General features: G+C 48.2%; 1 protein-coding gene across 1 annotated transcript; it reads left to right on the top strand.

Moving 5' to 3' along the window:
- Positions 1 to 42,796: 42,796 nt before the first annotated feature.
- ADRB2 (adrenoceptor beta 2) lies at positions 42,797 to 69,006 on the top strand. Its single transcript, XM_048960732.1, has 2 exons — positions 42,797 to 44,173; positions 66,073 to 69,006. Exons 1-2 carry the CDS (start codon positions 43,000 to 43,002, stop codon positions 66,105 to 66,107), a joined length of 1,209 nt encoding a protein of 402 aa, XP_048816689.1. The 5' UTR covers positions 42,797 to 42,999; the 3' UTR covers positions 66,108 to 69,006.
- Positions 69,007 to 71,580: the final 2,574 nt, after the last annotated feature.

Genomic DNA, 71,580 nt, shown 5'->3' with positions numbered 1-71,580 from the left:
CTCACTTGCATAGCAGGTATCTTTGCTCAAATACTTTTGCCTGAGCAGATAAAGACAGATGAGATGCTGCCTTGGCACATTTTTCTGCACTTTTCTTTCAGTACTATTGGTACAGATAAAATAGGGACTTGGTTCTTCCCCTGCTCCCACTGTTCCCTCTCATTAAATACCAAAAAAGTAGAACGGAAAAAGCCACTGCATTCAGCGTGTTTCCTATCAGATAAGACACAATTGCAGTCAAAGCAGGAACAGAGATGGCAGCACAGAAGAAACACTTCACCAAAGGCAGCAAGGTCTCAGTCCCCTTTGGGGACTCTGACAAAATGGAGAGAAAAGCCAGCTGCCCAGCTTTGCTATCAACAGTGCCAAATTATGTTTGAATTATAATGAATAACTGCAATATATTACTGCCATTCATGGTTTTTTTGGTTTTTTTTTTGCACAAAGTAATTATCCTACTGATAGTTTGGTCTGGTTAGAAAGAAAAATTCCAGTTCAAAAGAGGCTTCTGGAGGTTAACTTGTCCAACCCTGAACGCAAAGCTGTTTGAGGAAAAAGTACTCCTATAGGGAACTAAACTGGGAATAAAGTCAAGTTTCAGTGTGAAACAGAAGCAATACATCTCACTTGGGGTTCCTGAAGCCAAAAGCTTATGCAAATAATAACTGTTGCATATTAAAGGGAAGAATGCTCAATTTCTTGCTTGGTTAGCGATGCTCTTCACAGAAAACTGAGTACTTACAGTGACTGATGCTCAGATCAGATCAGCCTCCCATCTCTGTGCCCAGCAGCACACAGCTGCCTCCCATTCCTGCTGCTCAACATCCTTTTCTGGAGCATCCAGAGCAGCCAAAGTCTGGCAAAAGCAAATGCCTTCTCACTAGCCATCTCTCTCAGCAAGCTGCCCATCCTGAGAATCACTCCTCAAAAAACAAACAAACAAACAAAAAAAAACACACACACAAAATCCAAGAGTCAAACTTCTGTAATGTCTACTCATCTCTGTCCTGCAGACAAAAGAAGCGTTATGAACTTTCTACATACTAAGCAGAGACCTCTAAGACCACGAGGTCCAAACCCAGCCCATCCCACCATGCCCACGTCCCTCAGTGCCACATGCCCACAGTCCTTGGACACCTCCAGAAATAGTGGCCCCATCACCTCCCTGGGCAATGCGTCACCAGTCCAAGAAATTCTTCCAGACGTCCAACCTTATCCATATATGAATCTTAAAGTATGAAAAATAAAGACTGCAAGTTACCTTTACACTGGAAGCATGCATATTTGTCCCAATGGTCATCTATATCTACTAGAAATAAACTCAGTTTGTCAAGAACAATCTTTTTAAAGCAAACTCTGTATTAGCAGGTGTGGTAGAAAGAAAAAAACCTTTGGGAACTCAAAAAACTGTTGAGCAACGATTGCTAAGGCAGTAGATAAGGATATTTTGGTGCAAAGAGTGGATAGAATAAATATACATACATAATGTCCCAGTTACTTAAGGCCTTATTTGTGAATTGTTTGGCATCTCATATATAGCACACAGTATTTAAAAATAGTCAGCTTCTATCAGTAGATCCCACACAGTTGTGCCTGGAAGCAGCCCAGATATTTGCCAGTTTATATTATAAGGATGGACCATGTTATCTCAGAGAGCACCTGGACAGTCATGGCCAGCAAACATTGCTCTACTGATGGTGACTGTTGTCAACATTAACAAGAGCAGATGGAATAATGGAACATTTATGTACACGTTATCTGATGCAAAATGTGCAATCTCTGTCTGACCACCTCCTGGTTTACAAATCAGGTTGGCTACAGTCTGAACCAAATTGTAGGGGACATATTATCTGATGAAGACATGCCAAAACACGTATTATTCTCTTACTGAGTATATTCCACCACTGTATCACTCCACTACTATGTCACTGCATGCTTCTGGCAGAAGACTCAGAAGGTTATTATATTAATATTATATTCAATTATATTGCATTCTGTTCTTCAAAAAATAAAATAGATGATGAAAAGCAATAGAGGTCAGCATCTGTTCTTCCACCATAAATGTTACCAAGTCATAAAGAAATCTCAAGACACCCATCATAAATATATGGTGTAAAAGAGCCTTACTACCGGTCCACCAGAACTGGGACCCAAACCCCTGTGTACAGAGGAGTGAGATCCTCTTCCCTAAACAGTTTATACAAGTGCTGCAGTTATGTACACTGTGGCAGGAGGAGAAAGGAAATGGGGAATAAATTCTGGTTTTCCATCCATCTCATCCAACCAACCTCTCTCACAATATTGTTTTCAGAGGTGATTGATTGGAGCGTGGTGATATGTGCCAAAATGCCATGGTTTCTGCCTTCAGACACCATGGGAATTCGGTTCCTGTTGACAAGTTGCGAGCCATTAGCACAGACAGTCTGCTTAGAAAGAAAAAACATTCTGGCCCCGAATGATTGTTCTCTGAACAAAATAAAAAGCCATTAAAATAATTGAGCTCCTAATTTAGTTGATCAGAAGCAGCAGCATGTGTTTTCTGCACTTGGACAAAGTGTCCTACTTTGCAGGGGAGGGGACACTCTTTGGCCAAGCCCAATGTGAGCCCCAGAGCAGCAGAACAGGTCAGCACAGCTTGGGATGGGCCATGCATCCTGCCTTCGGTGCCCTGGTTTCAGTCAGCAGCCAGCACCAAGGCTCAGGGAGCCAACTGCCAAAGGCAACAGCAGGGCTGGAGCACACTTGTAGAAATAATGCATCCTCTGGGCCTCAGTTCTGTAAGACAGGAGATGCGGGTGATTTTGTGACGGCCTTTGGGCAGCTGCTGCTGGTCCTTCAGGACATCTTTCTCTCTGAGTGCTCATGGTTACCCCACCAGTAACAGGTGGTGGAGCTGCCAACGTGAGGCTGGAATGTTTGCTTTTGCATAAAGCAACCAGACTCTGGCCAGAAATAACAGCTTATTACCATCCAGAACCACTCTGCATTTAGAAGAAAAAAAGGAAAATTAAAAATAAGAACCTTGGAATCTCAAGAGCTAGAAGAAATGAACAACTGCCACAGTTTTGCTAGCAGCAATCTCAAACCACCCTCAGCTGACAGTGATGCTGCATGGGGAGCTCTGCTAGCAGCAGGCTCTGTGCGGAAATAACAAAAGCCCTTTGGTCACCCAAACACCAAAGCTGGAAAAAATCAAGCAATGCATCACAAGAAACTGCAACTTGTTTCTGGGGGTGGGCTGCAGCCAGCTCCTTGATAGCAGCTGGGCACAGCCAGCACCCCTCCCCGCATGCCTGCTCCCACAGGAGAAGCCCTAAGGCCAAGCTCCCAGTGCAGCTTGAGTTTGCTGGAAGTCACTTGTCCAGGCTGCACTACAGAACAGGATCTACATGCAGCAAGCAGCTTTCTGAGATTGAGTTAGCACCTTGCTGTCACTCCAATTATTAATATACACAGGGTGCAGGTTTATTGCTGTGTATACTGCAGACCAATAAAGATTATCACTTAATTAATTCACAAGTGGCATGTTGTTAGGCTTGAAGCCAAATGCTGTATTTTATCAGCACGAATAAACACTCTGGAGTCATTTCTCCATAAAGTCTATCTCAAACTGGATTCTGAAGTTAAATACGTAGAAAGAAATTAGCTTGGAAGTGAAATAAGCACCACCTCCCTCAGGGTGATAACAATTCCTGCATGATGCTGTACCATTCCAACATTTGTCAGGGGGCTCAGGGTGTTCATCACCCAGCAACATCACCCAGCTTCTTTACTGTGTTAGAATTTCTCCTCCAGCCCCACCATCTACATCCTGCTTCATGGTGCTTGCAGGGAACAAGCATCTTTCCCACCAACAGCCAGGAACGTATTTATCTCTCCAGTTTCTGCCTCGTACTTTCTCATCAGGGTGATGTGGCTTCTCTTACACTTTCAGTTTCTGAGTACAGCTGCTGAGAATTTTGAGGAGAGCAGACAGTTGTAACTGGATACCTAACACAGGAATAGGAGTTGATGATGAGGACGCAATTCAAAAGGAGACAGGATTCTAGGAGGGTAGGCAGAAACCATTTATGCTTGTGTAAAAAGCAGAAAGTTCCCACTTTCAGTTGAAAACAATGTCAAATATTACTTCCCCTGGAGCTGTGTCCACCCTGACACCAAGATGGACAAAAGAGTTGCCAGAAAGAAGGAAATAAATTCACAAGTAAGGAAAGGCCACGTAACGCAATGGAAACGCAACAACGAGAGCAGAATAGCAAGGAGCAAAGCAGCAGCAAGCAAAGAGTTACCGAAACACAACAGCCCCAGGCACAGAAACAAAGCAAAGAAACCGTTTACCTTTGGAAGACACAGGGATTTCCAACAAGATGCCCTTGTCTCCACTGCCAACCCTTAAATGAGGTCTAGGAAGGGGTGGATCCTGGCTCCATCCCTTCTGCTCATTCAGATGCATTGCATGTACCTGAGCTCCCCTGGGTTGGCTCTGCCTTCCCACCAGGTGCTCAATCACTGCTTCAGGATGTGACTTAGCATTTCTGCTATAGGCCAGGACCTGTTTGATTCTACAGTGCTGCCAGGTGGGTGATATTTAAGGCTAATTTCACCTAAGAACAGCCAATAGCAGCACAGTGTCTTTCCTGTGCTGTCTCATGTTGCTAGGCTGTATTCTTGCTGTTCAGGGCTATGCCCATAAGGAGCTGTATGGTACAGAGCATTAAAGGAGAAGAAACTTTGCACCTTCCTTTAGCATAGAAGCACCAGGGTGTGCATGGCTTATTTCAGCCCTTTTTTCCAGGAAGTCACTCTCCTGACAGCACAGTGAGGTGCTCCAGGAAACTAGGAGAAAACCTCCATGTGATAAATAGCATAGGAACACTTTGGAGACTTGGCACCAGAAGCCAAGTCTGGCTTCTCCAGCTTCTCCTGCATGCAGAGGCTCTTTCACTGAAGATGCTTAGGCACCACAAAAGGATGCTGTTACTGTACCTGTCTGGGTGCACTGAGGGGCAGCTGCAGATTTGTGCAGCAGCCATTGCCTCAAGGCATAGGAGCACTGGGAGCAGAAGTGTGCCCCTGGGGTAATGGGGTTTCGCAGCAGTGCTTCACGTCTTACAAATCAGCCCATAATTTATTAGGGGAAGAGAACTTGGACCACTGTGGATCTGGCTTCTATATCTTAAACAAATTGTGTAAAGAAAAGCAACATGTCTCATCTTTGCATTGGAAAGCATCCCAGCACAAGGTCTGTTTGCCTTGCTTTGGCAACTGTGGCTGTAAAAAATGTTGTGAAGGGGAGCAGCAAAAAAAATAAATGATTTGGAGCAGCCTGGTCCGGCTGACACCTCCATCTGCCTGGCAGGTCGGGCCACACTGACCCATTCCACTGCACAGCTGCTGCCCTGGGACATGGAGGGATGGCTGAGGCACAACAGAGACAGACCAGATGTGGGATTCAAACCCTGGCACCAGCAGTGGATAGACTTATAGTTGACTGGTGAGGTTGTCCTGGAGAACTCAGTGTTTTGAGACCACAAATGTTGATCTACCTACTTCATTTCTAGGGGTGAGCTTTAATTTGTACAACTGGGTAAATTCAGGCTCCCCTCTTCCACGTTTTCCTTTAGAATCACAGAATCATTAAGTTTGGAAAAGACCACTAAGATCATCTAGTCCAACCACCAACTCATCCCCCCCTATACCGCATCACTCAGTGCCACAAATGCAGTACTAGCCTTCTGAAAATATATCCTCCTCGTTTAGTTCACCTTCAAGAGGATAAGTTCCCTTTGTGTGGTAAGCATGGCTGGAAGGGGCACTGCAGATTTGGATTACTGAAGACAGCATATCTTACTTTTGGGGATATAAAGAGGCTTGCTGTGGCTTTTGTGGGTAACGCTGCACCTCTGTTGTACTTAGAACTAGAATGTCAAATAGGATCAGTGTGCTTCTACTCCTGGAAACAGTGATGAGCTCACACACTTGTGTTAGAGATGGCAGCATGAGTTCAAGAGGATTAGCATGGTTGCAATCCTATTAGCACATATAACACATACATACACACAGTCTTTTCTGGAGCCAGGTAGAACACCAGTAGAGTTTAATGGGCTTTTCTTGGGCGACCACGTAGGAGTGCCAGGACTGCAATGTGGCACTACCAGCTCTGTGCCCCTTCATTCCCACTAGTAGCCAGCATAAAAAAAAAAAGCAACACATCTGCCTAATTTGTCCTGGCTTTATGCTGGATCTGTTCTTCTGCTGTTTCTTCCCCTTCCAGAGATGACTTTGTGCCCTAAGAGGTGCGTAGAGCCGTGAGTGAAGTCAGAGGGACTCTGTGTCCCAGCCTTGCCTGTACCCAATCCACCTGCAGCTGTTGTGTCTCCTACAGCTCTGTGCTTGCTGTCACCCATGGATGTGACAGTAATGCCAGCATTCCCATGACCATACTACAGAGCTTTGAAAGCAGTGACTGATTCATTTCTCACCATGGCTTCCTGATGTTGCTTAATTTCTCCATTGCTTTCCTCCAAGAGAGTCTTTGGGGAAAAAAAAAAAAAACAAAACATATATATATATATATAAGCAAACAGCAGATAGAATCTAGATAGGATCACCCCATTTCCAACTTGCAGCACCTTCTGCCAAAGGTCTGCAGCTACAGGCACGATGACAAGCATGAAGGCCTGCATGGTACTTGATGCCCACCAGCCATTGCACTACAAACACTGAAAGCTTGCACAAGCAAGCTCAATACATAGCAGGAATGAGTAAATGAGAAAAGAAAAAAAAAAAGGAAAAAGCAAATTCCAAAAGAAATCATTTGAAAGATGGGTATCTGAAGCCAGCTGTTGGAATAAGTGCTTCCAGAGCTGGGAGGGAAGTGGTTGCTGGCTGTCACCTACGGTGGCAATACGGGGTGAGGAAGAGCTGTGAGCCAGGAAAGGATCAAACCACTGGCACAAAAAGTATCTGGGGAATTGTTTTGCTCTGCGTAGACTCGGTGATGGTAAATCTCTCCAGATGCTGCCTGGGGAGCACAGAGCTGTGATCTGCCCCACAGTCACTCTGCTAACAGACATCACATTACAGGCTCACCTGCAGTTGCTTGCTGGGCTCGCCTTTCTTCTTTACACAATTTGCAAATACAAACATCTGTAGTGCATAACTGCTGCACGAGGGAGAAGTGGCTGCAGAGCCCTCCCCTCAACATCCTGCCCAATGCAGCCCCAGAACCCTTCACAGCCACTCATTCCCTGCAGCTGTAAGGATCCATGCTGTCAGAGAACTTTTATTGCATGTTTCAGGCAGCAAAAAAAACATTGTACATCCATGTGTCAAATGCCTGACTGATGAAGCATGCCTGGGAAAGCCTCTGACTAAGCCTTATTAGTCAATTATGACTACTTTGAGGAGCCACTTAACACCTCTGTAATGCACACAAGCCTCATCAGCATCCTATGGGTGTGTTACACTAGCAGCAACATTTTCCATGATCCCAGCACCTCCTTACCGACCTGAAGGTTTGCTGAGAGCACCTCAGCTGCTTGCAGTCACCCAGAAATGAAAGGGCAGGTCACAAGCTGTCCTAGCAGCTTCTGCCAAGAGAACACTCTGCGTGGCTCTGTGCTTCAAAATTGAGACAGGAATGCATGCTGGCATAGCTCAGGGCATGGCCATCACCAACAGCTCTGTGGCAGTACCACCATGCCAGCAAGCCCAGCTTCCCCCATTCTTATGTCCCAATTCTCAGGTGTGTGGCAATCAGGCTACCCCTATGAGAAATGGTGCAGCATGCTAATTAATGTCTGCATGCTACGTGAGCCCTTTTGTGCTGGATGGAGAGAAGCAGCACAGGCTCCCCACAGAGATATCACATAAGCTGTTACTAATCACTAAGCCCTCAAAACCATTTAAAATGACATGTCTGGGATCCTCTGGGCAGTGGTGTGCTATCAACCCCAGCTGGGCTGGAACTGGGCACAGGGCACAGCGTGCTGCCAGCTCAGGCAATGACTACATTTGTGAACAACTGTTTTGGAGAATGATGTACAGGAAGAGTAGAACTTCATCAACAACCTCTGATGAGCATCTCCAGAACTCACTGAGAATTGCAGCCATTGCCATCAAACCAGGGACTGTTTCACCAAAATAAGGTCACAAAGCCCCCTGGTTTTATGATTCTGGTGCTCTCTTTTTTTGTTTTACCACAAGCATTAAAGATTAAGCTTTGTTGCTTTATATACATTAACTATAGTACACATTTCATGAGAGCTGCTCTGAAAGTGATGCCTTCTATTTTACAGTGTTGGCCTGGGATGTCAGATGCAGATGTTGGTGGGATGGCAGTAGAGGCTGAACCTTCCCATCAATACTCTGTTGCATTTTGTTGCCATATAACAGATGGCAGCAAAGAGAAGGTCTGACATAATGGCACCTGACATGGAAGTGCATATGAAGCAAGGGGTGAGATTGAATTCCTCCATACAGAAAAAACGGCACCCATTGGCTTTCATTGACACTTGCTGAAGTTAATGGAGACCAGACAGTGGATATGAGCACAGTGAGGTGGTGGGTGGTGCATTACAGCAATACACTGCATTACAGCAGTGGTCCACTGGTGCAGATTTTTATGAACGCAGCATACAGCCCTTGCTGACAAGTGGCAAAAATGCATAGCTAATGGTGGTGACTATGTGGAAAAATAGTGTTTTGTAGCTGAGAATTTGCTCAATCAATGCGTTACTGTGCTCTTTGTATCGGTTGTCATTCCCGTGGAAATAAATAGGAGGCATTACTTTTGGAGCGACCACGGTCCAAGACTATTCCTCTTCACTCAGTGCAGCCCAGGCAAGCCAAAAGGTTGAACACCCATGTTATAAGCCAACAACCTGATACTTCAGACAAATAAACCCCAACCCCTCCCTGGTTAATCTTGGATGCTAGAGCACTCCTTAGGCATTTAAAAACCTTAATCCTTTAGCAAGCACAGAATGCTTACTGCAAGCACTTTCTAAAACAGAGGCAGCCAATTCATCTCATCCACTTCTGGCTTCAGCTCAGCTTGGTGAGACATTATATGAAAGAAACACGTCCCAACAAGTGTAATGTGGGGCACTGGAGGAAGTCGGATTTTTAATTACTCTTGGCATTTCGGTGCTGTTGGGTGCCAGCATTCAGCCTGCTGGAGAATGACATCACTGTGGGCACTGACAGCTGCCAGCCTGTTTTCCCATCACTGGGAGGAGGCTTCTACCTGTGTATTTACCTATCTTTTCAACTTGGAAATGTAACATTTATAGACGTTTATCTTCTTAACCAAGAAAGCAGAAGGCCTCTAGTTTTATGCCTGCAAAAAACTTCAGGCAGTTAATTTTCTCAATCAATTACACATAATTTTCTCAATCAATTACAGCATATAGCTGCAGCATTATCATATACAGAAAACTTTCCATATATACAGTGTTTAACTGGATTATTTATTGAGAATTAAGTTTTCTTTGCCAAAAATGCTTTTACGAAGGCAGCCTGATGAATATCTTTAATTAGTTGGCAATCATGCAGCAATATAAAAATGTACCAATATCAAAGATTTGAGGGCTCGTGGTAGGCTGTGGCATCTTTGTGTATTCCAAGTGTGGAAATTCCTTTTGCTCACAAGTGAAGGGAATCCCTGCTTTGTTCCTAGAGACCAGCCTGACACCTACACAACACACAGTCGTGGAATCACCAAGGTTGGAAAAGACGTGCAAGTCCAGCTGTCCACCTTCCACCAACACTGCCCACATCCCTCCACATTTCTTGAATGTGACGAGGAACCCTTTGCTTTTCCAAATGGACACCAAGACCTGCTGAGCTCAGAAGGGACCGAGTGGGGCTGTGCACATCTCTGTGTCAGGACACATCACTGCTGCTGGCCACAGCCCTGCAGGACACAGGAAGATTGCACTGACAGTGCTGAGGAGATGGGCTGGGGAGCTTACATGTAATGATGTAGCCTGTGCCAAGGCTAGCACTCCCTCTTTTTCACAAGAACTAAAGCAGGCATTTATAAGTTAGTTATTTTCCCCAAGAGATTCATTGCTGGCCAAAAAATACATTTTAAATCCACTGCTGTTGGCAGTGTGAAGTGCTGTGTTTGTGTAGATATTCTGATGATACCTTAATACCCTATTGCTTCTTTCCCTGATCTATGGGACTCAGTACATTCTGCTCTTCATGTCACTGTTAATTTAAGAAAATTGGACCCTAATCTGCTTTCATAAACAATATTTTCTCCCTCTGAATTGCATAGCTTTTGGATGGGATCCTCTGAGGAGCAGACACAGCTCTTTGGGCTCAGCCTGCAGTTCCTCAGGAGCCGTCACTGCTGCATGCTGCTCTGCCAACCACTCCTTGTGCAGGTTCATCCTATCTTACTTTAGAGCTCTTCCAGTCCAAAAGGGTGAAGGAAAAGCTTAGAGAATCTACACCGTGATCAGTGCTGTAGCCCTCCTGTAAGATTTTTCCCTGAGGGCAATAAAGTATGAAAGACCTTTTGTTTCCCTAAGGTGCCTCTGCTAAGAGCATTCTTGGGCCGCAATCCTGAGAGCTGTAAGCACACCTACCCTACTGCACCATCACTAAGGCTGGAACTCCAAGCAGCTTTCTTCCTCTTTTTTGGAGAGAAATGAACCATCCTGCCCAGCCCTCAGGTCGTCATCCTCAGGAAGCCAATATCCAGTGCTGCAGAGCTGAGAGCTTGGCTCTGGTAGCACGGGCATGTGGGAGGGTGTGTTGGTGTTGAAACTATTCCTTCATCAGCATCCAATCTGTTTTAAAAAACAAATGAAATTCTTATGAGATGTGATGCATTGTTTAATCAGCAGGGAACTGGTTCACAAATGAAAATGCATGGCTGTGCCAGATGCAAAACTCTTGCAAATAATTCAGCAAATGCACCAGGAGGAAAATACCCCAGAGCAGATCTTCCTGGTGGGGAAAATGAGATTCCAGTCCTCTTTAAACAGAGAGCATTCTGAATGGGTATTCAAAGACAGCCAGAGCAGAGCTACTGACAGAGGCACTGACCTGCTTTCCTCTGGAAGCTTTTTAAGCAATAACTTGCACTGCTGCAAACCTCAAAGTTCGAGGCTCTTTATCTCTGAGACTTGGAGCACATCTCCACCCCAGCCGGACTGAAGCTGGCTCATCCCTCTCTAATACCTCTGGTATTTGTGAGAGCCATGAAATAGACTGCAAACCCATGGTGGCTGCTGCAGTTGCTCAGAGGGCAAGCCACAGCTCAGCAAACTTCTCCATAAAGATCTGGTCCCTAGGCTCAGCGTGGAAAGCAAGAGCTGTGATGCCAGGCGTACTGCCTGATGGGGCTGCCCTAACAAGCTGCATCACCACCTCCACTCTCCCAGCTCAGTAGCTGGAAGAAGGGGCAGCTCTTAGTTTGTCTGCACATGGAATAAGATCAGTACAGGGAAAAGCCTGGAAACAGCGGGACAGTGTGACCCCACACGTACTGACATACGTAGAGAGACAGACAAGTTATGTCTGAAGCAGTGGAGGAGATCCAAGCATTTTTTCATGTTCTGTATCCTGCCTTTCATGTCTTCAGCAGTAGAAGTGTTTTCTTTACATTTCTGCCTGGAAAAACAATTATGGATGGTAATTACATTGACCAAGAGGTGGGACAGGAGCTGGCCAGGAACAGCTTTTCTTTGCTCGTAAACAGGAAGGCTCAACCTTTCCCACCATTCTCCATGTTCTGGAGATGGAGGTGTCATGAGGATATCAAGGAGCTGGAAAATGAGACCTCAGTGGGAAAACCAACATAACATAGAACTGAACAAACAAGCAGCATGGAACAAAGGAGCCAGCACTATCTAGGAGAAACCATGCTCCCGTCCTGCTGCAGGACATGGGAAGGGAGAGGACACCCCAGCATCCCTCTGGGAGTTGTCCAAGATTTTCCTGCAACTGCCCTTGAGGAGCAAGGAAGCACCCACATCCTTCTGCCTTCCTCATATTGCAGGGATGGCAGAAAGCTGGAGGACTCTGAGCTGGCAGTGAGTAGATAAGTTGTGTGCTGTTCTTGTATACTGAATAAACCAAGTAATTTTCCAAAGCTCTTTAAGATAACACCGCCTTTTTAATTGACTCTATTTCAAGACACCCAATTCGCCCCCACATCCCTTAATTAAACCCATAGCTGTTTGGTGTAAGATACATTAGAAACAAGGTAAATATTTTTAAAGTCAGGTTTCCATTGCATTCTTTTCTCCAAAAGTGGCATCCTGTCCATTAAGCTGTGATTCACTGTGCCCATACTGATGTCCAGTATTCCTTCAGCTTCTGCAAAGCATTAATTTTGCTTTCTAGGTGTCCTGGGCTTATGTGGGACCTTCCTCTATGCTTCCCCTCCCATCGCTCAGAGAGTGGAGCTGTAGAAATGGAAGCGTGTGCACTGGGGTGCTGGCTGCACAGATAGCAGGTATGGATCTCAGTGGGGACAACCAGAGACTCCAAAGGTGGACAGTTTGTGATGAAGGGATGCAGCAGGGGAGAGGTATGGGATGCTGTGCCTTAACACAGCTTTAGAAATGAGATCTAGAGGAGGTGTAAGCCTGGAGAGGAAGATGATGTGCTAGGTGAACAAGATGCCACCAATCCTTGTTTGTTTTGATAACCCACCACTAAGGCCTGTCCAAATTGTGCTGAAAACCAATTTCCAGCAGCTGAGGATATTTGTCCCTTTCCATCCTCCACCTCCGTGCTTACACCAGCACAAAGTTTTAGAGGATGTTATGAAGCACACACAAGAAGATAGCATCCAACTGCGAGCGACTTCCCATGGCAAAGTTGTTTAAATGCTGTTTATGCAACCAGCAGCTAAGGACATGTCCTCATCTGTATCTTTTGAGACAGTGCAGGTGGTTCCAGGTCCTGGAACTGCAACCAGCACTTGCTGAATAGTGAAACAAATGTTCTGGCACTGAAGGAGACTGCCCTCCTGCAATGGGAAAGGAAGCTCACTGCTGAGCAACTGAGATTCACTGTGTGCTTCTTGGGAGCCCCTGCCAGAGACACTTCCCGTTTTACAGGGCTTTTTCTTCCCTTCCTAGTGTTCTGAACTGTCTTTGTTCAGGAACCTCAGAGGAGCCTGGTGCTAAGAATGCTTTCTGCGCTCCCTGGGAGCGGAGAAGAGCCAAGCAGCTCTGCCTGGCAGGACCTTCCCTGCAGCAGCATAAGGCAGTAGCTGCAGAGCAGCTGCCTTGTGCCCACGTAACACTTCTCTTCTTGGTGTATATTCCTTCTAGGAAGTCAAATGATCTGCCTTTTATTTCACCCCTCATCCTCCAAAATTTCCCATTGGCTGAGTGGTTTGAAGAGCATCTTGGATAGAATAACCATACTCCCTAATGCAGCTCTGATGGTTCTGGGCCATACAGCATCCCATCATTGGAAGTTTCCTTTTGATTGCTCTAATCCCCATTGGGCAAATGGTGTGCATTTTTGAAGAAACAGTTACAACAAATGAGCAGCTTTGATAAGATGGGTAAGTCAACACTTACCCACTGTGCTTCTTTTCAGTCTGAGGCAGCTGGTCTCAAAACAGCTTCCTTGATTACCAGGCCATTGCCCACAGCCATAAGTTGCTTCCAGTCATGCCTTAGCAAGGTTACTTTGCACACGTGGTTATTGCAACAACTCTGTCATTTTTCTCCAACTTTCTGATGTATTGGCTTTCATAAAGTGTTCTCAAACATGATAAAAACCAGAATAAATGGTGCAGGATTTAAGGTTACCCAGGGTCCATTTCCTTCACTTCCCCCATCCACAGGTGTAATGCTATAATGTGATGGAAAGTACAGTGATAACAGCAGGATGGAAAAGCATTTGGCTCAGCAAACCAGGACAAACCCAACTGAAGCAGCCATGAGAAAAGAGGAGGAAAAAACAAACAAAAAACAAACAAAAAACAACAACAAACAAACAAAAACAACAAAAAAAACCTGCTTACCTTCAGAAGGCCTCAGATAGGCAGAGATCTCCAGCAAGATGCCCTCACCTCCACTGCTAACCCTTAAATGAGGTCTGGGAAGGGGTGGATCCTGGCTCCATGTCTTCTGGTCACTCAGGTACATTGCATGCACCTGAGCTCCTCTGGGTTGGCCCTGCCTTCCCACTAGGTGCTCAATCACTGCTTCAGGACATGACTGATCATTTGCACTACAACAGCTAACACCAGACCACCCTCTCCCCCCAGACTTCCATCCCCAGGAGCACTGATTCTCTTTTTCAGATCTCAGCTATCTGATCTCCCCTGGTTTTCCTCCATTACTTGTTTTCTCCACTATTTATGTTGTGAAATTTTTGGATAAAAGCTGTCTCTTGAGATATGTAACATATAGCACAAGCAAGATCCTGATCCTGTCTGGGGCTTCTGGGCATTATTATAGCACAAATGGAAAGCAGCAATAATGATGGCTCTCAGACATGTGAAGAGAGAAGTCTCACGAATCATCCTATGGCTGAGAACTGCACGGAGGCACTGGGCTTGACATGTATGGCTCACAGGCCTATGCCAGCTTCTAGTAGACACCTGCACTGGTCCTTATGAAGGGAAGAATAAGCTCATGTTTATTGCTTATTTTGTGTGCTGTGCTTGCTTCTGTTTTCCTACCTCCTGTATGCAGACTGCATCCTGGAGATATTAGTGCCAATCCAGATGGATTTGCAAGCTGATGTTGGCCAAGGCTCCATGTGCCACCATGTGCCAGTGGATGTCCACTGGACACAGACAATTTCTGATGTTTCTCCCCCTGCTGCTGTGTGACCAGTGACAGATCTGGCTTTCACGAGAACATGCCAAACCATCACTGGCATTAACCAGGAAAGAGTTCAGAGATGTAGCTGCTGCCCAGCAGACGCCTCACTTGGTTGCAAAAGCTTCCCCAGAAGCAGTGAGTTTGTTGTGCCTTCCCACACAGTTTATGCACTAGCTCAGGTCACTCATAAAAGTCTTCTCAAATTATTCATGGGTTATATGGGGAGCAAATGCATTGGGCAATGGACTAGATGTTCCCTCCTAACTCAAATGATTCTATGATTCTTTGAGATTCACATACCCAGGCCCAGCAATCCAGTACATCAGTCTTGGCTGATTAGAAATGAGATTATGATCTGAATGTCTTCATGACATCCATAAGGGGTGTAGGGGAGCCACCAAGGATTTGTCCCCTCAGGATGTTTCTGGAACTAGGAGTCAGCTTCCAAAGTTTTGACAGTTTTGAAGGAAACTAATTCATTGCAGCAGCAAAAATCCTTCAGGAGACACTCACAGGGCTCTAATGTGCATTTAAGTGAGTAATTAAACAGGAGTTAATGCACACCTACACTTCATCAGTAGCCAGTGGAAGAACAGGTAAGGGATTTCAGATCAGAAATACTGCCCAAATATTTGGAGGCTCGATGTAAAATCCATTTCAGCAGGCTAACTCACTCACTGCTCCTTCCTTAGTTCATTTCCAGATACATGAGCTCATTTTATAGACTAATCCTCAGCTTTCAATTTTTGCTTGTCCCAGAAGAACAAAGGTCTGTGGTTTGAGACACAGTGTGCTCAAAAGGACTTGAGCTTCCCTGGAAAGGCAGACACATGCAAAACTTCAAGGATTCACTTCTAATAAGGCATCCTGCTAAGTCTATCAAAACCAGCAGGAGCTTTTCCACTGACTTTAATGGACTTTGGAAAATGCCCTGCATCACAGCAAGGAGCCTTAATCTACTAAAATATACCATCTTAAAGCAAGCACCACGCTCTTTCTCAGAGATGAGATATGTGAGCAATTCGGGTGGCCCACAGTGGTCCTCAGCTCGTGGTGCTCATGGTGGTACTGTACTGGGAGTGCAGACTGGTGGCACTGGGGTAGGAATGCAGCAGGGACTGCATGGTTATGATAACGGGCTGATGCCATGTGGGTGGAAGACAGCTGGGAAAAGAAGCTGCCTGACATCTTCCTCCTGAGCACTGCCACTTTATTTTGATGAAATCCATCAGCTATGCAAGGTGAAAGTCAATGAATTTCATGCCAGGCTGATGCACATTTTGGGAAACAGTGACCTGTAGGCCCAGTGTCAGGGCCATGAACAGAAGCAGGTTTCTCTGGGGGTCAGGAGCACTGGCAGAGGGTGCAGAGCCCTGTGTGCACTGCACTGGTCTGTGGAGGCTGGGCTGGTTTGTGTGGCTGCAGCTATGATTCATTCATCCGACATGTTCTAGTGCCAAAGCATCGTTTTCATGAGCATTAAAGAACATGAGGAATGTTATGAAACACCCCTCCTTCCTATTTCCTCAGGAATAAACACCAGTAGTCACATAACTCCTGCTGTTCTTTTGTGCCTTCTCATGTCTGAGCTAATAGAAGAGGTCAAACACAGTAGCTGTATACCCTAGGTGTGGACATCCCTCCAGGAGCCAGACATTCAGGGCTATTTATGGACCCTGCTCAGAGGGAGGGGAGGGCAAAGAGGTTTGCTTTCAATGAAAACAGGCAAGGCAACCAGAAATATTCCCTGCAAATTTGAGTGAATACCATCATGGGGGGTTATAGGAGGGCTTCTTTTTAGGAACTTTATTAGGCAGGCATCGCAAAATTCCTTGAAGGTGGGGTTTGGAGGATGGAGCAGGGAGAAATACATCTGAATAATTTGTTTGCAAAGTACCTTAGATTCACAGAAATCTCTCCCTAGAGCCCAGCATTCCCAGAGCTCATACTGCTGCCTGGCTATCAAATAAGTGGGAGATGTAAAGAGGAGAGTTTTGGCTTCTGGCATGAGAACAGATGATCTTGTTCCCACTTGATGTGAGAATGAAAGGCCCAATCTGTATGAATGACAGAGTGAAAGCGGGGCTCTTAAAACCCTCCTATTAAGAGAAATGTAACTCTCACTTGAGGAGCCCTCCCTTGCTGCCAGCCAGACGAAGTGCTCAGATAGGCTGTGCTGCATGGGAAGGATTTGAAAGAGCAGAGAGGAATGCCTGGCATAGCTCATTGCAAGTAGAGGGAGAGGGCTTGAGAGAGAACAGGGTGGTGAGAAGGAGAGAGGGCACATCAGGAAAAGGGGCTGTAAAGAGCAGAGGAAGGAGAATTAAGAGGGAAAATACTGTGTTATCTTGTTCTGCTGTGTTGCTGCTGCAAAAACAACCTGCAAAGCTGGAATCTGTGGAGAGGAGGAAGAGGCAAAGTGGTGCTTCAGAATTTATCAGTGTTTCCTTGGGGAGCAACCCCACTTAGGATGCTGACCTACATGCGGCTTTGTTTCCCACATCACTTTTTGGAAAGCAATGGAGTCACTTAAATGTGAGCATTTAGTGCAGCAACCCCCAAGTGCATTGAGATTCTGGGCTGCAAGCTCCCAGGCTGCTGATCCATTTTGGAAAATGGTACCTTAAAGTCATTCTGCAGTTTCACTGAAGCTTAACGTGGAGATGGATAGTTTGGAGGATAACAGCTGAAAACTGCACTCAGAGAATGCTGCGAGTGAAACGAGGAGCCCAGAGTTGTTTGAATATAGAAAAGAAATCTCCTTCATTGTCATGCTCACAAGTGAGAACAATTAAACTGCTGCCATTCTTAGGTTGACGTTATTCCCAGGGGTCTCAGTGGCAGCCTCATGGAAATGTCTGCAGACCTCAACAATTCATTAGTGACAGCATAAATTATTAATTTCCTCCAAATGCGTGCCTGCTGAGCGTGCCTGAGGAATTCCTGCCCGCAAACTTTAAATCAAGCAGCAAAGGAGCAGAGCACGGCTCTCCCAGCCGCTGAACCCTGTTCTTTTTACACTGGTTGTGCACTCAGCTCTGTGTGCTCAGCAGTGAGTTGAGCTGCAGGGATGTGCCGACACACCAGAGGGTTTTCCAGCCATCAGCCCCAGGGGCAGGACCTGCTGCAATCCAGCTGGTTGATGTGCTGGTATAAACTGCGTGAAAATGACAACTCTGGGTTGGCTTTTCTCACCCCTCTAATAGCAGAGGAGGTGCTAAGCCTCTTGTTGTGTCTGAAATACCATCCCTCATCCCAACAGCCTTACATGGGAATTGCACGCCAGCTATTCTCAATTATTTATTTCTGGGCACTGCTCTCTCCTTGTAAATCAAGAAATGATTGGTCTGAAGACTGCGTGTGTGGTCTTTTAAATAGACACTCAAAAAGAAAAGGTTAAGCACTGAAATACACTTCAGTATCTCAGCTCCTCAAACAACAGCATGGGATAGCCACGGCCCCATGGAGGGGCCAGCAGGACCTGTGTGTCTGGCCCACTTTGTTCCCCCTCCATCATCTCCATTCTACACCCCTTGAACTGGGGAAGCCCAAAGGGCCCAGCCCATGGCCAGAGCATCACCCCGGAGCATCGGGATGCGCCATGGGATTTGAAGGGGTAGGGGGGGGAAGAACAGCCCTGACTCAACTCTGCAGGTTGTGGCTGAGCAATGAGCATCGCCAGGAGGTGTTCACACTGCAGTTTCTTTGGGGGAGGGAAGGGGTAAGTGCTGAGAGCAAGTGAGTCAGAGGCATGAGTAAATGTGAAACCAGCCAGTGAGCAGAGCTGCACCAATGGAAGCACTTACTCTTTCTCACACTTCAGATACGATTTTTTTAAAACAAAAACTAAACGGATTGAGTATGATATGAACAACAACCAAGCAATTTGTTTACCCACGTGCTTGCTGCCTGTGTCTCACCACTCTATTCTTCTGCAGCTTTGCCCATGGTACTGGTCTGGGTGGGATGAATACGAATAATATTTTAAATGGAAACATGCTTTTTTTGTGTGATGTGGCTGCACTTACATCCCTTGCAGCAAGCAAAGGAGGAGGGAAGAGCTTTTGGAGGGTTTGCAAGAAAAACAGGTGAACAGTTCCAAAATAATAGTGGCACCACCTTCTTCAGTGTTAAAAGGGTGTGTAGATTTCTGCTTAACTATTTAAGGTCTCTGTGTGCCCTTCTGCCCCGGTTCTTAGCTCTCCTCATGTAGAAGTTGACCTGAGCTGTCCCTGCAGTCAGCTCACAGCACAGCATCTCCTCAGGGGTCTCCTTGGGGTGGGAGCATTTATTGGCACCCTGGGAAAAGGGTAATGAGGCACTGAAGGACATGGTCAATGAGCATGGTGGGGATAATGGCTGGACCTGATGATCTTAGTGGCTTTTTTCCCCCAAAAATCATTGATTCTATGAAAATGGGCCAAAGGAAATGGGCCACATCTTCCAGTGGTTCTGGACTTCAGATGTGGAGTACTATGTCAAGAGTAAAACACTGTTTCATTCATGAAACTTCTCAAAAGCAAGGCCATGGGCTCTAGAAGCTTAACTCAACCTTGCAGAAACTGGTCACGGTGGGAGCACATGGCAAAATGCTGCACATCGGTATTTGGGTGTAGCTGGAATTGGGGATTAGCAAAGTTCAGCTCAGTGGCTGACTGCAGGGCATTGGGAATGACTCAGCTCCTGTTCCATCAGAGGCACTCACACCTCATTTCCCTGCTGCTGCTGCAGTTACTGAGGGCACAATCAGCAAACTGATGTCAACTGCAGCTGCACAGCTGACCCCCAGCCACAAGGCCATCCCTGATCTTGCACTGACAGACCATGTGCTCTCGATTTTTACCCTAAGCAGGGCGTGCAAATGGTCCTGAGGACATCTGTCCATAGCCATGCTCATGGAGAGCACTGCATGCTGGCAGTGCTCCCTCTGGGTGCTGCTGAGCTGTGTGAGCAGAGGGAGAAGACAGATGGGGCTGAGGGTGAAGCTGTCATTCATCCTGCTGCCCTGAGAAACTTCCGTCACACCTCCTGCAGGGTTGCCCAACAGTTCTGTTCAATGCTTTGCTGTCCAAAGAACCGGCACTAATAGGAGAAATGTGGCTTGGTCTTGTTTTGTTTTGGTTTCAGCTGTGCTATTTAAAGAAAGACTGGAAAGCGAGAAGTCTGTTATCTGAGCTGCGGTGGTGCTTGATGAGATGTTTTACCTCTTCCTGCACCCACGTAGTCTCTCTGTCCCCATTTGTTTGCTCCAGTTTGTGTCGACCTCCTTGAGCTTTGGGTCATTCTCAGCTTGGTTAGAAGTGTATCTCACCTGTCCAGGAGGGGTTTCATTGCCTCAGGCTGTGACTCTCCTCTGTCACTACCCAGAAACAACGGCACTGAGCAGTGTATTGCAGGCAGCATTGGGCCTTGCTCTCCCTGTCAACATTTTAATGTTTTTTTTTCCTGGTCATGATCAAATAGATGGAGGTCCTGCAGCCAGTAAGTCATTTGCAGGCTACAACCTGTGAAGTTTAAGGCACCGTTCTCTGTCCTTCCAGGCTGCCTTCCAATAGTAAAGTACTGTGTGTAATGACAAGCAGAAGGCAAACCTTTCAGATCCCTGTGCACAGAGCGCTTTCAGTCAGAGCTAAAGGGCTTCCAGCAAACGGACTGAGAGCAGAAGGATTGGCCAGTAGTAAACTACTGGCATCCTTCAATGCAGGCAAAGTGTGGTTGCTGCAGTGCACATCTTTATCACCTCTGTGCAGCAATACTCTGGTTCCAAGGGAACTCACATCCTAGGAGAGCATTTCTAAGCTTTGGAGCTTTCATCCCTTTAACCTCAGGTACTTCAGGAGAAAATAACATCCCCAGCTTCCTTTGTTGAAAGAGAGATGGCAAAGTCTCTCACTTACTTTACCAGCATGGAGAGCAGCACTCCAAGTGAATGAAAAAACAATGAAAATGATCAGCTGCTGTGAGATGGAGAATGTCCTTAAAATCAGACCAGAAATGTCAGTCCTTCTTGCTCAGCTGTCTTTCGAGGTGCTCTAACTGTTGTGTGCCAGGGAACGTGCCTGCTTTCTCCAGTGAGAAGAAAGTCAGAGGAACACAAGGTATGGAAGGCCTCAAGCTGTTGACATACGATGGAAAATGGAAGCAGCACAGATCAACCAGTGACTAATAGGGCACTGTAACTATCTGCACAAGAAGGATGTACGCATCAACAAGAAAAGGAAAGCAATTAGGGGTATAGTTACGAGAAATAAAGTGACTATTTGGAGGAAAATATAAGCTGAATGTCAGGAAATAACTCCTAGCTGTGAGCTGCACTGGGCTGTGGAACAGAGTTGAAAGAAGAATGGGAACAGTTTCCTGAGCTGTTCAAAGCTGGATCAAACACTTGAGGTTCAAACCCCCTGTGGACCTGGCAATCCACCAGCTGCTCCTGTCTGAGCCTTCAGACTTGCTGTGATTGTTTTTAAAGCACTGTGATGCCAATGTCTACAAATCCCAGCTAAATTTCCACCCAACCTTCGCCATTTCATTTCTTGAAACTCCCAAACAAACCTTCAGTGCATTGAAACAGTGACTGAAAGGTCAGCCTCAAATCGCCAGCACTGATGGAACTCCTCTGCCATGAGCTCTTCCTATGTATTGAATCCTTCTCTTGAAGTCGAACAAAAAGCAAAACAACTTCAAGTAATTATTTTGTCTTTATTATCCCTGCTGGAAGTCTTTTTTATTTTCTGATTCATTCGTGCCTGTGATTAATGCCACCTTGAGATCTTAAAGTGCCTCTCTGGAAAGACACAGCCTGGAAAGGGCAGCATGTTTGGTGATCCCCAGCTCTGACAGCACCCTTTGGAGCTGACCTCATCTTGTCATCCCTTTCTCAATGTCCCTTGCAGTTCTGGCAGCACCATCTGGGCCCAGCAAGCAAAGTGCCACAGGAGCAGGGAAAGAAATGACCTCTTGCCAAACCTGGCATTGTGAAATTCAGAGCTCCAGGGGAAGATAGTAACATAATTGGTAAAAACAAAGGCAGCTCAGAATACGGAGTTTCTGTTGATCTTGAATTCTCTCCGGCCTGTTGAAATAGGCTGAACTTTAGCAGGAAAGAGAGATATGACTCTCAGAAAAACAGTTTGAAGAGACTGATCATCCCTGCCTGGCTCCATGCAGGGCCACTGCCGAGTGGAGGGACGGTGAGAAGCACTGAGAGCTGGTTGTTGAGGGAGAGCGCCCATGGCACAGTTTCTTCTACATGCATGTCCAAAGGGCTCAGATCAGGAAAAAACAGAGGAAATATGATTTGTGTGGTGCCTAGGTGCTTGATGCTGGAGATGAAGATCACATACTAGATCTTCTCTTCCATCTCCTCAGGAGTACAGGACTGGCTGGTTTCTAAACTGGCTCCCACCAGCATCCCTCTGGAAGACTGCTCCTCAGTCAGGCAGACTGACAGAAAACCTCTCTGAGCTCTGCCCATCCTGGCCCTGAGTTTCCTGGCTGTACACATCACACACTATGCTCTCCTTGTTTACTGCCTGAAGTAAACACCAGATGGCTGTGTTCAGTGACTGGACAGAGGGCTTTGTCTCTTTACCTCCAACGTTCGTGTTTTGAATGGCCACAAGTTGGCTTTGTCCTCCATTTGCCTGACCTCACACCTTGTATCACCTCTAGAAAGAACTGGCAAAGGTGGCAGCAGCTTGGGTTGGAGAAGGCAGAAACTGGGCCCAGCTGCTATTGAGACTGGACAGAAGATGGCTGTTCTTGGAGCATCCCGAATCCACATGAGACAGTTCCCAGGAATGACACCTGCTTGGGTTGTTTTCTTTTTTTTTTTCCCAGGCAGAAGTTGTCAAACCATGACAGCTCCCCTGATCACCTATTAACAAAGAGCCTTCCTGAGACATATGCCCACCAGAGAGCAATTTTGGAAGGATTTCTTAAATTATTTTGAAGTACTGATGTGGGAAGGAGAACACAGACTGTTTCCTTGAATGGGAATTCCATCCCAGGCTGCTGAATACAGCCGCTCTAGGGATGTCTGAATTCCTCTGGTGGCTTTGGAGCAGTCGTAAAGGCTGACCATGAATTTCCCAATGTTGCCAAAGTGGAGATACAAATCATCAGTGACAAGAGAGTCTCTTGGGAAGGTGTGTGTGTGCATAAACGCACACAGGGTGCACTGGCAAGTATCCATGGATAATTCCCACCACACTCCAGTGAACTTTGCGCTGTTCACCGCACGTCATAGAAAGAGGCAATTAACGTTACTTAACATTTGGCTGTTTTTCCCAGATTAGATGTTGACTTATTTTGTGGCTGCATATATTCTTTGAAAAGGTTAAAGGTTTCCAATCGGCTGGGACAGAAACAGAAACAGATTGCTAAGCCAACACTGAACACAGACCTTCTTCTGACTTCCCAATGCTGCTCTTGTGGTGTCTCACAGTTCTCTTTTTCTTCTATCAGTTATGTTTTTAATGCAGAGTACACTGTAACTGCAGAGTTAAAACTGATCGTTTCTGATGTTACTGATTTACAGCATTACAAACTTTAATCAAGTTTTTAATAGAAAATGCATACCTTTGAGGTATAAATGTGTCACAGATTTCATAACAAGTTACGTGTGAGAAATGCTAAACTGATGGGGCAAGCATCCTGATGGATGTGACAATGTTGTCCCATTTATGTATACTACTAATTCAATCAGACAGGTTGGACAGCTACAAAGACTTCAGGTGAAAGCTATTTGCATTTGTAGAATACAGAGCATCTTAAAAGGGAGGAAAAGCTCTGGAAGTCCTTTAGGACTGCTAAATCCAAAATATTTAAGAATGCACTGTGCTAAGGGACCAAACACAGGGACCATGCAGCAATGTGACCAACACTACTCAGCACCAGCAACCACACAGCATTGCCAGCAGGCACCTGCTGTGCTGAGAAGGATTTCAGTGTCTTGGATCACTCACTCAGAGCTGAGCCTGTGGCTGTGGTGAATTGCTAGTGACAAGCACACAACAGACAGCTGTTCAACACCTTGCATGCTGGATGCTAAGAGCATCCCCGGCACTCAACAGCCATGCTCAGCACTTGACCCACCTCTGTGCTTCTGCCCATGTCTCTGTGCTGTGCCATCACCTGCCTGGGCATTGTTTTCTACTACAGCGGGTGAGAGCTATGCTGAGCTCACCAAAGAGCCGAGCCCTTAAAAATAACAGGTTGTTACGCCTAGGTGGCCGTGAACTCTGTCCTCTTTGTGTCTGTAGTGCATCCCATCTTGACAGACAAGAATAAACCGAAAGCCCTTCACAAACACCCTTGCAGAGCAGAGAAAACAGCCCTTCATCAGGAAGCAGGCTATCTGTGCAGCAGATCTTGCAGCAGGCTCCTCTGCCTAACCCGGCCAACTCTGGGCTTCCCCTGGGAGCTGCACAGTGGTTTGGCTGGGGACAGTCTGCCTCTAGCTCACAAGCTCACATAAAGAGCACTTCCAACCAGGGATCTTATGTCATGAGTGCTGGCCTGCTCCTCCCTCTTGTCCTAAATCCAGCTAGCATAGGGGTACAATTGCATCAGTTCATTAGTTAGCATAAGGGAATCTGGAGGCAAGGGCTGTGCTCCTTGCTGTGGTTCTCTGGAGGATCACAGAATCATGGAATTACAGATTGGTTTGGACTGGAAAGGACCTCAAAGGAAAGGACCTCATCTAGCTCCATCTTCACTGTCATGGGCAGAGCTGCTGACGAGAACGATTTCAATTTCCTTCTCCCCTCCTTTCTCCCCTGTCCACAACCTTCCCAGTATTGAGTCTGTAACCGAAGCACAGTTCCTGGAAGGGTCTCTCTGGAGTTGTTGAGGGACTGGTGTTCTGGTCTTATGTGGGCACCAGCACTAGAGAAACAGCTGGCTGGACTATCTGTCCAAGTGCTCTATTGCCATCATGTATATCTATTCAAAACACACAGCCCTTTCTGCTGGTGCTCAGAGACATGAAAAAAAAATTGCTAGATTTGCAGTCTACTGTTTTTGTCTTCAGATGTTTTTGCATTTTACTTCAATCATTGTGTATTGTGTCCTCAGCAAGATGACAGTTGTTCACTCTTACAAGCTGAACCTCAGTACAGTTTGTGCATGATCTTCAAGGAAGCAGGGAGAAGTTCCTTTTTAATTAAAGTCACAGTGACAAACCTATTTACCAAAGCTGGGCCCTGAACAGAGCTTGCTCCTTAGTTATTTTCAGCCTGGAATCCCCTATCATTTTCTACTGTGGTTTTCCAGCCAAAACACTGAGCTTCAACAGTAAGATAAACACAAGCGCGAGCTGGAAAAGATCTACCTAATCTTGTCATCATCTGTTAGCAGTGCAACATGAATGGCTTGACATACGATATTTGTGCACCACGTTTTATCCAAAGTGTGGGTTCCTGCGCTTCCAGATGTTGCTTATCAGCTTCCCCGAGGAGTCCCTTGTGAGCACAGGAACACGCTCTGCTCCGAGCCACACCAGGATATGTCTGAAATACTTCAGTTGTCTGTAGTAGCATAACCGGATTTTTATCAATGTAACTGAGACAAGATTCCGTCCAAGATGTTCTAATAAAACCCAGAGTCTGCCCTGGGAACAAAGAGCATGTGATACATTTTTTCCAGCTCACTCAGCACTGAAAAGCTGAAATCAAGATGGTGCTGCTTACAGACTGGTGGAGGTGCTGACATTCCTCGTGCCTTTCCCATTACAGCTCCAGGGCTGCACCAGCCTCCTCACATCCCCCCGTGGAGGCTTTGCAAGGGGTTGAACCGTGGTCCTGATGGACTTCATAGCTGCTTGATGAAATATGCAGCAGGGGCAGGGGGTCACTGAATAGCAGGGAAATAGCAGGTTTGTTGTATGTACAGACACTCGTAGCCCTGCAATAAATAATGGCTTGCACAGTTGCACGTTACAGCTTCTATTCTGTTACGGCCTTGGCAAGGCCAGTTGTATTTTTTTTTTATGACCCTGGAGCAACTTATTCAAAAGCAGCGCATTGGCTTATGGTGCTTTACAGCTGATGGTGAATACATCCCCTATTATTTATGTTCTCAGCGAGTCCTTTGCCACGGCTTCCAGATATTTTGTAATTACCTAAGCGGTAATAACCAGTTCAACAGAAGGGAATCTTCATTAAATCTGCACACACAAAACACGTGTCAGGAGCATGGTCAGATTTTACCTGCCAGCAGCAGACCCAGACAAAATAAAACCAACCTACGTGGAAGTGCAGAGTGAAGCACACAATAGCATGTAGCTCATGCAGACATGTCTCTGCATTCTCAACAAAGGTCACTGAGCATCTCTCTCATCCACAGCACAGATGAAGGCACTTGATGATGATGATGATGATGATGACCCTCTCAGATGGGTAGGACAGAGAGGTATTTCTTTTTCCTCTGAAGACATAAGCAGCTAGCTCTTCTCTGCTGTGATCCTACACTATAAGCAAAGCTTGCAGACTGTATTATTTCTGCTGTGTCACCTCTGCTCATGTCTGTGGTTTGGATGGAACTGCTGGCTTGGGAATTCCTTCAGCTGCCAGTTGCCAGAACAGGGAGTGCCTCTCAGGAAGGGTTCCTGCAAGATTTGTTCTGCCGCTGTTGTTTCCCCCCTCCTCCTCAGTTGGTCACAGCTGGAGGCAGGATACTGCTCAAGCTGGATCTTTGCTCTGAGCAGTTCTGCCTTCCTTGGGGTTTCCAAGGAGATGGTAAATTTCCTGTGAGAGGCAACGTGTCTCAGTGAGATTGTGTGGAAGCTTTTGGATGCAGTTTTCCTTTTGAGCTGGGCAATACTGAGGTGGGAAAGCAGGGGGATTTGAAAATGATCCATTCCTAAAGGGTGTGAGGTACTTCTCAAAGCTCTGACTATTTTCCTGCTGTAACTGTTTTTCAGCTCAGGTTGGACATTAGGAAGAATTTCTTTTCTTGAAAGAGTGGTAATGCACTGGAATGGCTGCCCAAGGAGGTGGGGGAGTCACCACCTCTGGAGGTGTCAAGAAAAGGGTAGGAGTGGCACTGAGGGATGTGATGTCGAGCAGACAGACACGGGTTGGACCTGATGATCTCAGTAGTCTTTCCAACCTTAACTTTTCTATTATTCTATGAACTATTGCTGAGCTTAAGGAAAGATTTCCCCACCAGCACTCCTGCTCTGAGAACCGAGTACTTTCATCTCAAGAATGGAGAAGGAAGAAGCTGCACAAGTAGCAGCTTGTTTGCAGAAAGCCACCAGGGCAGGGAGGACAAAAACCTCTGGGATTTGCCTTCAAGTGTGTCACTAGTCAAGGATTCACTTCTACTGGTGCCAAACGTGCTCAGTGGGAATGACGTCCCCATACAGTGGTGGCTTCCATTACAACAGAAATGCTATGAGATGTCTCTCATTTAGCATGTTGTCTTTAGCCCTTCATTGGCTGTGCTGGTGAGTGCCCAGTTAGGAATGCCCTGGGATGTCCACTGAGAGAACCCTGTACAAACTCTTTGGAAGACCTCCAGATAAAGGGAAGCTCAATGGCTTCATAGGGAAGCAAAACCCAACCCAGGACCACAATTCCTGAGCTCCAGGCATGAGACTTCTCTTGTTCCACTGATCTGCGGGAAGTCGTTGGTCAGCCCTTGGTGTCTTCTGTTGTGGGGTATCTTGTACTGTGGGGACACAGTGAGCGGACATCCCGGAGGGTGGGCTGGTGGACGCCTGCACAATGCACTGCCTGCAATGGAACTGCCCGCCCCTGTCCTCCGTCTGACCGCTTTGCCGCAGCACACTGTTCCTCTTCTTCCTGGAAAGCGAGCTCTGTGGGAGCAGGGCAGGGGAGATGACGGCTTTATTGCTTGAAGCTCTCCAAAGCGCTACATCCTGCTTCGTGTAGTAAAAACTGGTTTGCCCTTTTCCAAAGCTGCTTCATATGCGTTCGGGTTCACAGCAGTTCAGTCTCATCAGGTCGCTGGTGGCCAAGTGCTTACGTGCAGAATTGTTTCAAAGTCAGAACACATGCAGAAATTCAATGGGATGGACGTGCAATCCATCAGGATCAATGTAAATTGTGCTGGCACAGGGGGCAAAAGCACAGGGAGGGAACTGATGTCAGACAGAAGGGGATGGATGAGGAGATGGGAAGGCTCACAGGATGGGCGAGTGGAGCTACAGAGCGGGGGTGTGCAGCAGGACTGCTTGAGCTCCAGTTTACAGGTGTGTTGCAATGCCGGTAATGCTGATGTTGTGGATAGAGGGTGATGTGGGAAAACACCCAGAAAATAACCAGAATCTACAGGTTTTGTCTCAGGGTGTGAATACGGACATTCCTTGGGTAGATACCCAGGTGATATGGTCATGATTACGAAGCTGAGTGCAGGAATACTTATTGCTGATGGCATAGCCTGCTGACATGGCATTGGCATCATTCAGTGCCAAGACAAACATGTTACATTCTGATGTTAGTTACTGAATTCTAGTTAAGCTCTAAACAAAAACAAAAATAAAAGCTTGCCAACCTTTTGGTTTTTTTGAATGGTTTTTCTGCCTTTTCTCCTTTCAGTGCCAAAACCCACTCAATACTGCCCAACCCATATTAAAAAAAATTAAAAAAATATAAAAAAAATCTGTTTCATCACTGCAGTATTGAATCTCCAGTATCTACACTCATCTCCACATGTAAAACGTGAAGGAATGTCTGACTGACCCTTCCAGAGTACATTATTCACTGTTACCTCAGACACACAAGTGGCAATGGAGTGTTCTAGCCCTAATCCCACAGTGACAATCCTCTTAAGCAATCCACTCAGAACTGTTCTCCTGATCCAGTTCTCCCACCTGGGCTGTGTGGTGATAAGCCAGGGGGCTGTGATGATGAATTGACTCATCTGAGGTTTCTCCACGGATCCAAATCACGGCATGACAGATTCCTGAGGTCGGGAGGCTGCAGCTTCATAAAACATGGCCAACATCTCTGCCAAAAGGCCAAATCCTGCTGTCCTGCTCAGACAACGGCAAAGGAAAATAAATGCAATGGCCAATGCCTGGAAGAGTGTGTTACCCTGGGTTCAGAGGAGAGTTGCTGCTCTTTTTCTGCTGGGACTAGAGCAGAGCTGAGCTGACACTGCAGCTTCAGAGGCTGCTGGTATTTCCTTTGAGTCATCCTGGTAAAGGGACTGATAAAGCTGGGCCAAGGCTCTGTGCCACATGTGTGCCTTGCTGTCTGTTTGGGAGTGCAGATGTCCCCACTGCAGTGCTACTGGGAGCCAGCCGGGCACGAGTCAAGGCTGGAGCCTCATCCCTCCTTCCTGTTTTTGCAACTGTGCTTCTGTGTGCATTGGGTCCTCTTGGAAAAGCTTCATACAAGAGGTTATGCCAACAGGAGCTGCCTGAAGGAACAGGTCTCACACAGGGACGGGGCCAAGGATATTCCAAGCCCCCACATCCCAAAGCTTTCCAAACCTTCTCAAGCTTCTTCTCAATGCTCCATGTTTCAAGACCAGGTCTGATGAATGTTTTTGACCTCCTTGAACTGTGGGAGGCTAAGTATACCCTGCACATACTTTGGTCTCATCAAAACAGCTCTGAGTGCCACATGTGGCTGTCTTCCATCAGCACAGGCACTGCCTCTGCTCCAGGTGCCTGCAGTACGCTAAGCACACAAAGGTCTGCTGCCTGGCAAATTCACCTTTAAGGACTTTTAAAAGACTGTTTAGTGTCCAGTGTCTCAGTAAGCCAGCATGTGCATGCAGAGCACCTTGCTGAAGTTTTCAAGTTTCATTTCTGTCCCTAAATCATGCCCCAATTTTGGTGGCATTTTGTCATTTTTGTAGTAAGAAACATGCTGCATACTTTGATAAATGCAGTGAGGATGAGTCCATGACATCACTTTTTAACAGTGGGTTAACCAGAAGAGATAGAGGGATGCTGGAAGAGCAGCAGCTTCCCAGGGGCTCACGGGATGGGGTCATTTCTATCAGTCCCCTCCAACTCACCCTGTGATTCCCCAAAGATCTTCCAAGACAAACAAAATCCTGCTTGCTGAGCCTTTCTCAATCCTCTGACATGAGAACAGTCTTTAGCACAGACAAATTCCTCAAAGCCATTCGTAGAAACTGCTAATGACACTCTGCTGCCAGCTCCTTACAGATTACTTCAAGATGCTGAGATCCCACCTGTCCCTTCCAATCGGTTTTACTTAGGATGCTTACTAGAGACGAGCAAAATAAATGTAAACTGATGCAAGCTGATGCACACTGCTGAGGAACATCGCTTATTATATAAAGGTCAGCTGCTGTCAAACTGCTGCTGAACTCCAGGGGTTTCTTTTTTTTCTGCACTCCTGGAAATGAGCTGAAAGCACAGGGTGGCATCAGGTGGGAGAGCTGTGGGTGCAGCGTGGGGCTGGAGCTGCACAACAGCCCTGGGCACTCAGTGTGTGGCTGGGGAAGCTCAGCACCTGCTTGGCAGTAGGATGAAACCTCCTTTACGTTTCTTTAAGGGTGTGCCCAGGACGTTTAGGTAATATGGCTTGAAGGTTCTGTTCTGCTATTGATTTCCTATGTGACCCTGAGCAACTCACTTAACCTTTCCATAGTACAATTTCTCTTGGATCAAAAAGAGAGCAATGATGCTTTTTCGCTTCTTCTGCAGGGATTGGTGGGGACAAGGACCTTAAGAGGTGACTTTGGTTCTCAGGGTGTTTCAAGTCATGCCAAACATTTCATTTGGTGCCAAGCAGAGATAGAACTTTATGCTTGCTATGGAGAGGTCACCACAAAACTATGTATCATTTCAAACACTGCCAGAAATTCTCTGTGTATTTATTTCCGCAGCGAGGGGCTCTGTTTACGTCAGCATGTACAAATTTGAAAGAATCTTCAGACATGCTGCACAAGGCTGGGAAGCTTGCAGCAGAGTCCTGGGATGAGGCTGACACTGCCCAGTGTCCTGGCTAAGTGAGCTGTACGAACCCTGAGGTTTTCTGCACGTTCAAACCGTATCCAGACTGCTTAGAATGTTCAAAACCTAGGAGATATGGTAACAGGCACTGTGCTGACGATGATCTCCTAGCATCAATGGAACATCCATTCAGTACAAGAGTTTGTCATGTATTCCCAGATGTCAGCCTTCAACCAAAGAAAAAGAAAAAATCACAGAATCACATCTCAGGAGGAAGAATGTCCTCTGAGGACACTTGAGGAAGGATATTAAAGAATGACTATATAGCTGAACAAGCTTCTACATCCATAGATGCTATGAAAACTTATTTTGTGTGCACTGCATGCCTGAAATGGGGAAACAATCTTGTTTCCATTTCCAGTACCTTTAATACGGGCTTTGGACAGAGGAGATCAGTTCTCATACTCTTCATCTAGTTGTAAGTCAGACACACTCTTATCATAACCAAGCATCTACAGTGCAGCAGTTCTTAATCTTGCTTTGACAAGTAGGACAACAAACCTACTTTTGCCATATAGAGTAGACCTTACCTTAGTGCTCCAGTTTTAGCTTTACTGTGCTTTGTTTCTAAAGCAGAAGTACCCAATTTTATACATCTATCTTTCATAAAATGAAGCATCGTTCCTGGAAATCAGAATCCATCCAGTTTTGCCTTTACTACTACAAACAAGAAGTTATATCAGCCCTACTGTAGCTCACTTTTTCTTCTTTAAGTGCTTTCAATTCTCCAGGAGCATTAGGTGAGGATTTGAAAAGTGCTTTCCTTGCATTTTGTAAAACAAACGTTAAAATGCAAGAAGCAATTTCTCAATACAATACAAAGCCACAAATTCATTTCAGACCTTGCAAATATAAAGTTTTATCACATGCAAAATATAGATTTCATCCTGCTTTCTTAATAAAACAGTTCTGGACTGTGAGCTTTAATACCCTATATGGTCAGAAATGATGATAATTCATTACTAGGAGCACTGCCAGATAATGTCCTAATCATTCCTCTGTTGTAGCATTCTTTGTCCCTTGAAGATGGAGTTACAGTGCGGAAATCCAAAAGAATGAGTTGATTTTCAGTCCCTCTATCCTGAGGATTTTAGGAGTTTCAAATCCAGATCAGAATTGCACTGTAGGGCCAGGTCGAGCTCTGCTGTGATGTGGAGAGCATAACAGAGGACAACCAGGAGGTCTGTGACAAGAAGCTGTGCTAGGATCCAACACAGAATAACCTTTGTGGAGGCAGAGAGGTCACAACGTTCATACCAAGAATATGAGACATGAAACAAGCGACCAGAAACCTGAACAGCTCATTATGTTAGGTGTTGACTGGGCATTAATTAATTAACCCAATTATTAGACAACCCCAGCTTGTCAACACTGCAAAAGATTACCTCATGCTACATATTCGTGCTTCATCTCCTGCCGCTGCTTCCGCTGCTGACATCTGCCTTGGCTTAAAGCCCTGGAGAAGAAGCAGACCAATGTTGAGATGAGGGACCAGTGCAGGTGCTGCTCCTTCCTGGCGCAGAGGCGCCGCTCTGAGCACTGCAATGCGATGTACCCAAACACACAGCACTGCAGCCTGGCTGCATTGCTTCTGTGCGAGTTCTGCACCTCTTTCAGAGAATTTCACGTCAGTCATGCCCTCAATTTTGGTTTCCCTCTTCAAATCACTGTACAGGAACTCTACATTAACAAGACTAGCGCTCATCCTTGGATGGATCCCTCATTTGCCCTAAACTTGTTTCTTTGGATTCCAGATCCTGACTACTCCAAAACCCAATTAGTTCCAATAAAGACCGGTTAGAGCAGCATATCACTCTATTTTGTTCTCCTCTTTCATCCTAAACAACAAAATCAAAATGGTTTTTAATCAATATCTGACAGCTGTGCTGAATATGGGGTGGAATGATGTGTGGGGAGCAGCAAGCAGACACTGAGGTGTTGCATGTAAATTTAAGTGCAGGCATGTATGTGCTTTGTTACCTACAGGCACTCAGGCATGGAGAATGATGAGATGGAATGGCTTTAAGTTGCACCAGAGGAGGTTCAGGTTGCATATTAGGAGGAATTTCTTCTCAGAAAGAGTGGTGATGCATTGGAATGGGCTGCCCGGGGAGCTGGTGCAGTCACTGTCCCTGGAAGTGGTCAAGAACCATGGAGATGAGGGACTGAGGGACATGAGTAGCAGGCAGCTCCACCAGCAACATCCATCTTCATCTCTTCCTGATCCAGGCAAACCCAGTGCTGAAAAGCCTTCAGCAGAAGAACTGAACAGCCTTCACATCTGCATGTCTGCCCATTATCTGTATCCTTTCCTTGCTGCACCAGACCTTAGTTCCAGCTCATAACCATGGTTTTACAAAGGACACTGACCCACTCAATTCAACCCTTGAAAGATCTACAGTGCCGCCACGCCAAACAAAAAATAAAAACAATATATGAAAAGCAGATTGAAAACAAAAAAAAAAGAATCCCATCCTAATCCTTCTTTCTTGGCAGAACTTCAAAACTCACTTTAATGCTTGAAATTAATGTGTAAGCATCTCCAGGCATCCTATTTTGCTCCTAGCCACCAGCACGTTGATTGGGAACCAGTTTGCACTTTGCAGAGTGAGAAGCTTTGAGGTCCATGACCCGCAGCCTGAGAGAGGTGTTCAGAGCTGAGGTGGGGTGAGCTATGGATGATCCAGCCATGCAGTTGCTCCTGGATCCTTTACTTGTTTTCCCAGAGCAGAACAAACAACCACCCTTTGTTGAACTACTGCACAAATGGGAGCTGACAGCAACATCTCAAACCACTGAGGAAGCCCAACTGCCAATAGGCCTTTGGGAAACCCATGACTTATAATTTGCAGCAGTCACTCCATGCTCATTTCTTCTCCCTTAGGTGAAGGATCCAAAGCTAACAATGCTATGTCCTTATCAACAGAAACATTTGTTGGGGAGAGGTCCAAAAGTGACTGAAGCAAAGCTCAGAATCTTTGAAGTGCTTTGTCCTATTCCCAGATGAAGTATGCTTGTTTCCAGTTAAATCCTTTGAGCTTCAACAGTGAGTGTATATATATAGATGTGAGCAAGAAAACAGTGACGGACACAACAATAACAAAAACATAAGGCTCCTTCATTTCTTATTCCAAATCAATAAGCTACGTGGCAGAAGGCTAGCCATGCTTGAACTGTGCTTTTAACTCTGATAACACATAAAACACCCACTGATAGCAGAGACACGACGCTCCAGAGAGGAGCCAACACATTATCAATGAAAAACAGCAGATCTGGATCCACAGGCAACTCAGATAACAAATTCAGGAGTATTCCAGTAGTAGGATGGAGGGAACTTGGAAGGATGCATTAAGTACATACAGATTCTTTCAATTGCTAGAGAATGGCATTTGCAACCCAAGGAGGCACCTTCCTCACCTTTGCACAATCTAGAATCAACCTTGTGTTTGCTTTCAGATGCAGAAGACTGGGGGTTATTGTAGTTCTGGATGGATTTCTGCTTGAAAAATACAGGCAGAAGCTGAAGGCTGGGATAGCAAGAAGGCTGTGAGAGCTGCCTGCAGGCTGGGGACGGGTGGGAAGATGGTACCACGGGTCCCAGCTGAGATGGACTGACAGAGCTCTATCTATGATGAAATGACCTCCAAACTGTAGAAATCCCCAAGTGGACCTAATCCCAAAAGAGCTCCAGGACTGTCCTCTGAGCTCCCAGTATTGCCTTCAGGTGCAAGAAATCTGGCTCCTGCAGTAGAAGAGAGCTCAGAGTGCTCTGTGCCCAGGAAGAGTCTCCTGACTGAGGAGTTTTCTCCTCTCTGCATGAACACATTTACCACTTAGGAAAGAGACCCACAGCAATTTTTAAAGAGCACTGCAGACCCACAAGTGTTTTACTGGCCCCTGGAGATCAGCAGCAGCTGGAACAGAGCTGAAAGGCAGGAAGCAATTGGCCCTGTTATTGAGGGAAGGGAATTTTCATTTAACAGGGCAGCAGTGCTGGGGGGGGGGTTTCTAAGCAAGACCTCGGGCCACAGTCTTTCCACAGCAGTGGCAGTGCCCAGGGCCCCAGGCAGCTCAGTGACACAGGCAGATGGGGCAGAGGTGGGAAGGTGCACAACCACTGCTGCTGTGCTGCCAACCAGCGCTGTGCCCCAGGGCTGAGTGCCCCTTTGGGAACACTGCATGGGTCATCGAGCGTTCAAGGGAAGGTGCTCTCCTCAGGATCATCAGGAGATCAGGAAAAGCCAGAACATGTTCCTAGAAGGGAGCTTTCAGGACTGCCAGGATTTTACCTGCAGGATGGATGGCCCCGGTGCCCTCCAGCCTGTGTGCAGTCTGTTGCTGCCCTGGCTGCTGATGCCGGCTCTGAAGTCACCATCCGGAGCAGGAAGCTGGGGATTAGCAGGAACATTTTTCTGTCAAGGGGATAATCACAGGCACATGGCACAGATCAGATAGCCCTCCTGCAAGCCAGAGCTCCTAATGACGGTGTTTCCCCGGTTGCTGTAGAAGGGCTCTTAACGAAGTTCCTGCCCTATTCCATTTCCCAGCACTGAGCACGATGGGCCTCTTCTCCTGAAATCTCCCAAGTCTCTGAGCCCTGTGGGGCTCTTCCATCCATGTCCACGCTGACCTGCCCCAGCCCCATATGAAGTGAATGGCCCTGCTCTGCTCCTCTTAGGGTTGGCTCTTTAATTAGTATTTATGTAATACTAAGTAATAATAAGCTCGTTCTTCACAAAGAAATAAGGACAACACTAAGCAGCCACCTGCTTTTCATTTTGCTCAGTAAATATATCAGCATAAAGTAGGTGAGTCAAAGATTTTACAGTAGAGATGCAGAAGACACTGCCTGTAGAAAGAAAACCATCTGAAGGTGGTTGGAGGTCACATGGCAGCATTATATTTGTGAGTCTAATCTATGGAAAGTACAATTTTAAACCTCACTCCAGGAATGTGCCTACATTTAAAGGAATCCAGATCTCTGGGGCTCTGCCATAGTCCTGATAATAAACTCAGATGTGTAGGAGAACATCCTGAAGATGGGCATGGGTGAGGTGATACAGCTGAGTAAGGGCATGGCAGAGCAGTTTCTATGCTCAGTGCACATATGCCTCCCATTTGCCTCTTTGAGGGGTTCAACAAGGCACCTCCTTCTAGACATGGGCTCCCAGGTGAGTGAACTTTGCTTTAGTGGCATCCAAGCATGAAAGAGATAAAGTTTTAATTAAGGAGGAAAAAAAAAGGAAAAGATAAAGGCTACAGGAGCTGTTAGAGACAATACAAACAGAATTAAAAGAGAATTGCAAACAGAACGCAGGCCTGTAAGGTAATGGAGGTTGTGCTAAGGGACATGGTTTAATGGGGAAATATTGGCAGTAGGTGGATAGTCAGGCATGATGATCTTGGAGGTTTTTGCCAACCCTGGTGATTCTGCAGTTCTATAATTCTATGCCAGAATTCTCCTCTCCCTGGCTGCTGGGAGCTGGGTCTCACAGCACTGGCCCAGACACCTCCATCCCTCTGCCCACAGTGAAGCTCCTGTGAACCAGGGTCTGCTGCTTCTCCCACAAAAGCTGCTGACCTCACTCATAATGATAATAATAAACACAGACTGCAAGGGCAGTTTGGTTAATGAGCTTCAAATTCTTGGGTGAAAAGCAAGGTTTGGTGGCTTGGCTGCGAAGTGAGTGATGGAGCCCAGCCCCGTGACCTCCTGGTCCCACACTAGGGCTGGGAGAAAAGGCTGTTTTGCTTGGCACCAGGCATCAGAACTGCTGCCCTGTATGCTCTGGGCTGCATTACCTGCTGCAGTGCTCCATCCTCACCCACCTTAACTGGGAAATGCAGCTGCAGAGGTCACCTGCTAGCAGCTGGGTGGATGAGGGTGCTGGGTTATTTCATGTTAGTTTGGTTTATTTAAAGCCCCCATAATTACTTTTCACACAGCTATATTCATTGTTGTTTATTTTGGACATCAAGCAGGATTTTCCCCTTTCAAAACTGCACCCACTCAAACTAGACAGCTGCCTGAACTAATGCAACAGGAATGAACTGAGGTTTCCAAGGGAAGGGAACATTTCCATCTTATCCACGTCTATCAACAATAGTCACCCTAAAATTCCAAACCTGGAAAGGGACAAAGATTTTTGTGGATGAAAAACAATTATGCTGCTGAGGACAGCTATAGTTGGTACAGCTGATGGATGTGGAAGCACCAGGTCTCCTCTGCACCTCTGCTTCCCCAGAGTTCATAGAACAGTTTGAGTTGGAAGGGGTATTTAAAAGCCATCTGGTCCAACCCCCCTGTAACAGAGACACCCACAGCTCCATCAGTGCTCAGGGCCCCTCCAGCCTGACCTCAGGTGTCTGCATGGATGGAGCACTGCCATCTCTCTGGGAAATCTGTACAGTGCCTCACCTCCCTTATCATAAAAACCTATCTAAATCTCCCCCATTTAGTTTGGAACCATCTCCCCTCGTCCTATCACAGCAGACCTTGCTAAAGAGTCTATCTCTTCCTGAAAGGCTGCTCTCTGGTCTGCCAGAGCCTTCTCTTCTCCAGGCTGAACAGCCCAGGGCTGCTAGAAGCAATGTGGATAGAATCATGGGAGCCTGGAGGAAATCCTCTGCTCACCCCAAGCTCCCTCCATGGCATTTTTGCCTTCCTTCTCTCTAATCCTCATACAGGACCTCTACTACCATCCAGCATTCTGGGTCAGTGCGCTCTCTCCATTGCGCCACCTGGGATACCTCCCCTTGTGTTCCACTCCCACCAGAGGCTTACACAAATGATTATGAAACCAAATGACTTTGACCTTTGAAGTAAGGAATCAGCGCCTGGGCAGAGCCCGATTTAAGGCAGAACTATTTACAGACACACCAGGAGCACTGCATTACATTTCTGTTATTCTGGGAGGGAGCAAGGAGCCAGCGCACATTACGCTCAATTCATACACTGAGATCTTCATCGCGACTCCCAGCTCACCTGCCCCAGCCTTATGCCATGCCCCACAGCATCTCACTGCCATGCATCAGCCAGAGAGGTTTTCTGGAAAAAACAAATACTTACAGAACTGGATTGGAACTTATCAAACCTCTCTGTGTTGCCGATTGAACTCACACCCCTTCTTACGTTGAGTGTTCTGCTGAGAGCTGGTAGAAGGGGTGAATTTGAGTTTGCCAGGGCTAATTTTAGTAAGAGAAGCTTTGCACCATTTCTCTCAGGGCTGGCTACGTTAAAAAAGAAAAGTCAACCACAGATTAAAATAATTCAATTACCATACTACAGCAAATAAAAACACTAGCCAAAGATATAATCTCACATGCTTTTAAAATACACTAACACACAAACACCATTCACAGATAGCATCTCCTAGATGAATGCCACACACAATGGTCTATCTAAAAGCAATTACTTACATTGTTTAAGGAGTGTTTGTTCTGGCATTCCAAAGTGGGCTGGGGTGGGCAAAGAGACTGGGTGGTTGTGGGACATGGTGCCTTTCACTTTCATCTGCTGCTCAGAATTCAGCCTGAGATCATCAGGGAGCAGAAACCACAGTAGGATTAGAAGCGATGGCTTTAAGTTGTGTGAGGGGAAGTTTGGGTTGGATATTAGGGGAAAAAAGAAGTCATCTCTGAAAGAGATCTATGGATGCTAGGCAGGATATGAGATGTGGGCTGGAAACATGCTGCTAACTCCCCCCAGAGCTAAAGGATAGGTTGAACAGGGTTCACATCACATGCTGGGAGCAGGTTGAGGTAAAGTTGAGGTAAAGAAACAAGAGATGTGACTGTCTTCTCAGTGCTTACTGCCCATCTCATTGCTAGAAAACTGTGTATGTTTGTTGGGGGTTGTAATGTGATGAGAAGCACAGCAATGATAACAGAGCAGCAAGGCTCCAGGCTACAGCAAATAAGAAATTGCCAAAATGCAACAGCTGGGGGCAAAGAATTAAAGCAAAGAAGCTGCTTACCTTTGGAAGACCTCAAGCATGTAGAGATCTCCAGCAAGATGCCCTCACCTCCACTGCTAACCCTTAAATGAGGTCTGGGAAGGGGTGGATCCTGGCTCCATCCCTTCTGGTCATTCAGCTGCATTGCATGCACCTGAGCTCCACTGGATTGGCCCTGCCTTCCCACCAGGTGCTCAATCACTGCTTCAGGACATGACTTTGCATTTCCACCACATTGGTGATCAGCAAAAAAAGTATCTTTGTGTGTTCTGGAGGTGTTTGTGTGCAAGGGTCTGAGTGTGATCATTTCAAGCCAATGCTTTCACTTCCAAGGGATTTCCATGTTCCTGGACTTTGCATAACACAACTACTGCCTTTCTTTCAGGATGTGGATTTTCTTCAACACTGAGAGCAAAACTCCATGGCAGTTCCCACTGCAATGTCACAGCCTCTATGAAGCAGGAAGACAGAGGCTCTGGTCAGACTGAGGTGTAACAGAGAAATGATACAAGCCTGGGCTTACCCTAAACCACTTCTGCACTGTGATTTTCCTTGTTCCAGCAAGGCACTTGGGGACCATAGAGGTTACAATCCTTAAGAAAAAAAACCTTTTCTGCACCACCTTGTGCAGTCTGCTCTAAAAGAAACAGGCACTAGTGGCTGTGCTGCAGTACATTGACATGCTCAGACTGCAAAGCTCCTGAACAATCCCTCGAAGCTGGGGGAAGCTGCTCTGACCAGCAGCCTCACAAGCTATTTTGGGTTTGATATGCAGCAGATTTGATAAGAAAGCTCTCAGGAAAAAGCAAATTTCCTCTTGGACTCAGTAGAACTGGGCACATATTCCGGCACACACAGTTCCCTTTCCTATAAGCTTATGATGTAGCCTTCTAAAATTAGGAATTAGGGGAGAAGCCCTGAGCCCATTGCAAGAAGGGACCATTACCCCAGGACCAGGACTCACTGGGGGTCTCTGTAGACTCTCATCGATGGGGGATAGATATGAGAAGAAATAGAGTCCTGATAACAGCCTTTTATCTCTATTACTCCGTTTCCGCTGTTGCCCTCACATTATGTTGTTCCACAGCCTGTATTCACCATCAGTGCTGATTTATGGACCAGCAGTTCAGACTTTAGCCCAGAGACAATGAATCTCCAGAGCTCAGCTGTTCCATGTTCCATGCTCCATATTAAGCCCTTGGTTTTCACTGGGATCATTTCTTATATTCAGCCATTTCCTCTCCCTTTGGTCTAGACTTTAAAATCAGGACAAGAACACCAGAACTGTGAATGCCAAGGCCATCAGATGTTACACACGAAGGCAGTAGGGGTGCTGCTGTGTATCTGCTGCTGTGCCAGGTGCTTTGTGCCATCCCTGAGCCCCAGCGCTGCAGGCAGTTCCTCTGCTGCTCCTGCCCCTGTGCAGTGCAGGGGTGGGTGTTATCATTCAAGCCCTGATTCCTAATCACGCTTGTTCCTGACTAGCAGAAAGGAGGTGTTACTGGAGCTGTGACTCAGAGGTGGCTCCCCCTCACGGTGTGACAAGTGGAGAGGAAGAGGAATAGGAGCCAGGAAGCCGCCACGAAGAACCTGCCAAAAGCTCGCTGCCTCTGCCAAGCTGCTGTCTGAGCAGGGGGATTAGGAAAGCCAGCAGCCCCTAGAGACCCAGAGTAATGTAAGCAACCCTCACACATGTACACATGGCCACCTGCTTCCATCGGGGGGCTTCCTCCTTCCCAGCCCACGATAAGCACCTGGGGATCGGGCCAAGGGAGCATCCCTTGTCACAGCCCTAAAGATGTGTGTACCTGAAAGCATGGCTGTTCGTTTCCACTTGTGTCACATGGGCTGGTAAAAGTGATTACCTCTTTCTCCCAGCCCTGCCTCTCTCATTGATCCCACTGGCTGCTCTTCAAATGTCACCCTGCAAGGAAGGAGCACACATCCAATTGTAAAAAGAAAAGATTAATGGGATGACAAAGCAGCAGGGTCAGTGTGGGGATGTACTACATGAAACAAACAGGGTGCACCTGGCTGTGACACCCTGCAAGCTGAGGTCCAAGAAGGAGGCATTGTGGGGTGGGCAGAGCCCCCCAGTGCTATGGGCAGTGCAAGAAATGCAAACCTAACCCTCCTCCCAACCTATACTCTGAAGTTTAGTATTGTTTCTATGTGAAAAGAAAGCCTGTAGCTACTCAGAAGCACAAGTAAAAGCAGGCACACCACAAAAATAACCCAGACTTTGGGTGATGACATTTATGTGGGGCAAAATCCTGCCTTTAATTTGAAGTTGTGTTCGCTGCTGCAGTGTGAGTCACGGCTGCACAGCGGGGGCTGAAGGCAGCCCGGGCTGAGGGCGCACCCCAGCACACTCCATGCAGGTGAGCAGATGGCCAAAGCAAGCAGAGAGCTGCCAAACTGAGGAAGAAAATTCAGCCCTGCTACCTCCACCATTCCCCACAAAGCATGTGAGGCCCAAGCTGCTGTGAATATAACGTAGAAAAAGCCAAAATATTGAGGTAGAAGCTGGGCGTGCTGAGTTCTGCATCCCATGCCATGGTGCTGATACAGAAGGATGGAGGGTTCTTACCAGCACGTGCAGGACAAACAGACAGCTCTGATGTGTTATGCATGTGTTATGAAGCACAGACCTGAGCTCTGACCCTCCCAGACTCTGTGTTTTCTCCTAAGCTCCCAAAGCTGCCTCTCCTCCTTTCAAGACAACACTTCTTGCAAGGATGAACATGACATGTCTGTCGTAACAAGAAACCTGATGCTTTTTGAAAGTTGTGATTTAGTGTCACAGCATTTCCTGATGTTAGCCTTACAGGAAGCAGCACAGCAAACTTGCCAGTTACTACCATAAGCTTACCTTGATCATTTCCAGAGTTTTTGGACCAAGTCTTTAAAAAGAGCATTGGACAGCGAGCTGAGCATGACGTGTAGTTCCCACAACCACCACTTCTCCTTCCTGCTCTTTTCTCCCAACACTGCATCTGATCCACCTGCACTTTCCCGGCAGTTTCCTGCTGTGTTTTCCCCACGAGGTGCATGCACTGTGCATGCACAGGAGCCAGGGATGGGTACTGCAGCCTGCAGGTGCTAAGTGAGCCTTCAAGTATGGAACAGATCCCCAGCTAGTGTAAAAGTCTGTGAAAGCCAATGGGATGCTGCAGCCTTCCACCAGCCGGTTGCAGTCATATGTTGAATGGATCGTATGGACCTCTTTATTTCAACGACGGGACACTGAAAAGTCGTGGTAATTAACCAAGGTCATCAGTGCTCCCCTGCAGTCTTGGCTGCCCCACATGTCCCTCCTTTCCAAAGCCGCTCGTTACAGCAGAGCCCCTGAGCCAGAAGCACGCACCGCTGGAGCTGCCCTTCATCGCGTTTCCCGATCCCAGCTCCTCGCTCAGCCCTTTGTTAACCCACAAATCTCCCCCTGCGTGCAGCCGCTCCTCTATTAACCGCGCGGGCAGAGCGGCTGCGGGCACCCCCAGCTCACGCGCGGTGCCACCTGCGGGACAACAGCACGAGGCGTCGCGGCCCTTCCATGCACGGCAACGCGCAGACGTGGCGTTCCGGCGACAGCGTTCTCTCTCATGACATTGAAGTTTGTAGGATTCCTCAGCCCTTATTTAGGATATTTGTCTGCTTTGCTGCCAGAGAGCAGCGCAGCAGCCACACAACCCCGTGCCCCGCACTGCCCGGGGGTGTCAGGAGGCGAATGGGACGTGGGGGGTGGGAAGTTTGGGAACCCCGGGGCAGGGTGTAGGGACACCCCGAGAGGGGGAACACACGCGGGGACACCGCGAGGCGGGGAGCACTTCGGGGGGCGGGGGGACGCGGCGCGGGGACAGAGACGGACCGCCGCGTTCCCAGCTGGAGCGCAGAGCGGCGACACGCGTGGGGCGGCTGCCGGGCCGGGGGGGCACGCGGGGGGGTACGAGGTGCGCGCGAGGCGCGGCGCGGGCTGCCATTGGCCATGCCGGGCTGATGTCACGGCGGGTGTTGCTATAAGCTCGGCGGCGCCGAACGGGCTGGGGACAGTCGGGCGGGTGAGCCGCCGCGGGACGGGTTTGGACGGGTGAGGAGCGAGCGAACTGGAGCGGAGCGCAGCGCACACAGCCCCGCACGGCGGGAGCCCCCGCGCCCAGCCCGCCCGCACCTGCCGTCCCCTATGCGCGGAGCCCGGCGCAGCGCCACGACGCCGGAACGCTGAGCGCAGCCCCCGCTGCCTGCCCGGGGACCTGGCTGGGGGGCCATGGGGGTGGCGGGCACCGAGCTGCCCGGCGGCAACGTCAGCGCTAACCAGAGCGCCGCAGACCCCACGGTGTCGCGGGACGTGTGGGTGGTGGGCATGGGGATCCTCATGTCGCTGATTGTGCTGGTCATCGTCTTTGGCAACGTGTTGGTGATCACTGCCATCGCCCGCTTCCAGCGCCTGCAGACGGTCACCAACTATTTCATCACCTCGCTGGCGTGCGCCGACCTGGTGATGGGCCTGGGCGTGGTGCCCTTCGGTGCCTGCCACATCATCATGGAGATGTGGAAGTTTGGGAACTTCTGGTGTGAGTTCTGGACCTCTCTGGACGTGCTTTGCGTCACGGCCAGCATCGAGACCCTCTGCGTCATCGCTGTGGACCGATACTTTGCCATCACCTCCCCGTTCAAGTACCAGAGCCTGCTGACCAAGAGCAAGGCACGCGTGGTCATCCTGGTGGTGTGGGCGATCTCGGCCCTCACCTCCTTCCTGCCTATCCAGATGCATTGGTACCGGGCAGACCGTGACGAGGCCATCCTCTGCTATGAGAAGGACACGTGCTGTGACTTCTTCACCAACCAAGCCTATGCCATTGCCTCCTCCATCATTTCCTTCTACCTGCCGCTTGTGGTCATGGTATTTGTGTATGCCAGGGTCTTCCAGGTGGCCAAGAAGCAGCTGCAGAAGATAGACCGGAGTGAGGGGAGGTTTCACATCCAGAACAAGGAACAGGACCAGAACGGGAAAGCCGGGCACCGCCGTTCCTCCAAGTTCTTCCTGAAGGAACACAAAGCCCTGAAGACCCTGGGCATCATCATGGGCACTTTCACGCTGTGCTGGCTGCCCTTCTTCATCGTCAACATCGTGCACGTCATCCAGGACGACATCATCCCCAAGTACGTGTACATTCTCTTGAACTGGCTGGGCTACGTCAACTCTGCCTTCAACCCCCTGATCTACTGCCGGAGCCCGGACTTCAGGTACGCCTTCCAGGAGCTCCTGTGCCTCCGCAGGTCTGCTCTGAAGATGTATGCCAATGGCTACTCAAACAGCAACGGCAGGAGTGACTACAACGAGGAGGACAACGGCTACCCCCTGGCACCGGATAAAGCCAGTGAGCTGCTCTGCGAGGAGGGCTCCTTCCCTCACCCCGAGGACTTTTTGCACTGCAAAGGTACTGTGCCTAGCGGGTAGCTCTGAGACGCGATGGGCTCTGGCGTGGCACACTGCTCCTAACGATGAGCCTTTCTCTATGGAAATACAAAAGCCTGATAGTTAGAACGATCCTCTCCTAAAGCACACCTAAACCCCAATGGCTGCAAGAAACCTAAAACTCAGCAAACCTCCTGCAAACAGGTGAAAGGCAGCCCCGGGTGGCTCGGGTGGGCTGGCTGCTTGCAGGGGTTAGGAATTTAAGTGCACGACCTTAGGTCCCGTGTGCCGGGGGGAGTGCTGGGGGGGATGGTATTTTAAGGCTGTGCAGAAAGCTCGTCCCAGGAAGAACTTCCTGGCTGTGGCCGGTGTTGAACTACCTCATGAGCTCGGTGCTGGCGGCTGCTGCGGGAGCGCCGTGCTCCTCGGTCTGTGCAGCACCTGCCCCAAAATTCCCCCGAGGGATGCTTAGAGCTCGGTAGGCTGTATCTGATCCTGTTGCTGTCAGTGGGAAAGTTTAAACAACGCCCGGAAATCAAAACAAAACAAAACAAAACAAACAAGCAAAAAATCCAAAAACAAACAGAAAAAAAGACCACAACAGCCACGAATGCGTCTTTTGTCAAGTGCTATAGGACTTTCCGCTGAAATAAGGATAGAAATAAACGGAGTCTTTGCCCAGAATGTGACACTGTGACTGTGGGACTCAGGAATGTGGTACTGGGAAGCCGGGCGATACGCTGCTGCAGTCGCAGCCCGTCCTTCTGTCGAGACCGCAGGCGAAGCTCTGCGGCCGCCCGGTTTGTTTAAGTTCGGTTCCCAGCTGGCAGCCTGAGGAGGTGGGCAGGGAGGGTTTTATTTTCTGTCGCTGAGGGCTGACAGTCCGGCAGCGCAGCCCTGGCCGCGGGACGGCTCTAGGCTGGTTGGTTGGTTTGTTTGTGAAGGGTTTTTTCCCTCCCTTGCAGCGGGTTTGCATTGCGTTCCCGCAGCACTTGGCGGCGGGCGCACGGTCTGTCACGGCGGCAGACGCGGGCGGGCAGGTGGGGACGGACGCACGGACGGACGGACGGACGGAGGGGTGGCCGTGCTGCTCGGCGCTGCTCGGAGCCCTCGCTGGAAGAAAGCAGCGATCGCGGGGCGGAAATGGAGCTCCCCCCACGCTTTCTTCCGTAGCTGCAATTTGAAAGAGGGGAGCCGAGGAGGATGTGAAAGTGCGGTGTGTTCAGAAGCAAGTGGGAAAGATGGGGGAGGGACGGCCCCGCGCCCCGTGGGAGCTCTTCTCCCTGCCTGCACTCGGGGGGTTTTGTTGGCACCGTTGCTAGGAGGCGGCTCGCACCCACCTGGGCTGCTCTGCCTGCCCGCAGCTCCCGCAGCCCCTTCACAGCGGCTCCTTTTGCTGCCCTCGCGGTTACGGCCAGGGCGCGCTGGTCGGGATCAGCTCGTAAGGACAGTGCTGGTGCTGCAAGGTTCAGGGCGGCTGCAGACTCATCCTTGAGCTCGCAGCATTCCACGTGATAAAGCCGCACCCGGTTTTGTGGGGAAGGGTTTGTAAATCCTCGTGCTCCCTTCTGCCTTCCCCCAGGTATCCCAATTCAGTCTGGGAGGACAGGCAGCCTTTAGCCCTGTCCTAGCCCTGAGCTGGGTGCTGGCTCGGCTCTGTTTGCAGCCTCTGCAGCTTGGTGCGTGCTACAGAGCGGCAGAGAATGTGTCCAGCAGAGCTCTGTGTCACTGCCAGCTTTGCTGCCCTTGCCCATCCGCACCTTCCTTGGTGCTGTCAGCAGTGCCCAAGCACTCCCCAGGTCATTGGGTTCAGCTTTTATATTACAGCATGAACAAACGAGAAGGGTGTGATGGCTCAGAGCGGTGTGTGGCTGCGGGGAGCAGGAGGCCAGGTTGAAAAAACATTTTCTCCTCAGATAAACATTAACAGGCTGTCCTGGCAGGGGAGACCTGGTGTGGGGTCAGGTGCTTTCAGCTTCCTACTGTAAAGGGCTGAAAGGCAAGGGGCCCTGTGCTGTGGGGCTGGTGTCAGTGCCCCATGTAGGTTAGAGATGCACCGCATTGGAGATGCACTTCAGCTCAGTATGGGTCCTGATTATCACAAAGCAAGAAGTGAAAATTAGCCTCTTGGTTGAAGCGATTGATTTTTACTGTGCCATTAATCCTGCCTAGGCTGGTGTTAGCAGGAGTGCGAGGTGAGGGGGTGTCCCACGGTGATGGCTCTTGGTGGAGGGGCAGGAGAAATCCAGCATCCACATCTCAGTTGCTGTGTGCATTTTTTATTATTATTAACTACTATTTGCATTTCAACAGCATGTGCTGTGGATGAGGATTTTATTGTCCAAATAATCGCTCTGCTTGCTTGGCTGGCTGTACTCATACTTCAGATGTTGGTGCCGTATGCAGCCAGAGCTGAGCCATGAGCAATGGGTGACTGCAGCACTGCTGCAGTGTGCAGAGCACAGAGATGTGGAAGGGACAGGGAATGTCTGTCTGTCTGATGACCTCTGCAGTACAGTGCTAAGGTGCAGTGTTAGGAAACCTCAAGCTTACCCATGTGTGAGTGTTGAAAAGCTGATTTCTTTCCTCTAAGACACCACTAGTAAAACTGGTGAGGCTAACTGCTCAGTTCTGGAAGCAGCTGGAAGTAAAAGAGATAAATACCAGAGTAGTAAAAGTTGTGTCACCAATGAAGTCAAACTTGATTAACCCTTCCTGTTTCATGAGGAAAAAAAAAGCTGAATAAAGGAATCCCTTTGCCTATTGAAATGCATTGTAATGAAAAGAATTTAGAGATGTATGCTAGGGACTCAGAAATGGAGCATTAAGTCAGGACGCAGTAGCTGCTACAGTGATTTTAGGGTCAGGAGAAACCCATCACGCACATTTCAGGATTAACACTAGCAGAGGGCTGGCTCGGGTTAAGTACATCTGATAAAACACAGCAGTAACTTCATTAGAGGACAAGCACTGTGATGAAATGCTGGGTTCTTATTGCAGGCTGCTTTCTATGCTGCAGCCACGATGTGCATAGAGCAAGGGCAGGATGGTGCGAGCACGAAGGGTGGGTGTGAGCTGGAGCTTGGCATGCCTGTACCTTCATGCTTTCAGTCACTTCAGCCAAGGAGCTTGTTACTGTTTTTGATGCCTTAGTTGAGATGAGAGGCATGATTGCAGCTTTTGTGCTGTCACAAAGTACCGTTCTTACTGCGGGTCCCTTCATTATTGCTGTAGCTTCATCCCCTAAAACGGGCAGAGTATCACAAGCTGCTGCCTTATGTCAGTCCTTTGCTTCTTGGGATCAATTCTGGAGACGTTCTGCTTTCTGGGAAGCCCAGGCCTTGAAACCCAGCCTCGCTCACTGTGGCTCTGGGGAGCTGTGGGGCAGCAGATCCCCCCCGCAGTGCCGATGTGTTTGTCTGGGTGTCACTGATGCACAGTGTGCCCCTCTGTGTATCTCTGTGGGGGCTGGCCCAGAGCCTGTGGCTATTTCTTTGGAGCCCCGGTTAAAGACAGTGCTGAGCAGTGGGTACAGCAGGGAGGACAGCAGAGACTGAAGTTACCAAACCCTCCTGAATGCCTGACAGCAGGCCAAGGCTCAGCGCGGAGAGGAGAGCCTCGTGTCTCCAAGCAGCGCACAGCGTGCTGTGTTTTTCTAAGGGTTTGTTTATGTATTTATTTACTATAAGGAACATGTTTTTGCAGCAGAGGGAGAGCATTTACAGGGCTGGCTGCAAGCACACCACAGGCTACAAGCTCTCCCATCATCTCTTGCCCTTCTGATATTACAACACTGCTGCCAGCAACTCCAAACACCACTCTGCCCGAGGGAAAGGCTTCTTCCTCTCTCTTCACCAGCCCTCTGCATCCAAGTGTTTGTATTCACTGGTACGATGAGCCCATTTCCCAAGAAGATGAGTTTATGAGCATGCTCATTCCCCTGGCAGGAGGGAGGACATCCTGCCTCACATGTTCCCTTCTGTGCTGTCTATCAGCAAACACTAAGTGCCATCCCATCACAACAGCAGGGGAACAGAGGTTCTCTGACCAGCCATGGCTGTCAGGGAGGGTGGAAATGGGGAGCTGTCACCTCAGCCACCCATGCAGGAACATCCAGCACCAGGAGCACCCTGTTCCTCAGCTGAGCCGCAGTGTTTGCTGACTTGTAAGAGCCGTGTGCCATGTTTTGAAAGCGTTAGCCCTAACCTTTCTTCTTGGGTTTGTAGAGAACATCTTGCAATTGACACACAGCCCAGGCTGTGGACGCACAGTCATTTGGCAGCTGGGGTAGCTACACCCTTACGCAGACATTCCTCCAGTGACAGCTGCAGGGACACTCAAGGGAACATGTAGGTGCTGCTCGTGATATTATGGAGCAGGGCAGCAACACTGTGCCCGCTGAGAGATGTTCCTTGTGCCCACACTGCAGCTGGTGGTACTGGCAGAGCTGGGGCACAGCCACAGAACAAAGTGCAGCAGCTTGACAGGGAATGCAGAGCTCCTGTGGTTGTGGTAGTGCATCCCAGGACCGGGCAGAGCTGTGCACGCTGGAACTGAGTTTACACACAGCTTGGAAGAAAGTTGTCTCGCCTGCTAAGTGTGGTGAAATCTGTCTGTAGGAGCTGGACCTAACCCTGTCCCTGAAATACATTCTTGTGGAAAACAAAGTGGATTTGCTGCTTCTCCATGCATGTTTGAGTTTTTCTCCTGTTTTCTCACCCTATCAATGGCAGGAACCTTTTCAGTGCAATATTACCAGTGCCAGCAAGAGTGGGTTGGGAAATATTTTCTTGTTTACTGTCCTTGGTAAGGCCATTTTTGCACAAGTGCATATATATTTAGATATATGTATGTATATGTGTGTATATACCTTGATTATCTATATACAGTGATATATAGATCTGTATATAAATAAGGAAATGTAAAGGTGTTTTGTTGTGCTAGCTAGATGAAGACATGTATGTTCAAAAATTAAAGTATTTATTGCAGGTCCTAATGGTTGACATTGTGTTTAAATAAAGAATATTTATGGTATGCTTGTAGTCAAGTGTCCTTGCTTCAGACTGTCCTGCTGGCTGCGTCTCCTACATACTCTCCAAGTGAGTAAATCCTCGGGCTTGTTGGAAACTAACCCAGCACCGGAGGAGCTCGGAGCATGTAGAGTGGCAGAGCTCCATTCATTTATGCTGCACATTGAGCTCGCCTCCCCTGGAAGCACTGAGGACGCTGCAGGTGCTCAGCACCCCCTATAAAGGGCTTCTCTGCTTTCCATCTCCAGGGCTTATAGGAACAGGGGTTTTGGGGAACTCACCTGCTGCTCTGCCTGTTTGGACACCAAACAGCTGCAGTCATGTGTGCCTCCTGCGTGGTGGGGATGGAGAAGGGCCGGGGACAGCTGAGCTTTAATCCTTTGTTGCTGATCTCCAGTGCCAGCGTTCCCTGGGAGCGGGAAGAAACAAATGTCTGTAGGGATGGGAAAGTGAAACCCAGGAAAGTCATGCAAGGGTTTATGGATCCTGATGCTGTGCTGCTGTGTGCCGAGCAAGGTCTCGCTGTGCCTCTGTCCTAACATGGTTGGGCTGGGCTTGAAGCAGCTGTGAGGATTTGAACCACGTGACTGGAGTGGGGGGATAGCAGCACAGTGTGATGGATCTTTTCTGTTTGTCTCAAGTTGCTTTATCTCCCTTCAGGGCTGGAAAATCTTCTGGGGGGTCTTTGGACAAATATCTCAGCCTCTTCTGTTACCAGGTGTGCATCCCTGTTGTGCTGCTGCTCTTACTGCTTTAGGAGGGGTAAAGGAAGAGCATGGCTCATGTTAAACAAGATCCCAGACCAGCATGTGCAGTGACACGCAATTTGCATTCCTTATGCCACTCAAACCACAGTGAAAGCATTGGCAGCAAAGGCCGATGTGTGTTCTGTGTGTTTCAAGGCTTCTCCTCTCCAAAACAGCTGCAGGTCTCACTGTGTAGCTTGGATGGGAAGGGACCACACCGAGCTCTTACAAAATACAGTGGATGCACAAATTACAGTAATTTATGATTCTGTAACTTTGTGCTTTCAAGGGCTGGAGGGTCCCAGCTGGGAACAGGTGCCATTGCTGACTGCAGGGATCCTGGAGAGGTGGGAACCCCATCTGCCATCCACTGTTCCTTTCCAACAGGACCTTCAGACCGGAGAACAGCTCTCCCTATGTCCCTCCTTGTCCTTGGTACTTAGAGGTGCCCAGAGCCCAGAACCCACTTCAGGGCTGCACTGAGGCTCCCACAGCCCTGCCTGGCTCTGGTCCGTTGCGATGCCAAAGGAATGGCATTAGGAAACCATGGCAGTGGCTACCAGAGCAACCTGTGTTCTTGCCACATGGCTTCCTTGCAGCCTGCACTGCCCGCAGCCCCACTCATGCCCTGCTGGGCAGGTGGGGGGGCTCAGGCTCCACCACTGAGCTCCACAGCATCAACCCCATCCTGAGAAACACATAAACAGCAACAGGGCCTCAGCAAAACCCCTGCCAAGTCCTTTCTCTCTCATGTAAATATTTTTTTCCTCTTAAGTGTATGTGAGTGTGAAAAATCCCTTCTTAATCTTTTCTCTTTCTGGATGAAAGAAATGTTTGTTCATCCTTGGGTGGGGATGGCCCTCCGCTTGAGATTCAGACATTTTGCAACCATCAGCTCAAGCCAAACTGATGCTGCTGAGAGCATTTCTTATCTCTCCCAAATCCATGCTGGTCTTCCTGCCTCAGCCAGGTTGCATCCGAGCAAAAGGTGCCCACCATGATGGATGCGTTGGATGAAGGTCCCACGGACTGCAGTTAGTCTGGGCAGTCTTGAAGAAGCCTTCAAAACACATGTACACAATATCCATGGGGTTGCAGGGTCCCCACTGCTGGACCCTGTGTTTTAGTGGGCTTATGGAAATGAATGGCAGGTTTTTTTCCTGAGAAAAGATAATATTCTTGAGGTCTGACCCTAGAATCACACTGCTCAGTGAGGGACACTTCACCTTCTGATAAATGCATGAGAAGGTTGCCACATGCTGCCACATTGCAGCAGAGATCTTGGGTACCTGATATGACTGTGCACCTGGTAATGGGATGGAGGAAATGAGCAGCAGCATATGGGAGTGTGTTGTCACCATCCTTACCCAGGTTGTCCTGCTGGAGTACCAGCTGCCAGCCCTGCCCATGGCACTCCACTGGTGTCCCACCAAGTCTGCAAAGCTCTGCTGCTTCTGGTGCTCCAGCAGGAAACTATCTGCTCAATGGTTGGTTAGTTGTGTGTGAGAATGATGCTGAGATAAATCCTTATCAGCCTTGCTTGTAGGTCATGGTAACATCGTGTTGTGACCAAGATACCATAGTGATACTGAGCCTCCATGTGAGTCTGGGCTCTTTCTGGGCTCAAGAGTTTGGTACAGAGCTGCTGGGTGGGAAGGATGTACAATGACAGTGATCTGGAGATCTTTTTGTTCTCTGCCTGAGAATTTCAATTTTTCATATTGGGAGATGAAAAATAGTGATAAAATTCTTTGGAAAAGCCAACCTTTCAGCATGGATTTGAACAACTGCAGCTTACTGATGCCTGGGTCTATAAGGAGGTTTTCATCTCCCTGCCAACAGATTCATAAATACTTAGAAGTTAGTGAAGTAAACTAGAAAGATTTTCATGAGGATGGAGGCAGCCAAAGAACAGAGGCAAAATGAAAGGTAGCCCAGAGAGAGTGTAAAATAGTGATGGAGAAACAAATGGAGATGAGAAATGGTCCCTGGGAGAGAAAATGACTCAAACAGCAAACTTGGGCGGAAAACAGGAAGCTGAATTCCATGTGGTAAAGGAGGGAGAAGCTGGAAAGGGAGTACAGAAGTAGAGATGGAGTTGGGAACTGCTGCGAGAGCAGGACCTGAATGTCAGTGCAGGCAGCCTGACTGCTGCCCCTTTCCTCCTGTGTCAGTGTTTTCTCCTCATCCTTCAGCAGGAAGGAGGTGGCAAGCAGGGAGGGGGGTGCCTATAGTGGTACAGCAGTGCTGGGAGCTGTGCAGGAGAAAGAATGGCCATTAGAGAGGCAGTGCATGCACAGATTGTTCCCAGTGCTAGGGGAGTTATCCAAGGCAAGTGGCCAAAGCCTAATTTATGCTCATGGAGCAGGGAAGGTGAGAGTTGTTTTATTTTTAAAGCCCTTTTTCTCCACCTTGTGCCGTGCCACCTTCTGTGGTGGGGTTCCAGTTCCAGGAAGAGAAGGGGAAAACAGCCCTGTTCAAACTCATACATTGTGATTTAGCCCATAAATGGCATTTTACCCATAAGTGGACCAAGTTAGCTCAGGCCCTGGGTGTCCATCCATCACCCTGTCACTCGGCCAGTTTCAGGGTCACAAGGCAGCAGGATCAAGCCAGCCCCATGCCACATCCCAGCCCAGGCTGACACTGGAGAAGGCCCAGGGCACACTACAGTCATGCCATGCTGCTCAGGAAAGCCAGGGATTTTGTCATGGAAGGAAAGTCCTACTGCAAACTTGAGATGCTCCACAAGCAGCTGGTTTGTTCGTTGACAGCACAGAGCCCTTCAGTGTGAGAAAAGGTGGCCCAAAGCTGACCCTGGGTTATCTGGCCCCACCAGAGCCCTGGGACAAGCTGTGCAAGTGTTGGTACGGATGTGGGTGCACATGATGGAGAGATAACCAAATAGAAGAGTTGCATTCAGGACCTTGCTCTCATTTTTACTGCAGTGACTTTCATGTGAGTCACCACAGTGGCATACTATCACAGCTCACAGGCAGCACAAAATCCTCAGGTTTCAGATAAGCACGCATATGGACAAACTTGATGTAAAATTACACCGGGTAGGCACTGCTCTGCTTTGTGTCTCCTGGGAGCAGCAGGGAGGGCTGAACTCAGGGGCTCTGCCCTGCAGCAGGTGGGGTTTCCCAGCTCCATAGCTCAGCTGTGATGCTGGCGGTGCCCAGCACTGTCACTGTGCTCCGGGCTGCTCCCAGCTTCCTTCTTCTGCTTGTGCTTTCATGCCTGCATCTGCTTCTTATTGCTGGAGCTGCACGTCTGGCAGCCCTGCAGCAGACCCCAAAATGCTTATGTTGGAGCCTGCGTGGCTGATGGGTCACAATGTGTTACCTGTGCTGTGCTAGCAATGAGCTTTGTCTGCTGCATCTGAGCATAAAACCTCTGAACACAGGAACAATCTTTGCTCTCTCTGAAATGCCTCTCCATGCTCTCTCAATGTGCCTGAGAGGTTTTTCTGAGATACAAGCAGGTGGTCAGTCTGTGGAAAGGGAATAGACCCTGTTACAGCCCCACAGCCAGGGCACAGAGCCATCTCCTGCAGGCTGTTGTGGCTCCTCAGCTCTGCCCAGGCCTGCAGGGACAAATCAAGGGGAGAAGGATTTCATATTATGGATGTCCCAGCAACTGTCAATGTCCAAGCCTTTATCAGTCCCAGCAGACTCCTGCTGGAGTCAAGTGAAAAAGGTATCAGTCCCACCCCACATTTTTTTAAGAAGGAGATCTTGTGGAAAGGTTGAAATTCTTGTGGGCATCCTCCAAAAGAGCAGAGCTCAAAGGACTGAGGAAAAGGTTCCTGCCAAATACATTGCATTTTGAATAGAGGCAGTGAATAGAATAGAATAGAATAGAATAGAATAGAATAGAATAGAATAGAATAGAATAGAATAGAATAGAATAGAATAGAATAGAATAGAATAGAATAGAATAGAATAGAATAGAATAGAATAGAATAGTTGGGGAGAGCAGCATCTTGGTTTGGAAACAGGGCAGACTTGCTTACATAGTACCTGCTTGTTCTCTGGACGACATCAGCAGTTGGTTTTGTGGGATTTTTTTGTTGTTGTTTATTTGTTTTGTTTTGTTTTTAACTTCTGGTGTCCATATGTGCTGAAAGAATGATAAGATGGCATTAAAAAAGCAGTTGAAATGTGTTCTCTCTTGGGATCCTTCATCTGTAGATAGAGGGAAAGAGGTGCCCAGAGAACATCAGTGCTGGGCAGCAGATGAGGAAAGCCTGTAATCCATTTCCAGAGTTACAGTGTCTACCTTAACCTTTCAGATTGGATATTAGGAAAACCTTCTCCAGAAGAGTGATCAAGCACTGGCATGGGAGGTGATGGTGTCACCATCCCTGGAGGTGTTCAAGACTGTGGAGATGTGGCACTGAGAAGTGTTGTTTAGTGGGCAGTGCTGGTGGTAGATGGATGGTTAAGGATCTTTTCCAACCTCTGTGATTCTATGATTCTGTGACTCTTTTACGCCTTCTTTATTTCCCTTGTTTTCCATCCATCTTTCCTGAAGCATCTTTTTCTGTGTCTTCCTTGTAGAAGACACAAAGTCAAGGCTATGTGTTTGGAAAGTCCCCCCTCAGTCCTTGGCTCAAGGCAAGTTTATATAAAACAAAACATTCATGACTTCCTCTTGGTCCCCATGTTCCTTCCCGAGCTGCAGCCATGTGCAGGGCAGTGGTTTCCTCTAACGTGAGCAGTGAGCTCGCTTCCTCCTCAGAAGCTGCTCTGCTGCCTGCCAAGGCACGATCACTGTGAGTAGTGAGCATGTCTGCCAGGTACAGAGACAGACTGGGCCAGCCACCTGCTGCCCAGCCTGGTGATGGCCATGGTGTTGTGTAGGAGATGCAGGTTTCCCTGGAGGAGAGCTGGAGGCATCAGAATAGCACCAGGGATGCTACTTGGGCTCTGCAACAGCATCACTCTCAGAGTTCAAATGCTCATCGCTGCTTTTTGTTTGTCATTTTGGGGTGTCCCTGTGATGCACGTTGTGCCAGCTAGCAGCTGTGGTTAGGGAAGGATGGGGTACCATAGCTTGTCTCTCCTGCTGTGTCCATTGGGCACGCTTGTCAGCATGGCAAATGGGTTTGCATTGCTACAGCCACGCCATATCAGCCTCAGTTTGCTGAGATAGCTTTGCCTTTAGCAGCTCAGGAAGGTGTGCAGGGAGCCCTGTGGCTGCACCTTACCCAAAGGATGTCACACTCAATGCAGGTTTTCAGCCTCCAGCATCCTTGCCATCAGTCTGTTACTGAAACACAGCAAGGCAGCAGTGTTGAGATGTTTGTTTGGGCTTTGTGCATAATGCCCCAAGACCTCAATCCTCTCCAAAGCACAAAAGCTTTTATGTGAGGTGCTTGTTGAGTCGCAGGAAGAAATAGCTGAAAATATCACCATGTTCTGAAATGGCAAACATCTGCGATTCAGGCACTAGATTAGAGGCTGAGCCACAGTGACTCACTGCACATTGCCGTGCCTTGAAATGGAGCCTGCGCTGGAAGGGCAAATCCTCTGCAAGGGTGTTTGGAGAGAAGATGCACGGTGTTCTATCTAACCTGAAGCAGGCTGAGGCCAGGGCAGTCCTGAAGAACAGGATGCAGTCCTGTGCACCAGGAGGGCAGTCATCACAAGGGGGGCTGTAGGAAGTCATTAGCTGTTATGTTTCTCAGAGTTTTGCATGCTTGTGCTCAAACTAAGTGTGACTGCATCCCCACAAAAACGTACCATTTTCATTAACCCCGAGTACTCGTTAATGTTTCCTCCCCCTATTTCCTTCCTTCAGGTTACCAAAAAGGTGATGTTTGCAGAGAACTTTCCTCCTTCCCCTTCTTGTGTGGTGATTCATTCAGGGATGCCACGTTCCTCCGTGGGTGATACAGAAGTCAGAGCCAAGGAGGCAATTGCATCACATTGCATCACTGATTCAAATGGGGACAGAGGAGTCGGTGGATGCTAATGGGTGCTTCTCTGTGCAGATGCTAACTATAGCACCGACAAAACCAGGTCCAAGTAATGGCCCGAGGAAATCCCCGCTGATTTTAGCCAGGAGTTCAAATTACTGGTTGTTACCATCAAACAATTAATAGAAACTAGACCTATTAGGTCATCTCAAAGCAAACATCTAATTTTCACTAGATCTACAACAGGTATCGTGAATCCTGCCCTAACTGCTCAGTCTTGTATGAACTTTATAGGACTCCCATTTGCAATGGTATCATACCAGTGTTATTCATGAACTACAGAGCAACAACACATGGAGCTGTGGGTGTCCCTGTTCTCTGCAGGGCAGCAGGTTGGACTAGATGACCTTTAAAAGTCCCTTCCAATTCAAACTATTTTATGATTCTTTGATTCTATTCTCTTGCGCATTTCTAGAGGATTCCTCTGTGTAAATATATGCATGGGTATATTGTGCTCACCCTTCAGATCTTCATGCTGTTTGCCTGGTGCAGGACAGTAGGTGCCCACCTGTCTGGAGAAAAGGCTGGGCTGGTGTTTGAGGTGAGGTGAACAGAGCTGAGTACATGTATGCATCTCACTCTGTGTGTCTTCCTTACCTGGAGGCTGTCTTCATTTGACTTGCAGTAGTTTATGAAAAGTTCTACAGGAGTTCCATGCAGGCACCGTCTGGTTGGAGTTCCATGCCAGAGAAACCACTCTTTCTTTGCACATCACTGGTTCTTCAGTGGCCATTTCAGCCCAGTGAAACTCCTGGAAACTCCAGTGCTCATGAACCCCACTCTTTCCTCCTGCTGTCACAGCAAGCCCTCATAACTCAGGGTGAGGTGTGGAGGAACACAGCGACCTCATGCAGCTGCTGGTGAGTCTCCAATAGGAAGCTGGAGGCCTTCAGATTTCATCACTTCAGCACTGTCATAGCTATGTAACCTATTTAAAATACAGCAAACCTGAAAGCCCTTCCATATCGGACCATCAGAGGGCTGTAGCTGAGCTGCCTGAACCCTCGTAAATAAATACCAGGACTGTCATTCCTGCAGAAGTCTTGGGACCAGCCATTTTTAAATGGGCTCTCAGGTTACAGCTGGGCTTCACAGCACAGCCTGCAGTTGCTTCAGGGTCATGGTGCTGTGAGGTAAGATTTGGCCCTTCCTAAAGAGGAGGGAAATTACAATAAACAAACTGCTGAAAATAGAACCTGGTGTCCCTTCAGCATTCTGCCCTTGCCATTTCTGCATGTTCCTGGGGAGGTCTTGCTGGGCTTTTCCTCTCCTTTCATTAACTTCTTCAGGGGTTGTCTTGCTTCCATCTCCCTGTGTGGAGATCAGGACAGGTCTTGTTGTTGGGTTGTGTGCCAGCGAGAACTGTGTTAGAAAGCAGTAGATTCAGAACACTCAGCCCTGCTGGCTGGAAACCCAGATGAAAACAGATACAGCTGCTGATACTGGATGATGGGCATGAGCACTGGAGGGATGGGCGCATCCACCAAGTGCAGCAGGTCACCAGGATTGGAACCATCAGATCACCAACAAGCCGAGCTCCACCTCACAGGGAAAGCTTTCCATATCTCCATGGCAGATGCCAACTGTGTGCTCATTTGCTTAAGACATTTTTTGCCAGCACGTATTCAGAAAAACCCCAGAGGGCTGCAATGGAGCAATCAGCACCAAACTGCCAGGCTCTGGGAGAACAGTCCTTCTTGCTAGGTCTGTATTTACCCATGCGCAGGGCCTGCTCCACCCTGGATCCCTGACCATGGCCTTCATGCTGTTTGCCAGCCCACTGCAGGACTGTGCTGTGCCTGATGCGATGCCGCTGGCCATGTCCAGCAATGCATAGTGGGAGCTCAGCCGTGGTGGGGCTCAGTGTTTTCTGCAAGTAAGGACTGGGAGTGTTTATCAGCCCTGGCACAGACCTCTCTGCTCCGCCCTTTGATGTGGATGTGAGCAGGATGAGGGAAAAAGAATCCGACTTCTTTTCATCGAGCCACATCTACTCACATGGGGAGTGGATGTGAACGATTTCCCAAAGCAATTTTGAGCCGCTTTTGAGAAAGTTACTGGAGATCTGTTGCACAAGAGAGAAATAAAGGACAGTTCACACTCTGTCCCTCTCCCTGCCCATGCATATCTCACGTGTTCCTCACTGATGTGACGGGATGAGAGCTGCTGGACTTCCTCCAAAACAACAGATACCCATGATTGATTGCCACTTCGAGGTGTTTGTGTGACCCCAGTGCACACAGGCAGCAATGCACCTCTTTGCTCTAATGTTTCTCTTCTGTGTGTTGAAAAACAGTACTCCTTTTTACTACGTTACGTATCGTAAGGAGGGGAAAGGGAGCAGAGGTGTCTGGTGCTGCTCATGGCAGCTGAGGGCAGAGCTGCTCTGTGCTGTACCAATGCAGGATGGGGATGTGTGCTGCTGCCTGGGCTGATCCCACCTTCACCATCCCCATTCCCACGTGTGCCCTGTGGGACAGCTGTGACAGACGGTGATGCTGTTTGTGTTCCCTTTGTGCTATTTGCGCACTCTGCTGACACAGAGGGAAGGGGCTGGCTGCTTTTCCCCATGCTGAATCACTTACAGTTACGTAAATGCCTTCTCCCCAGGCATTCAGATGCCGTGCGAGTTCCCCAGCACCCGCCTTAAGAAAACGTCCAAGCCTTGTGACTTCTCTTTCTTCCTTCCCCTTTCATTTACTTTCCCCTTTCCTTGCTGCCCGCTCCCTGCAGAGCCCTGCAGCTCCGTCCCGTTGGCAGCAGCCACACGTTGCCAGGTCAAATGTCTTCACAACTTCAGATTCTAAAAAAGAACCCCTGACCTTTCCGAGCCTTGCAGTCCCTCCTGAGCACAGAGGGCACTTCCTTCCCCACCAATGCATTAATGTCTCACCTCTCTCTTTTTACTTTGATTCTCATACATGAGGGAAACTTCTCTTTCACACTTTTGATGTGGCCAAAAACAGCTTGAGATGAACAGACCTGATCTGGGTAGTCCCTGAGCTGCCCCCAGCAGCCCACATCCCTTCATGGTTTGTGAGATCACGTGGCAGAATATCAACAGAGCAGAGAGCGGTGACTTCCTCCTTCCTTCCCGAATAGGGGTGCTTTAAAGTGCATCACCAAAATCACATCTAGGAACTGCTGCTTGGGTCTGTGTCATGCTGGGCACTCATACCAAACCCAGAGCTGTGTAACGCAATGGGCTGATCATAACCCCTCAGGAGAAACTTTCCTCCACAGTCACCCCTCATGGGCCCTTTCCTCTGCCACATCCCAATCTCAAGAAATTAAAGTGATGAATATTGCATAGTTTGGGGTACTGTCTTCTTCTAAGGAGAGAGAGGGAACAAACGAATAAAGAATTTTATGTGTAGGTGAAACGGCATCCGCTGTGTCTCTGTGTGAGCCTAAACTAGTCTTTGTGTTACCTCATTAGTCACGTTAGTCATAAACTTCTCAGAGATCACCAGAGATGTCAGAGCTGTGCAGAGAGCCAGCTGGAGATTGGAGATTTGGGAACCAGAGTCACAAGTGTCCCTGGCCTGCACACACTGACCTCCATGGGATCCTGGCCCCTCCTCTGGGTGGGAGAGACACAGCTTTCCCAGCTAAGGACAGGTGAAATGTAGCAGTCTGAAAGCAAGGGAAATGCTTGAGTGCAGATGTAGGCAGCAGCCACCTCCCTTCTGGCTGCACAACCAGGTAGGAGGAAACCCAATGGCTGCGGGTTCCTGTTGTAAAGAGCCAAGGGCTGCAGCTCAGTAGGGCTCAGCTGCAGGTGGTGGAAGTGTCACCTCTCTGCCCACTGCCCTGGGCTAGCACAGGGTTCATAGACTGCCTGAGGATGAAGGACTTGGCATTAAGGTTTCAAACCATCTCCCACATCTGGGGACATTCCACTTGTGGATCAGATCTTCTCCATGCTGGAGTGTCACGTGAGAATGCCTGAGAGAGGGACGACTGCAGTGCTGCATGTGGGAGGGAGGAGAAGCCATCCCCATGCCTCATGCTCTCTGCCTCTTACCCCAAGGAACCACAGGTGCATCACAAAAGCTCACAGAGCAGCACTTACAGGAGTGTTTGCAAAGGGGTCACGGCATTACCTAGTTTTAACTGTCCTGAATGCCACCTGTGTCTTCATCCCTTCTTCAAGTCTGAAAACCGTCCTGGAAATGTGCAGTTCAATGAGGCAGAACTTTAATCACAACAACCTGTGTAGCTCTGACTGCCAAATTCCTCAGAAAGGAGAGATTTCTGTGCTCTGAGAGACCTCAGGACAACTGGTTTGGGTGCTTGCCAGTGAATCAGAAGCAAAGACCCAGACCTTCTCCTTCCCCATGCCCCTCTCTCTCCATATGACTTGCTGATAGTGTATTGGATTCAGAGTCTGGCTCAGTCTCTCATTACCAGGAATAATATTCTAGGAATGGGAAAAGAGCTCCCAAAGAGCTGAAAGAACCCTCCCATGTGTGTCTGCCTGTGCTATAAGGCAGCGCAGGGCAATGTCTCCACTTTCCTGATGTGATAGAAAACAGCACTCAGTGTGTTACCAGAGAGCCGCCCCGTGACGCTGTGGGATTTCTAAAGTAAAACTTATATCTCACTGCCTCCTGACTTCAGGTTATTTTGCACAAAACAATTAACCAGACCACCCAAAATGCATTTACAAGATCTGCCAGAGACCCTTGGAGTATTTGAGCCTCTGGGTTTAATTTCTGTCTTGATGGTGGCCCACCTCTGTGTCCTGGGGCTGGCAGCCATAAACATCCCTGGGCCAGTCCAGAAGAATGAGCTTTGAGCAATGGCCATCCTTAGTGGGACCCCACTTCGTCAAACCTGAGAAACAGCCCTGCTGTGCCCTGAGCAGAGCATCTCTGCCCTCAGCTTAGCAACTTCCTTCTTACAGCATAGCAGGAAAATAGAGAACTTCTGAGTTAGTGGGGAAAACAAGTTAGTAGTAAAGTCAATGGTGGGGTTTCTATTTCATCTGTTGGTGGCCCTGTTGCAAGCACCTTGTCACTTAAATGCACGAGTGACACTTTAGTGAAGGGTCCTTACTGTTGTAATTCATTGGGAACCTCAAGAATACTTAAGGAAACTTCCCCTGGAGTGACCCTTCACACCAGCATGGCACATAATGTGCTTGACAGCCCTGCCAGCTCAGCGTGCTACCCAGAGGGAAGGGAAATTAGGACTTAGTCTGCATCCTTTACAGCTGGCTAGCAAGAAAGTGGTGCCTCTTCATGTATGTCTTTTTTTGTTACACAAGTCTGGCATACAGGAGTGTATTTCACAGCATCACAGAATTGTTGGGGCTGGCAGAGACCTCTGGAGATCATGCAGTCCAATCCCCTGCTAAAGCAGGGTCAGGAAGAGCTGGTTGCTCAGAGCTGTGCCCTCGGCGTGGGGTGGGAGGGGAGCTGAGGTCTCATCCCAACACATTTCTTCAATGAGGCGCTGAGTGCAGAGCAGATGGAGGAGTGAGAGTGCTGTTTGAGTATTCGGTTCCTATGGGGAGCAGGACTTTCTGTTCATTGTAAGTTGTTTGATTTAAGTCCATATTTGTTTAAACCTCAGAGGAAACTGGGTGTAAGCCCAGCTTAAGGACAAGTATATGTTGGCATCACCCCAAAGAGAGGAAATTACGGTGTGCCACAAACCAAGACGAAAGCATTCCCTGCATTATCTGGCACGCAAGGCCTTGGTTATAAAAGCACACTTATCTCTATCATGACTTCAGGCTTGCAGAATATCAAAAGGATGTGTTTTGTGGCTTTTTTTTTTTTCTTGCATCATTATGAAATCGCCTTTCTGCACCTCAGGAGCACACTGAGATCCCACGTGCACGAAATTTACACTTGGTCAGAATGGGAACACATTCAGCCCTACACAGCAGCGAGGTGCTGAGCATTACCAGGTCAGTGTGGGTGAGTGCCTGCCCGTGGTGCACTGAGCCTTGTAGCAGTGGTTCCAGCAGTGAAGAATCATTTGCCTCACCTGATGTGTGCATGCAATACTGTGTTTCAGAGTCAGCCTCTCCCATTAATGCTTCTGAAAATGTCTTCTCTTTGTATAATCCTCCTTCTTGCCCTAATGATGGTTTGTGTCACGGTTGCAACATTTGAGTGAAGTCTGACAGTGGTGTGGAGTTGGACGCACATGCTGCAGCACATAGAACAAACATATATAGGAAACTATAGGGAAGAAAACCACTACTTGCCAAAAAATGAACACCCCAGGAAAACATTGCACCAGCTCCCAGCTCTCTGACAGTCAGGAGTTCCTGCTGGGGGACTGCAAGGTTTTAGAGTTCACTTTAATAGTTTCAAAGAGAATTGCTGCTCTGTTAGGAACTGCCTTCAATCTGCTCAGTGACTGCAAAGCAAATAATCTCCTTCCAACTGCCCCAAAAATCAAAAAAGAGGCAAACAGAGCTCCTCAGAAAAGCTGGAGCAAGCAAATGAGAGAGAAATAACACAGCTTTAAAATCCTGTTGCTTTTCAGCTGTTCCACATTCTGGCTGCTTTCCAGAGTTACTTTAATGATTGACCAAAAAAAGGGAGTCCTTCAAATGTAAAGTTTGATGTGGGCATTTTCTAAAGTTTCTCACTAAAGTAACTGAAGCTCCAGGTCTGGGTTTTAGTGACAGACTGCCATTGGCATCAGGCAAAGAGCCAGTGACCTCCCCAGAGAGCCTGGAAGATTTGGGTGCCATCTCTGTGGTGGGAGATTTGTGTTCTCCAACAAGGCTTACAGGACAACGAGAACTGAGAGTACACTGACAACAACCAAAAAGTGGAGATGTGAAGTAAAATCAGTGCTAAGGACTGAGGCTGATTGGGAAGTTGTATTGATGCTTGGTTGTGTTGGCTGCTGGATCCTTGCTGCCCCAGGAGAGCTCATGGGGAATGAGCACAAAACAAGCACAGACCAGTGCAGGGGAGAATGATAGTGACCAAATACTTGTGAGTAATAATGAATCCTGAGCGGACAGATTCACTATGAAATGTTCAGCGCCACTGCCAGGTATTCCCAAAGCTGCCACTTGTATCTGGGAGTTGTGAGTGAACTCTGTGCTGGGAAGATGCTGCATCAGAGCCCTGCAGTGAAACAAAGACAAGTGGTATCACCATGCATCACCTGGGGCATCGCCTTGTGCAGTCAAGTACAGAGACCTCTCAGATCATTGCATCCAACCATCCATCACTAGTATTTCCCACTAAACCTGGTCTCTCAGTACAACAACTAATTGTTTCCTGAACACCTCCAGCATGTGAAGTGGTGATGTCCAGCTGGCTGTTTGCAAGGTGCACGCACTTGGCCTGTGCCCACCTCCATGCAGCCATTGCTCTGTGGGATGCAGGTGGTCCACTCTCTCCTGATGTCTGATCTGTGAGCACATCCAAACTTCCCAACAGTCAATAGCAGAGACCGCACGGCTTCTTCGGGCGACTTCTGTTTTGAAAGTGATGTTTTGACTTGTGAACCTGGAGGAATTCAGGGCAGAGGAAATGTTGGAAGAGGTCGGGAGCGCTGTGCTCCCTCTGCGTTACCCGGAGCAGCAAATAGCAAGCGTTCCAGGGCAACATCTGATTTTCTGCTTTTACGAGGCAGATGTTTAGGAGAAGTGACCTGCTGTTTATTTTAATTGCCATCTTCCAAACCTCCCTTCTATGTACGCGCACACATTCAGAGGCCATAAATAAGGATTCTTCAGGGTATGCAGTTATTTGGGTAGCTAGCCCTGTCTTCTGTCAGTGCCTGGCCAGGGACATGTCTGCAAATCTAGTTCCCCTTATGTATCAGTTTTACAGTGATGTAAATCAGCGAGGTTTAATTCCATTCTCAGCAGCACTGGCATAAATCTGAAGTCACTCCACTGACGTCAGCACTGCAATTGCAGTGTAAAGGAAAGCTAGACCCTCTTGGCTTCAGAATGTTGCTGCTGATATAGACCAGACCCAGAGCAATAGTAGTGGGGCTCAGCATGTCCCAGCACTATGGAATTGAACCACGGTTTGCTCTGTATACAGCAATAAAGACAAACTCTGCTGATTTCACTGGTATTTTGTTGGTGAAGATGAACTGTATCTTCCCCACAGCTCGGGTTGAGCTTGGGTAGGAACCCTCATGGCCCAGGTTGTCCTGCCCTCCTTGCTCTTGATAACTGAGCCAAGGGGACCATTGGCTGGAAGCTGCAGAGTTTACCAGTCCTGACACAAAACTCTGGTTGTTACCATAGGAACCTGAGCTTGAAAGCAAAGATCATCCAATGGGGAAGCAGAAAGAGGACATCAAGCTTCTGCATCCTATCAAAACTAATCAGCTTGGCTTGGATTTGGAATACCAGACAGTCACTAATTACAATAATAATTTTAGAAATATCTAGATATCGAGAAAGATTGATTTCTTTTGGATTCTGGGCAAGAATCCAGTCAGGATATCTGGGGCTGGGCTGAGGAGGAGGGCAGTTACCCCTGCTGCAAGGCACAGAGCCCTTCCCATGGGGAAAGGAGGCACTTATATCACGGTAGCTGTGGAATGCAGAAAGCCTCGCTGTGCTCCATGGGCGTCTTTCCTGGATGTAGATATGCAACTTGTTCAGAGAACTTCCTCTTCCTTTCCAGATGAACTCTGTATCAGTGGCTTTGCCCTCGGAGCTGACAGCTTGGTTCAGGTTTCCTGGTAAGCTTACAAGCTCCATCTATAGGATAGTCGAAGAAGAGTCCCTCGGCTTCAAGCTGTTGAAAAGGGCAGAGAACCTTCCCTAGTTCTGTTCTGGAAAAACTCATACCATATCGCAGGTCATCTCTGATTTCCTCGTTGTGACTTCATATTTAGGTACAGTTCCCCTCCCTGCCAGCCCTTGGTCCCATACTGAGCGACTGTGGGGCTGCTGTCTGTGGAAATCAGAGAATCATTAAGACCTCTAAGACCATCAGGTCCAATCCCAGCCCGTCCCACTGTGCCCACTGGCCACGTCCCTCAGTGCCACATCTCCGCAGCTCCTGAGCACCTCCAGGAAGGTGACCCCACCACCTCACTGGCAGCTGTGCCAGTGCCTGACCACTTCCTGAGAGTATCTTTCTAACATGAACCTGAACCTCCTCTGAAACCACTGGAGTTGTGGAATTGCTGTTATTCCACATGGGAAATCTCAGGGATTTTCTACAGACATTTGGACGATTTCTGGGTCCCAACTGTGGCACCCTTAGTCCACAGCAGCCTGTATGCAAAGCTCAATGGTAGCAATTATACAAACCATCTAATTGCAGTTGATTTAGCAAATTGGTTTCTTCTCACCTGGATGTTTAATGATTGCCAGCCTCAGCTCACACTTCACTGCACTAACTGTACCAGCAGAAGTCATTGCAGCTTACACAGCTTTTTTAGAAGTAGGAAACATAAAAAGTGAAAGATTTTTGTTCCTTCTCTGGTGCAAAGCAACAAATTGCCATTAAGAAATTCTCCAGAGCTTGATTTTCTGCTCAGGGCATAACTGTGCCCTCTTAAGTACTACACCCTAACATGTCTGGTTGTGCATCTCTTAAACAACGTGGCAGGGCAGATGGAGCATGAATATCTTTTCACAGATGCTGGCAACTGATACTACTGCAAAGCAACCCTCTCACACTGAAACTTCAGCTCCCATTTGCACAAGGAGCGCAGCTTCAGTTTGGACACCCAGAGTTCTTCTGAGAGGCGTTGTGTTCCCAGAGAACAGAAATGTTTTCTCTTCCTTCCTCCAGATCCATTCTGTTTGTCACTGCTGTTTTTCTCCCTACATCTGCACAGACCACAGTCTTCAATGTGTACTTGTTAAAATATCACATTAAAATATCACTTTCCAATAAACAAAAGCACGGGCATATCTAGTACTTGTTCCTTTCTCTATCTCAAGATTAATTTCCCATTTTTCCATCTAACACGTCAGTCATTCAGGTATCTCTGCCATCAAGAAAAGGGTCTGTTCCTTCCTTTTTGTAGATATAAAACCAGAAGGAAATACATTCTCATCTTCTGGCCAACAGGTCTAAGTGTGCATGTAGAGATGCATCTGTTTATTCTAATTATTTCATGCAAAAAAGCACTCTTTTGCTTTTTAGTAGGAAAATCTGCATAAACCTGATGCATTTTTTCTTTCTCTCTTGCACAGAGATCCCTGGGTGTCCAGGAATGGTGGAGAGCTGAAGGCTGACCTCCCTTCCTCCCTACCCTGAGCTCACGAGGGCTCTGAAGAGATGGAGTAGAAGCACAGCCCTGCTTCTCTGAGCCCAGGGTTGCTTGGGAAGTGATTGCCTTGGCAAACGTCTTCATCTCAGCCCATAGCCCATCGTGCATCACCTGAAGGAGAAGCTGATGAAGGGATTCAGAGGACCAGGAAGGGCTCTGCCAGCACATCAAGCACTGGAGAGCACAGACAGGGGATTAGCACTGAGAGGCACTCTGCAGGAGCCACTGCATAGGAAACCAGCTCTGGGAAGATGCTAGAAGAGCCCTGTGAGCTGAAGAAGGTGAATGGCCAAATGACCACAGAAGTACTGTGGGGTTTTCCTGGCACAGCATCCTTGGCAAGAGCTTGCAGAACACAGGGTAGCAGGACCACATGGCTGCATGCAGTGGCTGCACTAAAGGAGCCCCAGCAAGGTCCTGTCTCATGCTCCCTGGGGCTGCAGGTGAAACAGGAACCTGACCAAGACAGGGAGGAGGAGCACAGGGGATTGTTTTGGTTTATACTGTGCTAATTTCTGCTTCTGGTACCTGCTCTGTCTACCTCTTTTTCTCTTTAGCCCTACACGTACTGGATATGGGACAGCCCCACACAACAAGCAGGAGGTTTGCACAGGGCAAACCCTGTTCAGGGCAGCATGCTGCTGTCAGATGGGGCTGACACCGAACAGTGCAAACATAACCTGGCTTTCATTCACTCCTTATCCCAACAGATCTGGAACTGCAAAGCCTGGACTTCGGACAGGAGAAAGGCTTGAGCCTGGCAGTCTTTGCAAGCAGTCACATGCTAGCATGACCAGCCACTTTTGGGAGCCAAGTTTTAACACCCGAGAGCCAAAATCACATAGAGCATCTGGCTCTGTGCTGTAGCTGTTGAAATGAGTGTGCTGCACATTTAGCTCCTGTTTGTGGAATTTTAAGAACTCAGCAGAAAAAGGAACAGAGACACAGGGAGCAACATAGGCTCAGGCAGGGAATCGTAGGAAAAAGTGGTTCAAAATCATAGGGAAACTTGCAACTTCATTGCAGATGGCATCCCAGGCACAGACTGGTGCGCCCAGCTGGCAGGCTGCAGCTCTCTGGTCACTGAGCATCTCTTGCAGGCCCAGGCACAGCATGCCAGCACCGACCCAAGGCAGGAGCCACATCCCTGAGCTGCTGTGCCAGGCTTCCACCTGCAGAGCCCTTCCCCTTCTGAAGTTGTATTTATTTATTTATTGATGCCCTTACTGCTTGATGCAGTGCTGCTAACAGACGAGGACACAGAGAGGCAGCATGTGCCGTGTCCCTGCGAGATGGGAGCGGACAGACGGACAGATGGACACTTGCCCTCCCCTTGGGACTGGCTGTGGAGCAGCACAAAGCAGCCTGCCCAGGGGTGCGGGGCTCACCAAGGGCACGCAGTGGGCCTTGCACATGCAGGGACAATTGGGTTTTGTGTGGGTGAGGCATGGCAGCGGGAAATGCCTTGGTCAGGGCAGACCCAGGCATGCACATGGGCTATGGGAGCATATATCTGTGGGGCAGGAGGAAAGCTGCCAGTAAAACAGGAATGTATCGCCTGGGGTGAGCACAACTTTTGGTCTTTGGAGAATTAAGAACAGGCAGGATGGACTCTGTTGTGAAAGACAGCAGGACAGCTGTATGGGATCTCTGCGGAGCTCTTCCAGTCAGATTTCCTGCATGCAGCTGAGGCTGTGCAGCGCACATCTCTCCTCACTCTTCCTCCATGCCCAGATCCTGCCTTCCCAGCTGCAACGTTGCAATCTCCCCATCTGTTCCGTGCTGGTGGAGCAGCTGTGTCCCTGAGTGTTGGGCTCTGCCCTGCTGCTCCCACTGCTCCTGGCCCTGCACCCTGCCTCGTGCCCTCCTTTCCCTGCCCCATCCCCACCAAGGCTTTGTCCCAAACTGTGCGGCTGCTGCACGGAAACATCTCCCAACCCAAACCTGTTTCCTCAGAAGATTCCTAACTCCAGTCACATATTATGTACTGAAAGCACTGCCCTTGGGATTAGCATTCAGGTTAGAGACACGTGTGGGATCTCAGTAGGTCTTTTTCTCACAAAGCCTCTCTCTCATGTGCAGTTTGCAATAAGAGAAATGGATACACTTGCTCTGATAATCCACCAGCGTGGCCCAAAGCAGTGACTTGCTGATTGCTGAGTGCTTCCTTGAAGAGTTGTTGGAGATGGAAGAGACAAATTACAAATCCATCTGCCTATGGACCTTCAGGCTTGTTCCATGAATTACATTACAGCCTATTTTTAAACATCCTAACACCAGGGTTATTGTGCTTTCATTTGGGAGACTGCTCTGTAGTCCAAGTCAAGAGCTGCTATTAGCATTGCACCTGCACTTCCTCCTGAAATCTTCATTCCATTATTCCCAGTGATGCTCTGCAAACACCCGCTGCTCACTGGCTGAGCTCTGCCCCCTGAGCAGTGCTCCTCCTGCCTCCTCCAAGGAGCTCCCAGGCTGCTGCTGCTGCTCTGTCCTTCCTGCGGCTCAGCATGGCATGAGCCCACTTGTCATTAATTGGTGGAGAGGGAGTTGTCAGAGACCTGCACCCACAAGCAGAGCAGCCAGGACCCATAGCAGTATGGAGCTGTCCTGCACCTCCTTGCACAGCACTTGTGGCACAGGAGAGGGGCAAAGGCTGTGATTTGTCCATACCAGTGTCAGCTGTGAGCAGCTCCCATCCCACGGGCAATAAATGCTGGAGAGAGCACACAGCAGCCTCTTCATCTCTGCAGAACCCTCAGTGCTGGGGGAGCGCGTGTACCGCACTCGGCTGGAGCACTATTGTGATGGTGAGAGCTCTGTTCTCACTGAACAAATTGTTCCTACCAATAAAGAATGAAAAGCTGTCCTCTTCCCACTCTCTTTTATTGCACTATTCATCGAGCTGTGCTGGAGGAAGGGACCGCGCTGGGCTGGAGGGGCTGAAATTTGCAATGCAATGGACAGGTCATGGGGAGGAAAATCACAGCATGAAGTGCACTGCAGCTGGGGCTCTAGGGGGAGTTTGCTGATGCGAGGCAGGTTGCAATATCTCCTGGGGATGGGGCTGTGGCACACGGCTAGAGGGGAGCAGAGTGACCGTCGGTACCAGTTCTGCAGCTGCTATGGCACAGAGCAGAACAGGTCAAGGAAACCTAGAAGGAGAGAACAAGGCAGATGAAAGGGGATGCTGAGGCTCCCGGGGGTTTCACAGGATGATAATAAAGGAATCTGGAGCCTCCCATTCACTTGGCAGTGTGTGGTCCCAAGGGCCCGTGCTGCGCACAGCCATCAGATCAGTGATACAGCAGCAGGCTCTTTAATTCCTCCTCTCCATTGCTGGCTGTTCTCTCCTGGTGATGCAGGGCAGGGTGGCAGTGACAACCCTGCAGCTTTTAGGAAGCAATTGCCAGGAGAAGCTTTTGGTCTCTGTGTGTGGAAAGAATCAAAATAACACATTTCCAACAGAATTCATGATTAGACAATTAATCATCCCAATTTAAAACATTGGAGGGCCTGAATGAATAAAGATGCTGGAGGCTGTGGCTGTGCTCTGTGTCTAGCAGTGTGGAGCTTTAGGCAGTATCTGCACTGCAGGTCCACACAGATCCAGAAAGCAGACAGGGTGCGTTCTCCCCATTTTCCAGGCTTTGCATCATAATTTACTGAGCTCTGGGGTCACTCTGGCAGGGTTGGGACTGAATAAATTGCGAGCCTTGTTTTCCACAGAACACAACTCCACTGCCTCCAGACATCTCATGATGCGTCCAAATAACTCTCCAAAGTTCCTAAAGCTTTAAAGCAATCCTGAGAAAAGAGCCACAGAGAGATTATTGCGGCACATCGCTGCAATAAACCTTCTCTTCATCCTTTCATGGTTAGAGGTATGAACATGAATTATGGCAGCTTAAGCCTCTCAAGAGCAGCATGCACAATTGTTTTCTCAAACTGCTGGTAAAGAGCCCTGTTAAGCTGCGATGTCAGCGCTCGCAGACGCTGCAGCCTGAATGGGGCTGCTTTAGGAGCTGCCTTAATCCTTCCAGGAATTGAACGATGCCTTTCTGCCCACTCCAGGCTGTGGGTTGCTCCTTGCTCCCTTCCAGTTTGCTCTTTCAAGGCTTTGACACCATCACTTCTTGCAGCAGATGAGAGCCTTGAAGCTTGCAAATGTAAACCTGTTGATAGAAGCTTTGCATTCAATAACTTCGTGTGCGCAGTTTACCTTCATTTGAATTGTTATGGGAGAACTTAGAAATCACAGCCCACTTCGTTTTGGTCTCCATAGGATCTGATGAAGGCTCACCCCTCAGCTGCACGGTCCTGGTTTGCCAGGACTGGTTTTGGGGGAGGGATGGGGCTGGGCTATTTGTCTGCTTTCCTTTTTGTGTGTCTGTCAGTGAAATTCATAATGAAAATGTGGATCTGCACAGACTGGGCTGTGATCTGACAGCAGGGAACAAAAAGCAGGAAGATGGGGTGGTACTGAAATGGAAATGATGGTAATTAAAACACAAAAAATAACCACTAAATGTTTCTGGGCATTACAGCCACCAGGGCTGATTTATCAAAGCTGCTTCTCTAAAGACTGCTGTGACTTAAAACCGGAGTAGAAAAGTGTCTAATGCGATTATTTACCATTAACTATTTTGCTGCCAAGCCTGACTGCGAGGGAATGCCAATGGGTTTTGTTTGTGGGTAAACCCTCATTCATTGCCCACTCTATCCAATGGGAGGGCTGGAGACATTATGGGAAAGTTGTTTTTTTTCCTTTAAGTGTATATTTGCCATCTTTGAAAGATCATTTCAGATGTTTTTTTCTCTAAAGAAACAAACCACAGCTCCATCAGGACGCCAAGCAGGGAGCACCCAACCTGCATCATCCTGCTTCCTTCTACACTCTTTCCTTTGGGGCAGATTTTAAAAGAACAAGGAAAGGAGGGGAAGAAAGAGAGCAGCCTCAGCACCGCCTGGATGAGTGCATCCAGAGACAAAGCAAAGAGGAAATTAAATATTTCAGTTTTCCTTTATCATCAAAAACGAAGGGAGGTGAATGTGTCAACCAAGTGAAGGCTGCTGTGTTGCAGAGATCCTTGGAAGAAGTGTAACCACAAATGTAATTTTTGAGAAAAAGAGATGGTTTTGATGGAATCGGACTCTTTCATCCCCAAATTTGTGGTGATCTGTAGCTAAATGAACCTCCAGCTCTCCGTCCTGTGGCTGTGGGTGAGCACTTCTCTGTGTTGGCTCCACGCAGACCTGAAGTGGTTTCCCAAAGCTTGCTTTCAGCTGTAGGCTCTCTGCAGGCACAGATTACGTTGATCCTTGATGGATTTCATTGTGTGCTCCCTGGTGCTTTAACCCATATGTGGATTATTTTTCCTGGGCAATGTTGGAGGCGCAGCTGCGAGTTTGCAGTGAAGAAGAGGGCAAACCT

Source organism: Lagopus muta, chromosome 14 (assembly GCF_023343835.1).
Source record: "Lagopus muta isolate bLagMut1 chromosome 14, bLagMut1 primary, whole genome shotgun sequence".
Classification (NCBI taxonomy): Eukaryota; Metazoa; Chordata; class Aves; order Galliformes; family Phasianidae; genus Lagopus; species Lagopus muta.
This window is presented reverse-complemented; position numbering and strand designations above follow the sequence as displayed.

What these genes read in the sequence shown, in the direction of transcription:
- ADRB2 (XM_048960732.1), top strand. Translation starts at nt 43,000, where the DNA reads ATGGGGGTGGCGGGCACCGAGCTGCCCGGCGGCAACGTCAGCGCTAAC. An exon ending in GGACTTTTTGCACTGCAAAG is followed by an intron (nt 44,174 to 66,072) that starts GTACTGTGCCTA and finishes TCTCTTGCACAG; the next exon opens with AGATCCCTGGGTGTCCAGGA.